The 71,580-nt window shown below is 47.6% G+C and overlaps 1 long non-coding RNA gene across 1 annotated transcript; it reads left to right on the top strand.

Annotated features, from left to right (window-relative positions):
- Nucleotides 1-16,740: 16,740 nt before the first annotated feature.
- On the top strand, nt 16,741-52,882 carry LOC140622804 (uncharacterized). Its single transcript, XR_012022467.1, has 3 exons — nt 16,741-17,007; nt 49,633-49,769; nt 50,819-52,882. It is a non-coding gene; the product is annotated as an uncharacterized lncRNA (long non-coding RNA).
- Nucleotides 52,883-71,580: the final 18,698 nt, after the last annotated feature.

Raw genomic sequence — 71,580 nt, 5'->3', positions numbered from 1 at the left:
TTGCCCATTTCATGATTGGATTGTTCGTCTCTTTGGTGTTGATTTTAAGAAGTTCTTTATAGATCTTGGAAACTAGCCCTTTATCTAAAACGTCTTTTGCATATATCTTCTCCCATTCTGTAGGTTGTCTTTTAGTTTTGTTGACTGTATCCTTTGCTGTGCAAAATCTTCTTATCTTGATGTAGTCACAATAGTTCATTTTTGCTTTTGTTTCTTTTGCCTTCATGGATGTACCTTGCAAGAAGTTGCTGTGGCCAAGTTTAAAATGGGTGTTGCCTGTGTTCTCCTCTATGATTTTGATGGACTCTTGTCTCACATTTAGATCTTTCATACATTTTGAGTTTATCTTTGTTTATGGTGAAAGAGAGTGGTCTAGTTTCATTTTTCTGAAGGTGGATGTCCAATTTTCCCAGCACCATCTATTGAAGAGACTGTCTTTCTTCCAATGGATAGTCTTTCCTCCTTTATTGAATATTTCTTGACCATAAAAATCAAGGTCCACTTCTGGGATCTCTATTCTGTTCCATTGATCTATGTGTGTTTTTGTGCCAGTACCACAGGCTTGATGACCACAGCTTTGTAGTAAACCTGAAATCTGGCATGTGATGCCCCCAGATATGGTTTTCTTTTTAAAAATTCCCCTGGCTTGGGATCCCTGGGTGGCGCAGCGTTTTGCCGCCTGCCTTTGACCCAGGGTGCCATCCTGGAGACCAGGGTTCGAGTCCCACATAGGACTCCCTGTGCATGGAGCCTGCTTCTCTCTCTGCCTGTGTCTTTGCCTCTCTCTCTCTCTCTCTCTGTGTGATTATCATAAATAAATAAAAATTAAAAATAATATAAAATAAACTTACCCTGGCTTTTCGGGGTATTTTCTGATTCCACAGAAATCTTAAAATAATTTGTTCTAACTCTCTGAAGAAAGTCCATGGTACTTTGATAGGGATTGCATTAAACATGTCCATTGCCTGGGTAACATTGACATTTTCACAATATTAATTCTGCCAATCCATGAGCATGGAATATTTTTCCATCTCTTTGTGTCTTCCTCAATTTCTTTCAGAAGTTTTCTATAGTTTTTAGGTATAGATCATTTATCTCCTTGGTTAGGTTTATTCCTAGGTATCTTATGCTTTTGGGTGCAATTGTAAATGTGATTGACTCCTTAATTTCTCTTTCTTCAGTCTCATTTTTAGTGTATAGAAAAGCCATTGATTTCTGGGCATTGATTTTGTATTCTGCCACGCTACCAAATTGCTGTATGAGTTCTAGCAATCTTCACGGGGAGGGTTTTGGGTTTTCTAGGTAGAGTATCATGTCATCGGCGAAGAGGGAGAGTTTGACTTCTTCTTTGCCAATTTGAATGCCTTTAATGTCTTTTGTTGTCTGATTGCTGAGGCTAGGGTTTCCAAAACTACGTTGAATAGCAGTGGTGAGAGTGGACATCCCTGTCTTGTTCCTGATCTTAGGGGAAAGGCTCCCAGTGCTGCCCCATTGAGAATGATATGTGCTGTGGGCTTTTCCTAGATGACTTTTAAGTTGTCGAGGATTGTTCCCTCTATCCCTACCCTCTGAAGTGTTTTGATCAGGAATGGATGCTCTATTTTGTCAAATGCTTTCTCTGCATCTAATGAGAGGATCATATGGTTCTTGGTTTTTCTCTTGCTGATATGATGAATCACATTGATTGTTTTACGAGTGTTGAACCAGCCTTGTGTCCCGGGGATAAATCCTACTTGGTCATGGTGACTAATATTCTTAATGTATTGTTGGATCCTATTGGCTTTATCTTGTTGAGAATTTTTGCATCCATGTTCATCAGGGATATTGTTCTGTATTCTCCTTTTTGGTGGGGTCTTTGTCTGGTTTTGGAATTAAGGTGATGCTGGCCTCATGGAACGTAATTGGAAGTACTCCATCTCTTTCCATCTTTCCAAACAGCTTTAGTAGGATAGGTATGTTTTCTTCTTTTTTTTTCTTTTTCTATTTTTTTAAGTTTTATTTATTTATGATAGTCACAGAGAGAGAGAGAGGCAGAGACATAGGCAGAGGGAGAAGCAGGCTCCATGCACCAGGAGCCCGATGTGGGATTCGATCCCAGGTCTCCAGGATCGTGCCCTGGGCCAAAGGCAGGCGCCAAACCGCTGCACCACCCAGGGATCCCTGTGTTCTTCTTTAAACGTTTGATAGATTTCCCCTGGGAAGCCATCTGGCCCTGGTCTTTTGTGACTTGGGAGTTTTTTGATGACTGCTTCAATTTCCTCTCTGGGTATTGGCCTGTTTAAGTGTTCTATTTCTTCTTGTTCCAGTTTTGGTAGTTTGTGGCTTTCCAGGAATGCCTCCATTTCTTCTAGATTGCCTAATTTATTTCCATATAGCTGTTCATAATATGTTTTTAAAATCATTTGTATTTCCTTGGTGTTGGTAATGATCTCTCCTTTCTCATTCATGATTTTATTTTTTTCACTCATGATTTAATTAATTTGATTTTTCTCTCTTCTTTTTAATAAGACAGGCTAATGGGTTATGTATGTTATTAATTCTTCCTAAGAACCAACTCCGGGTTTTGTTTCTCTGTTCCGCATTTCTTGTGGTCTCAATTTCCTTGAGGTCTGCTCAAATTTTAATTAAATCTCTTATTCTCTTGAGTGTAGGATCTAGCTGCTGTTTTTTTCTCTAGCTCCTTTATGAGTAAGGTTAGCTTTTGTATTTGAGTTCTTTCCAGTTTTTGAATGGATGCTTGTATTGTGATGTATTTCCCCCTTAGGACTGCTTTTGCTGCATGCAAAAGATTTTGAACGTTTGTATCTTCATTCCAATTAGTTTCCATGAATCTTTTTAATTCTTCCTCAATTTCCTGGTTGACCCTTTCATCTTTTAGCAGGATGGTCCTTAACCTCCATGTGTTTGAAGTCCTTCCAAACTTCTTGTTGTGATTTAGTTCTACTTTCAAGGCATTATGGTCTGAGAATATGCAGGGGACGATCTGAATCTTTTGGTATCGGTTCAGACCCTATTTGTGACCCAGTATGTGGACTATTCTGGAGAAAGTTCCATGTGCACTTGAGAAGAATGTTTATTCAGTTCAGTTCAGTTTAGATATAAAGTTCTGTAGATATCTGTGAAATCTATCTGCTCCAGTGTATCATTTAAAGCTCTCGTTTCTTTGGAGATGTGCTTAGAAGACCTATCGAGGGTAGAAAGACCTAGATTGATGTCACCAGTATTTCTTCACTTTCGGTATTAATTGGTTTAAATATTTGGTAGCTCCGATATTCGGGGAGTATATATTGAGGATTGTTAAGTCCTCTTGTCGGATAGATCCTTTAAGTATGATTTAGTGTCCGTCTTCATCTCTCACTATAGTCTTCGGGGTAAATTTTAGTTTATCTAAGGATGGCTACCCCTGCTTTCTTTTGAGGACCATTTTAATGGTAAATGGTTCTCCAACCCATTATTTTCAGATTGTAGGTGTCCTTCTGTCTAATATGAGTCTCTTGTAGCCAGGAAGTAGTTGGGTCCTGCTTTTTTATCCAGTCTGAAACCCTGCGCCTTTGAGAGGGTTATTAAGCCCGTTCACGTTCAGAGTTACTATCAACAGATATGAGTTTAGTTTCATCATGATACCTATTCAATCCTTGTTTTTGTGGGTTGTTCCACTGAACTTCTTTTTAAAGGGGAATTTTAAGAGTCCCCCTTAAAATTTCTTGCAGAGCTGGTTTGGAGTTCACAGATTCTTTCAGTTCCTCCCTGTCTTGGAAGCTCTTTATCTCTCCTTCCATTTTGAATGAGAGCCTTGCTGGATAAAGTATTCTTGGTTGCTTGTTCTTCTCATTTAGGACCCTGAATATGCATGTGCCCTGTAGCCCTTAGGGAGCTCGTATCACTATCTTGGGAGTGCAGGTGTCTGTTAGTTTCCCATGGACCCCGAGGGTATCCCCACCCTCCTGGGGTCCTGCTCTGAATCCCTGCGGGCGCCATTCCACTTTGGAAGATTGGTGCAGCTCCTGCATCTCTGGGACAGAGCTCTCCTGACCGGGGGTACTCACCTTGGCCTTAGCCCGGCTCCTCGGGGGCCTCTTGTTTCTTTATTCCTTTTTTGTCTTCCTACCTTGATAGAAGCGCGAACTTTTCTCTCTGTAGCATTCCAGCTGATATATGTTTAAATCTCAGGTCGAATTCCTAGAATATATTCCTGAATATATCCTGCCAGCCCTTTCTGGGCTGCCAGGTCACTGTGGAGAGGTCTGCTGTTACCCTAATGCTCCTCCCCATAAAGGTCAGGGATTTCTTGTCTCTTGCTGCTTTAAGGATCTTCTCTTTATCTTTGGAATTTGCAAGCTTCACTATTAAATGTCGAGGTGTTGGACGGTTTTTATTGATTTTAGTGGGGGTCTCTCTATTTCCTGGGTCTGAATGCCTGTTTCCCTTCCCAGATTAGGAAAGTTTTCAGCAAGGATTTGTTCAAATACATATTCTGGCCCTCTATCCCTTTTGGCGCCGTCGGGAACCGCATTTACACATAGGTTTTTCTTCCTCAGACTGTTGTTTATTTCCTTTAATCTGTCTTCATGGTCTTTTAATTGTCTGTCTCTTTTTTCCTCAGTTTCCCTCTTTGCCATCAACTTGTCTTCTATGTCACTCACTCGTTCTTCCACCTTGTTAACCCTCATCTTTAGGACTTCTAGTTTGGATTTCATCTCATTCAATTGACTTTTAAATTTCGGCCTGATTGGATCTAAATTCTGCAGTCATGAAGTCTCTTGAGTCCTTTATGCCTTTTTCTCGAGCCACCAGTAGCTGTATAATAGTGCTTCTGAATTTGTTTTCTGACATTGAATTGTAATCCTGATTTGTAACTCTGTTGGAGAGAGGACTGTTTCTTTCTTTTGGGGTGAGCTTTTCTTTGTAGTCATTTTGCTCAGTGCAGAGTGGCCAGAAACAAGTGTATTGGGAATAAGAGAAAAAGAGAGGATAGAAAAAAGGAAAGAGAAGAGAAAAAGCAAAAAGGAAAAAGGACTACAAAAAGCAAAAAGGAGAATAAAAGGAGAAAGAAAAAGAAAGAAAGGGGGAGAAAAAGAGTGGGGGAAGCAATCAGAAATAAATAAAACATGGGGGAGTATCTTCTGATTCTGTATACTTTAAGTCCCTTGACTTCCCCTGGAACTTGTCCGTCTAGCTGGTCTTCTGGGGGAGGGGCCTGTTGTGCTGATTTTCAGGTGTTAGCCCTTGGGGGAGCTCCTCTCCCCCTGCCAGGGGAAGGGCTCAATTGGGGTAGTTTACCCCATGAAGCCCAAGGAGAAACAACCCCAGTGGCAGTGAACAGGTCTGAAAACCGGTATTCAGCCCCACAGTAACTCCAGAACAGTCCATCTGCACGGCCTGGAGGCTCCGGGGTGAGGCGGTTGATCTGCTGAGCTCTTGGCAGGAGCGTCATTGTTGTCCTGGGCCCTCCAGGCCTATGCCTGTCCTGGGGGAGGGCGAATCCTGGGCTGTGTCATGGCGCCCTGTGCTCCGGGGCCTGTGCTGTTGGATTTTCGCTCCCAGCCATGCAGTCTCCTCTCCACGGAGCCGCCGCCCTAGCCCCTCTGAGCTGCTGTAGGAGCTGCGCAGGCCCCTCACATGGAGTCTCTTCCTCTGCCCTAGGTTCCGCCACCTAGCTGCTCCCAGGGACCCGCAGCCCCCTCAACACAGAGCCGCCACCTGAGCCCCTCAGAGCTGCTCCTGGGTCAATGCATGTGCCCTGTAGCCCTTAGGGAGCTCGTATCACTATCTTGGGAGTGCAGGTGTCTGTTAGTTTCCCATGGACCCCGAGGGTATCCCCACCCTCCTGGGGTCCTGCTCTGAATCCCTGCGGGCGCCATTCCACCTTGGAAGATTGGTGCAGCTCCTGCATCTCTGGGACAGAGCTCTCCTGACCGGGGGTACTCACCTTGGCCTTAGCCCGGCTCCTCGGGGGCCTCTCTCCCTTGGATGCCTTTTGTTTCTTTATTCCTTTTTTGTCTTCCTACCTTGATAGAAGCGCGAACTTTTCTCTCTGTAGCATTCCAGCTGATATATGTTTAAATCTCAGGTCGAATTCCTAGATTTTCAGGATGATTTGAAGGTTATCTAGGTAATTTGGTGGGGACAGGTGATTTGGGGACCCTTCTCTTCCGCCATCTTGCCCTTCTTCCTGTATGTTGCCTTTTAGGTTTGGTTGTTTCCTTCACTTTGCAGAAGCTTTTCAATTTGATGAAGTCCCAATAGTATTTTTGCTTTTGTTTCCCTCACCTCAGAGGCATATCTAGAAAGAAGATCCAATGGCCTATGTCATAGATGTTGCTGCCTATCTTTTCTTCTTTGTATGGTTTCAGGTCTCACATTTAGGTCTTTCATCCATTTTGAATTTATTTTTTATATATATGGTGTAAGAAAGTGGTCCAGTTTCCTTCTTCTGCATGTGGCTGCCTGGTTTTCCCAACACCATTTGTTCTTATCCTGGGGTCAGGTTTAGGGTTTCTTGAAGAGACTGTGTTTGTGCCATTGGATATTCCTTCCTGCCTTGTTGTCCATTAATGGATCATAGATACATGTTTGTATCTTGTTTTGGCTTTTCATTCTGTTCTATTGATCTAAGCATCTCCTGTTGGGAGATCACTGATTGCTGATTCAATTTCTGCTGGTTATCGGTCTTTTCAAGTTTCTTATTTATTCATTTTTCATTTTTGCTCTTATATATTTCTAGGAATTGATCTATTTCTTCCAGGTTCTAGGTTGCTGGAATATAATTTTTCATCATATTCTCTTATTATCGTTTGTATTTCTCTAGTGTTGGTTGTTATTTCTCTTTTCTCATTTGTGATTTTAATTCAGTCCTTTCTCATCTATCTTTTCTCTTTTTTAAATATTTTATTTATGTATTCATGAGAGACACAGAGAGGCAGAGGTATAGGCAGAGGGAAAATGAGGCTCCATGCGGGGAGCCTGAAGTGGAACTTGATTCCCCAGGACCCCGGGATCATGACCTGTGCCAAAGCAGATACTCAACCACTGAGGCACCCAGGTGCCTTGCTGATTCAATTTCTCTGCTAGTTATGGGTCTGTTCACATTTTCTATTTTTTCTTATTTCAGTTTTGCTCTTTTGCACATTTCTAGGGATTTGTCCATTTATTCCAGGTCTCCCAGTGTGTTAACATATATTCTGTCATTTTATTCCCTTATAATTGTCTTATTTTTCTGGTGTTGATTGTGATCACTCTTCCCTCATTTGTGATTTTATTTATTTAGATCTTTTCTCTTTTCTCATTCGTAAGGCTGGATAAGGCTTGATTCCTTTTATTAATTATTTTGAAGAACCATCTCTTTGTTTCGTTATTCCATTCTACTGTTTTTTAAATTTCTGTATTGTTTATTTCTGCTCTCATCTTTATTTTTCCCTCTTCTGTAGGCTTTAGGCTTTATTTGCTATTCCTTTTCCAGATTCTTTAGGTGTAGGATTAGGTTGTGTATTAGAGACTTCTTTTTTCTTGAGGTAGGCCTGTATTGCTATGTACTTCCCTCTTTGGACTGCCCTTTCTACATCTCAGTGGTTTGGAGAAACATGTTTTCATTTTCATTTGTTTTAAATTTCCTCTTTAATTTCCTGGTTGCTCCATTCATTCTCTACGAGGATGTTCATAATCTCCACGTATTTTTGGATTGTCCAAATTTTTTCTAACTGTCGACTTCGAGTTTCATAGAGTCGTGGTCCAAAAAGGTACATGGTGTAATATCAACCTTCTTGTACCGGTTGTAGCTGTTGAGGGCTGATTTGTGGCCGATGATATGATCTGTTCTGGTGAATGTCCCATGTGCACTTGAAAGGAATGTGTATTCTGCTTTAGGAAGAAATGTCAGACTCTATCTGTTGAGTCCCTGTGGTCCAGTGTGTCAAGGCTATTTTTCCCCTGTTGATTTTCTGCATAGACAATCAGTCCATTTCCATAAGTGGGTGTTGAAATCCCCTGTCATTGTATTATTATCAGTGTGTTCCTGTATGTTTGTTGTTAATTGGTTTCCATATTTAGGTACTGCCATGTTGGCAGCATAAAAATTTAGTTGTTTGATCCTGATAGTCTTTTTAATTATGAAATAATGTCCTTCATCATCTCTTCTTACAGTATTTGTTCTTTCTTTTTTGAGATTTATTTTATTTATTTATTTTTGAGAGATACAAAGAGAAGCAGAGTCAGAAACATAGGCAGAGGGAGAGACAGGCTCCCCAAAGGGATGCCGATATGGGACTCGATCCTGGGATCCCAGGATCACACCCTGAGCTGAAGGCAGATGCTCAACCACTGAGCCACAAGATGTCCCCCAGGGTTTGGTTTCAAATCTAGTTAGTCTGATATAAGTATGGGTTCTCCAGCTTTCTTTTCATAACCATTAGCGTGATAGATGATTTTCCATCCCCTGACTTTCAATCTCCCAGTTTCTATTGTCTAACGTGAGCATCTAGTAGGCAGCATACTGATGGATCTTGTTCTTTTAATAACGATTTTATATTTGAGAGCATGAGAGAGAGAGAGAGAGAGAGAGAGAGAGAGGCAGAAAATTAGGCAGAGAGAGAATCATGCTCCCCACTATTAGCACACTATGGGACTCAATCCCAGACTCCAGGATCACACCCGGAGTCAAAGGCAGAGGCTCAACACCTGAGCCACCCAGGCATCCCGGATCCTGTTTTTTAAGCCACTGTGATACCCTCTATCTTTTGATTGGAGCATTTAGTCTATCAGCATTCAGAGTGATTATTGAAAGATATGAACTTACTGCCTTTGTGTTACCAGTAGAGTTGGTGTTTCCAGTGACTCTCTCTGGTCCTTTCTAGTCTTTGTTGCTTTTGGTCTCTTTTTTTCCCCCACTAGAAGAGTCCCTCTTAAAATTCCTTACTGGATTAGTTAAGTGGTCATGAACTCCTTTATATTTTGCCTGTCTGGGAAATCTTTATATCTCCTTCTATCCTGAATGACACCCTTGCTGAAGAAAGAATTTATAAAAATTAGACTCTTATAAAAAGAAATTTAAAAACATAAAATAAATTTTTGGTGTTATGATTGAAGAAAATGGCATTTAGGAGGAAAACCAGAAGCTGAAAGGGAGGAGGACAGATTTCACCCTCCGTAGCCTTCACAGGGACCTGGTGTCCTTTCCTAGGAGGGACCCCCTCCATAGGATGCTTCCTGCTCCTCTGCGCTCCTTGTTGGAACCCAGCAGGCACATCTCCGTACCTCTGACACCTCTGTAGTCGTGGTTTATAACATCTTCCAAGTATCCTTTTGGGGACCACAGCGTCGTGTATGGAATCATCGGCTGCTGTTTGACAACATTGGGGGGATTCTGATTTTTGTTGGTTTTGGGGTGTGTGTCTGTCTATCACATGCAGCTATCACGTGCAGCTATCGGATCCTCTGGCTGGGTCACCCAAACGCCAAAATGGTGGGCACAACATCATTTCTGGTGCTGGAGCTGGGCAGCTACTGGGGTCTCCTGGCCGACCCTCTGCTGGCTCATGCAATGACTTTCCGCTGGAGTGTCTGCTGAGATGGAAGTTCCAGCTTGACCACATTCCTAGGTCCTGCAGTGGGTCCTGCCAAGCACCATGTGCTTCTCTTCTCCCTGATGCCTTTCCAGCAGGGAGCCAGACCTCAGGGCCGCTCTGGGGGGTGCTCCTGAGGAGGTGGGTGCACATGGAGGGGAGCCCTGGGGCTGCCTGTGTGTGGGAGTCGGGGTGGGGACGGGGATAGGGTTCCTCAGTCTCCTGTGCTGCCTGGCCTTCAGGTCGAGTCCCATGCTCACCAAGCTCCTACTCACTCGGGCAAGGAGGGTGCACTCCACACGGTGGTGTGAGAGATCCAGCACCACAAGGTGTGCACGTTGAGTCCACCTGGTGCAGGTGGCCCAGGTGCATGAGCTGCAAGTGTGGGACCTAGGAAATTTAACAAAAATCTCCTGCCCCTGAGCAAGCAGAGCAGGACTGATTCCATTTTGCGCTACACCCGCCACCTCCCCTATGACCCCCTCATCACCTGATTATGGCTTAAGGCGTTGCCCCACCCTAGTCAGATTGCTGGGCACACCCTAATGAGAAATCAGCTCATAACAGTGAACCCCACTTTGTGCCCACCAAATCTGTGCGCCGATTCTGACCAAAGTAATAGACGAGCTCAAGTGGATACTATACGGTAAGGTGCAATTCAATCGGCCACCTGCGTGTGAACTGACATGACTGTGCAAATTTCTGCATATCCCATGGGCCACTGGCCCCTATAAAGCTGCTATGCCTCTTAGTCTCAGGGTCCAAGTCCCTGCTCCGCTGTGTCAGGTGCACGAGGACACAAGCTCCAGTTTGTAAAGAAAGCCTTGGGAGTTTGCATCGGTGTGGGCTCCTCAGTGGTTTCTCGGTTTCACAATCTTGGGCACAACACAAGGGACTACTGTCCTGACATCCCTTCTAGGGCCATGCTGACTGCCCTGCAGGCCCTCTCTGCCCCAGGCTCATAGGCAAGGGGATGTGGGGAGGGGAGGAAGTGCCCCGTACCTGGCCAGCCACGACCTCCTGGACAGAGGGAGCACAGACATCCGGGTCGCTTTGCACAGACCCTGGTGACCTGAGGCTTCTTGGCTGTCACTCTGTCCCAGGCCCTCCTGGGCCGTGGGGCACAGCCTGAGTCCCAGTAAAGTCTGTCAGGTCCTGAACCCGGCATCTGGCCACCTGTGGAAGGCATGTGGGGACGTCAGCTGGGTGTTCCTGATGGCCCCCCTGCAGGGGCTGGTGGGGCCAAGGTGGTACCCCCTCCTCCTCTCTTGGTGTCTTTCCATGCCCCGTGAACAGTGTTCTGGGAGACACAGAAACGGGCTGGCTGTGCATTTTTGCACCACAACACTTTATTGACTTTCTACAGTAAACGGGCTCAGAGTCGAGGGTGCACGCCTTCCCCTGGGGAGGGAGACCTTTCTGTCCTTTAGGGGAGGGCAAGAATGACATGTGTTGGGGGGCGGGTGCTGGAGTCCCCCACCTGGGAGCAGGTGTGGACTCTGGGTGCGGGCGTGTGTCCTGAGATTTCAGTCTGAGAGACAGTTCAGAGGACAGCAGAGCTGACCTGGACCTGCACCTCATGGGCTTCTGTGCTGGGCCTCGCAGGGCAGCTGGACCCCGGCCTCGGGATCCCTGGGACCCCAGCACCTGGAAGAGCCTGCCTCCTGGTGTGGTTGCGGGTGGGACCCACCATCCTACCCCAGGGCCCAGGAGTCAACATCCAGCTGTGAGAGGGCTCCCTCAGTCAGGGGCCAGAATCCAGGGCTGGCCAGGGCCATGTGGGCTGGATCCCATTAGTCTGTGTGTTGGGCCTGGGGTGAGGGCTCAAATCACCCCAGCCCTCACAGAGCCCAGGGCCAGGCCAGCCCAGATCCCCATGGGTTAAGGACTGGTGTCCTGTGCAGGGTGCCGCCCTAAATGAGGGACAGTGGGCGGAGGCAGGGCACAGTGGGTCCTCTGCACCACTCACTTGTACCCACCCTGTTGGGGCACCCTGTCTTCTCTCCTCCCTGCAACCCATGGGTACTCTATGGGACACCCGGGCTTCTGATGGGATCAGGGTATCCAGAGAACCCCAGGGAGGCTGAGCATGTCCCACAGGGGGCACCTGCACAGGGTCCTTGCTGGGGGTCAATGGTGTGGTGGTAGATGGTGTGGGGGCAGGGGTATGATGGTGGTGGAGAGTGGGGAATGGTGTAGGGGTGATGGTGTTGGGGTATGGCGTGAGTGGGAATTGTGTGGGGCTGCGTGGTTTTGACAGGGATGGAGTCTGTGGGATGCCATTGGGGATGATGATATAGGGGGATGTTGTGGGAGTGGTGAATGATGGGTATGTCGTGGGGGGCCTGTGGAAAAAGGGCATCTCCTTCCTCTAAGATGCACAAGGAGACATCTACAGTTAAAAGCGACTAGTCTGGAGTTTGCAGTGACACCTGCCCCTGGGGCACCTTGTGGTCAGTGCAGGGCCCTGGCTGGACTGGGGGCATTATATGGGGGTCATTATACTATGTATGTTTTCAAATTGCAAATTGTCTCAAATGATATGCATAGAATTTAGAAATATGTAAAGCACCGAGAGTGGGTGTCACTCTGACCCGTCTGACCCTCATGGGATTGATGTGTGTTCTGCTCCAGCCACGGCAATGGCGCCTGGCCCCCAGTTCTGGTTCCTGCCCCCCACGTCCCCCACCCCATGCCCTGCTTCTCAGGGGGCCATCCCTCTCTCCTTTGGCGTTCAGCTCCCATGGCAACCCCTGGAGGCCCCATCCTACTGGCGTCCTCATCCCCGAGGCACCGGGAGTGTGGGCACGGGGTCATCCCCAGCATCCTACCATGGAGCAGTGTTTTGTTGGCTGCTATTGCTCCCCCCGGCCTCAGAAATCCGTTTTCCCTACCCAGAAGGCCCCGGGGCCTCCCTCAGGGCCCCAACGCCCCCTGGCCCAGCAGCCTCACCCGACCCCCTAACCATCCCAAAATACGGTGTGGCTTCCGAATGTCCTGATGACGTCCAAGTCTACCTGGGTGACGTCCCTGGAGGAGACCAGGACCTCCTCCTTCATTTCCTGTGGGAAAACTGGGGAGGAGGTGCAAGCATCAGGGACACAGACCCCCATCTGTCACGAGCTGCCATGCTGGCCAGGGAGCCCTGGGGCCACCATGGGAGTGTGTCCTGCCAAAACCCCCTTCCTTCCCCTGGGAGGCTGGGCATGGCAGGAGTGCCCACCATGCCCGTGGGACCTGTGTGAGGGCCTGTGCCCAGCTGTTGTGGGCGAGGAGGTGACTGAGGGTCAGCCTGGATGGGAGGGGATAAGGGTTCAGCCAAGGTGGGAGGGGACATGGAGATGTTGTGCCCAAGATTGCGAATCCAAGAAACCACTATGGAGCTGACACTGATGCAAACCCACAAGGGTTGATTTCCACACTCTAGCCTGCATCCAAGTACACCAGACACAGCGGAGCAGGGACTTGGACCACGAGGTGAGTTTTTGCTTAGTTTTAAGGGCTTGTATCGGGGACCTCCAGAAGGGCTGGAGTAATTCCTCAAGTTCTGTTTACATTTTGATATGGGGCCTTCAAGGGCATTGACCTCTGTTCCCATTCTAATAGGCGCCTCCATCCCGTGGCGTGGGCTCAGTTCTTATTCTATAGTGGGGGTTTCTAGGACATGAAGCTGTAAACTTTTGTTTTTTTCCTGTAACTGAAGTAATGTAAATTTCATCTCTTCTTCACAGAGGCCTGGGATGGCTGGACGTGTTCGAACGCTGAACTTAAAGCGGAAAGGCCTTCATTTTTTCAGCCTCCTTGCGTCCCATCGCATCCTATCTAGCTCCTTTCCCCTTCCCCAGACCTCCTGAGAGAGCAATTGCAAATGACCTCAGCGTGGCAGCGTGTGTTGGACAGGACCAGGCATTTGGGATCAGGAAGACCTGGGTTGCGTGCACCCCGGCTGTGCAGCGGGATTCGATGCTGCAGACTCTTATTCCCTAAGGCTATCTTGAAAACTGACTTTCACATAGAAAAGCTGTCCTTTATGTTTAAAAGATGAGGAGTGAGGCAAAGCCTTTTTTCTCTGCCCATCTGATTGCTCAGATTCCAATCTGAGATGTATTTCCTGTTAATAAGGATAATTTACTATCCATAGTACTATGGTTAAAATATTCTGACACAAGTAATTCAGAGGGATGAGGGTTTCTCATCTCTTTCTTCACAGCTCAGTCACTCCTCAGGAAATGCATCTTTATGGATTTGGAAAGAACTGAGAGATATTATTACCAATGGTCCTATTATTATGTGAAGGATTCTTCCCTGAGAATCTTCCCCTGTTTCAACTGACACTGAAACACTTTGACCTCTTTGGAAGACAAATGTGAATGAAATAAATGTTATGCATTGCTAATTTTAATTGCACTTGCAATATGGTGTCTATTATAATAGAAGTATTTTTATCTGATTTTTGCTATTTATTATCCGTTCCTGCTTTTCAGGTTGAGAAGGCATTATACGTTTTTATAAGTGTTTTTCTTTCCTTCTGATGTAAAATTCTTACTCTGTTTCCATCAAAGGAACTCTTTAAGAATAAGGCAACAGTTAATTAAACTATTCTTAAAATGTCTTCACACTTGGAGCCTGATTCATTTAAGTCAATTTTCAAAATAAATCTTATTTATTAGGAAAAAAACAAAGATTTATAGGGAAATTGAGAAGATAGTACAGAGCATTCGCATGCACTTGCACTCAATTTCTCCAATTATTGATATATTAGTACGGTAGAAATGTTAGCTAATGAATCAATATTAAAATAGTCGCATTAACCAAAGACCATAGTTTATTCAGATTTCCTTAGTTTTTGCTAAGTTACCATCCCTCACATCACATTCCATTTGTCCTCCTGTTTTCTTAGGCTCCTCTGGATTGTGACAGTCTTTCAGCCTTTCCTTGTTGTTGTTGCACTGGAAAACTTTGAGAATTAGAGTATTTTGTAAAATTTCCCTCAGTTGGGACATGTCTGTTGTTTATCTCATGATTGAATTGTTTTTGTGGATTTTATGCAGAGATATACTGCCATTTTTATTATATCATATAAAGGATAGATACTATCAACATGATTTATCAGTCTTGGTATCGACCTCATCATCTTGCTGAGGTAGTGTTTGTCATCTTTCTCCATAGTTAAGTGATTTTTTTTATTATTATTAATTATTGTTATTATCATCATCATATTATTTTGTTTTTCATAATATATTTTGTAGAAGGAAGTTACTATGTGTATTCCACTCGTAAGAGTGGGAAGCTATGCTCATCAACATGAGAGTGGAATGTCTGCACAAATTGTTTGAAATTCTTCTACAAGGGAGATTTCTCTTCCTTGTGGGTTTCTTTTTTTTTGTTTCTTTTTCAAAGATGTTATTTATTTATTTGAGAGAGAGAAGAGAGAAAAAGCATGAGTGAGAGAAGCAGAGGGAGAGGGAGAAGCAGGTTCCCTGCTGAAAACGGAGCCTTCCTTGGGACCTGGATCATTATCTGACTTAAGGTAAAGCTTAACTGACTGAGCCACCCCGGTGCCACTCTTTCTTTCTTTCTTTTTTTTTAAATAATAAATTTATTTTTTATTGGTGTTCAGTTTGCCAAATCAGAATAACACCCAGTGCTCATCCCGTCTAGTGACCCCTCAGTGCCCATCACCCATTCACCCTCAACCCTGCCCTCCTCCCCTCAGTCACCAAGAGTTCATTTCCAAGAGTTGGATTCTTTATGTTCTGCCTCCCTTTCTGATATTTCCCGCACATTTCTACTCCCTTCCCTTATATTCCCTTTAAGTATTACCTATATTCCCCAAATGAATGAGAACATACAATGTTTGTCCTTCTCCGATTGTCCTACTTCACTCAGCATAATACCTTCCAGTTCCATCCACCTTGAAGCAAATGGTGGGTATTTGTTGTTTCTAATGACTGAGTAAGGCCCACCTTTTCTCTGTCTTCATCTTCTGAGTCTCCTATGATATGAATGTTATTGTTTTAATAAGTGGCTGACTTCCCTACATCTGCCTCTGTGGTCCATAACCTTTCTTGTTTTTAAGGCTTCCAGTTGGGACTGCATCTCAGTTATAGCATTTTTAACGTTGGACTGACTTGATTTTAGCTCTTTTATTTCTACAGTAAGGGATTCTCTAGTTTGCTTCTGTGCTCTTTTTCCAGCCCAGCTGCAATCTTTATAATCATTGTTTTAAACTGTAGTTAGACATCATATATGTGTATTGATGAACTTCCTGGCTGTGAGTACTACCTCATGTTATTTTATGGAGGAGAATTTCTCCATCTCATTATTTTTTCCAGAAAAGAAAGAAGGAAGAAAAAGAAAAACCAAGAAAAACAATAACAACTGCCTTCCAAAAAAACCCACCAGATTATTTTGGCCTGATTGTTAAAAGATTCTAAATCCCAAAATATGAAACACAATTAAACTACCATAAAAGTAAAAATAAGAAATATATAAGGTACATACATAAAATTAAAATAAGGCAATTAATAAAAAAGAATCAAAGAAAATAATTAAAAATAGAGCACAAAGTACAAAGGAATCTAGACCCTACTTTCCAGGCAGAGCTGAAGCTTTGCAGCCTCTGTGGTCTGGCAACTTGGGGGCAGCGAATGGTCTGCGTGGGGTCTGGGGATGGGCCTTGGTGCTGATTGTCAGGTGCACATCTGCCTGGGAGTTGCACCTGTGGGGGTCAGAGTCGGGGTGGGCGTCAGCGCCTCTGGGCTCCTGCGGGTGGCACTGTGCTGCTCCCTGATTCCTGGCCCTGATGGGTGGGATGCCGGTGGGGACACTGGGTCCTCTGGCTCTGGAGCTGAGCATCCCGCCCCCCAGTCTGCTGGGGCCTCCACAGAAGAACCCCGAAGCCCCCGGGTCTCCGTGGCTTCGCTCAGAACCCTGCGTTCACTCTACCTGCGTCCGAGCTTCTTTTGGTTTTCTTTTTTTATCTCAGACTGTTGTGCCCAAGATTGTGAATCTGAGAAATCACCAAGAAGCCAACACCAATGCAAACACATGAGGGTTTATTTACAAGCTCGAGCTTGTGTCCAAGTATACCCAACACAGTGGAGCGGGGACTTGGACCGGGAGGTGGGTTTTAGCTTATTTTTAAGAGTTGGTCTCGGGGAACTCCCGAAGGGCTGGAGTAATTCCTCAAGTTCTGTTTACATTTTGATATGGGGCCTTCAAGGGCATTGAGATCTGTTCTAATAGGGGCTTCCTGCCCTTGGACTGGGCTCAGTTTTTATTCTATTGTGGGGTTGCTGTGTCCTGACAGTGAGCATTCAGGAAGGAAATGATGGATGTGACTCCCTTCTCAGGAGCATCACAGAGAATAAATAAGGAGACTGAACAAAAAGAGCACAAGACATTGGGAGCTTCATCCATATCAGAAGGGACTCCTCAGAACCACAGGGTAAGTGAATGGGTAGAATGAATGGTAGGGTCAGGGGAGGTGAGGCAGTTGGTGGTTTGGCTTAGGTTAGATGTTAGGTGTTTGTGATTAACCTGATGGTTACGGATTAGATGTTAGGGTGAGGGATAAGGGTAAGGGTCAGTGGTTAGGAGTTAGGGTGGGGGTTAGGGATTAGGGAATGAGGTTAGGGTTAGTGACAGTATTTAGAGTTAGGGTTAGGGTTATGCTTTAGGGTTTAGGGCAGGAGGTTTGGAGGTGGGGTTAGGGTCGCACCCTGGACCAAAGACAGGTACCAAACCATTGCACCACCCAGGGATCCAATTTTTTTAACTTCTCAAGGACCCTCCACACTGTTTTCCACAGTGGCTAAATCTGTTCGCATGCCCACCAGGAATGTAAGGAGGCTACCCTTTCTCCAAAGCCTCATCAACACCTGTTGTTTCTTGTGTTGTTAATTTTAGCCATTATGAGGGCTCTCAGGTGACATATAATTGTGGTTTTGTTTTGCATTTCCCTGATGATGAGTGACGCTTTGTGTCTTTCCGTGAGTCTGGTGGCCATCTGGCTGTCTTGTCAGAGACAAAGTCCATTCATTTATCTGGCCATCTCTAGTTGCATAATTTGTTTTTAGGATCTTGAGATTTATATTTCCTTTATGTGTTTTGCATACTAACTCTTTAGTGGATGTGTTGTTTACCAATATCTCCTTTCATTTTGTATGTTGCCTTTTAGCTTTGGTTGTTTCCTTCATTTTGCGGAAGCTTTTCATTTTGATGAAGTCCCAATAGCATTTTTGCTTTTGTTCCCTCACCTCAGTGGCATATCTAGAAAGAAAAATCAGTGGCCAATGTCAAAGACGTTGCTTCCTATCTTTGCTTCTTTGTATGGTTTCAGGTCTTACATTTAGGTCTTTCATCCATTTTGAATTTATTTTTTATATATATGGTGTAAGAATGTGGTCCAGTTTCATTCTTCTGCATGTGGCTGCCTGGTTTTCCCAACACCATTTATTCTTATCCTGGGGTCAGTGTTAGGGTTTATTGAAGAGACTGTCTTTCTGCCATTGGATATTCCTTCCTGCCTTGTTATACTTTATGGTTCATAGATACAGGTTTGTATCTTGTTTTGGCTTTCCATTCTGTTCTATTGATCTAAGCGTCTCCTGTTGGGAGAACCCTGATTGCTGATTCAATTTCTTTGCTGGTAACTGTCTGTTCAAATTTCTTATTTCTTCGTTTTTCATTTTTGCTATGTTATATATTTCTAGGAATTGATCTATTTCTTTCATGTTCTAGTTGCTGGCATATAATTTTTCATCATATTCTCTTATATTCGTTTGTATTTCTCTAGTGTTGGTTTTTATTTCTCTTTTCTCATCTGATTTTATTTGGGTCCTTTCTCAACTTTTTATCTTTTTTCTTTTTTAAATATTTTATTTATGTATTCATGAGAGACACAAAGATGCAGAGGTATAGGCAGAGGGAAAATGAGGCTCCATGCGGGGAACCTGATGTGGGACTTGAACCCCTAGGACCCCGGGATCATGACGTGAGCCAAACACATGCTCAACCACTGAGTCTCCCAGATGCCTTGCTGATTCAATTCCTTTGCTAGTAATGGGTCTGTTCATACTTTCTATTTCTTCTTATTTCAGTTTTGCTCATTTGCACATTTCTAGGGATTTGTTCATTTCTTCCAGGTCTCCCAGTTTGTTAGCGTATAATCTTTCATAGTATCCCCTTATAATTGTCTTATTTTTCTGGTGTTGATTGTGATCTCTCTTCTCTCATTTGTGATTTTATTTATTTAGGTCTTTTCTCTTTTCTTGTTGATAAGGCTGGCTAGGGCTTGATCCATTTTATTACTTATTTTAAAGAACTAGCTCTTAGTTCTGTTATTCCATTCTACTGTTTTTTTGTTTCTGTATTGTTTATTTCTGCTCTGATCTTAATTTTTTCCCTTCTTTTGTAGGCTTTAGTCTTTGTTTGCTATTCCTTTTTCAGCTCCTTCAGGTGTAGGGTTACGATGTGTATTGGAGACTTCTTGTTTCTTGAGGTAGGCCTGTATTGCTATGTACTTCCCTCTTAGGACTGCCTTTGCTACATCCCAGAGGTTTAGAGAAACATGTTTTCTTTTTTTTTTTTTTTTATGGAGAAACATGTTTTCATTTTCATTTGTTTTAAATTACCTCTTTAATTTTCTGGTTGCTCCATTCATTCTCTAGTAGGATGATCATAAACTCCACGTATTTTTGGTCTGTCCAATTTTTTTCTTACTGTCGACTTCCAGTTTCATAGCGCCTTGGTCTGAAAATGTACAGGGTGTAAAATCAACATTCTTGTACCTGTTGTACCTGTTGAGGGCTGATTTGTGGGCCTTGATATGATCTGTTCTGGAGAATGTCCCATATGCAATTGAACAGAATGTTTATTTTCCTTTTGGATCTAATATTCTAACTATATCTGTTGAGTCCCTGTGGTCCAGTGTGTCAAGGCTATTGTTCCCTTGTTGATTTTCTGCATAGACGATCGGTCCATTGCCATAAGTGGGTGTTGGAATCCTCTGTCAGTGTATTATTATCAGTGATTTCCTATACGTTTGTTGTTAATCGGTTTCTATATTTAGGTACTCATGTTGGCAGCATAAATAGTTGTTTGATCTTGATAGTCTTTATAATTATGAAATAATGTTCTTCTTCATCTCTTACAATATTTGTTGTTTCTTTTTGAGATTTAAATATATTATTTATTTATTTTTGAGAGATACACAGAGAAGCAGATGCAGAAACATAGGCAGAGGGAGAGGCAGGCTCCCCAAAGGGAGGGTGATGTGGGACTCGATCCTGGGATCCCAGGATCACACCCTGAGCCGACGGCAGATGCTCAACCACTGAGCCACCAGGTGTCCCCCAGGTTTTCGTTTCAAATATCGTTTGTCTGATATAAGTATGGGTCCTCCAGCTTTCTTTTGATATCCATTAGTGTGGTAGATGATTTTCCCTCCCCTGACTATCAATCTGCTGGTGTCTATAGGTCTAAGGTGAGCATATTGTAGGCAGCATACAGATGGATCTTGTTTTTTTTAATAACGATTTTATTTATCAGAGAGAGAGAGAGAGAGGCCGAAAATTAGGGAGAGAGAGAAGCAGACTCCCCCCCAGGAGCCCAATATGGGACACGATCCCAGACTCCAGGATCACAGCCTGAGTCAAAGGCAGATGCTCAACCCCTTGAACCACCCAGGTATCCCGGATCCTGTGTTTTAAGCCACTTTGATACCCTATATCTTTTGATTGGAACATTTAGTCTATCAGCATTCAGAGTGATTATTCACAGATATGAACTTTGTTACCAGAAGAGTTGGTGTTTCTGGTGACGTTCTCTGGTCCTCTCTAGTCTTTATTGCTTTTGGTCTCTTTTTGTCCCCCACTAGAAGAGTCCCTCTTAATCCCTTACTGGACTGGTTAAGTGGTCATGAAATCCTTGATATGTTGACTGTCCAGAAAATCTTTCTCTCTCCTTCTCTCCTGAATGACACCCTTGCTGAAGCAAGAATTCATACAAATTGGACTCCAATAAAAAGGAATTTAAAAACATAAAATAAATATTTGGTCTTATGATTGAGGAAAATGGCATTTAGGAGGAAAACCAGAAGCTAAGAGAGAGGAGGACAGATTTCACCGTCCGTAGCCCTCACAGGGACATGGTGTCCTTTCCATGAAGGGGCCTCCCTTCCGTAGGATTCTTCCTGCACCTCTGTGCTCTTTGTTGGAAACCAGCAAGCACATCTCTGTATCTCTAGCACCTCTGCAGTCATGGTTTATTGCATCTTCCATGTATCCCACTGGGGACAACAGCGTCGTGTATGTAACCATCTGGCTCCTGTTAGACAACATTGGGGGGGATTCCGACTTCTGTTGGTTTTGGGGTGTGTGTGTCTATCACATGTAGCTATCACGTGCAGCTATCTGATCCTCTGGGTGGGTCACCGAAATGCTGAAATGGTTGGCACAACATCATTTCTGGTGTGGTGCTAGGTGGGTAGCTAGGCTCTCCTGGCGGACCCAGGGCTCCCTCGAGCAGTGACTTTCCGCTGGAGGGTCAGCTGAGTTGGAAGGTCTGGCTTGGCCATATTCCCATGTGCGGCAGTGGGTCCTCCCATACGCTGGCTGCTTATCTTCTCCCTGATGCCTCTCCATCAGGGAGCCAGACGTTGGGGCCGCCCTGCACATGCGGGGGGAGCCCTGGGGCTGCCTGTGTTTGGGAGTCTGGGTGGGGACTGGGCTGGGGTTCCTCGGTCCCCTGTGCTGCTTGGCCTTCAGGATGAGCCCCATACTCACCCAGCCCCTACTCACTAGAGCAAGGCGGGTTCCCTCCACACCCTGGTGTGAGAGATCTAGCACCACAAGTTGTGCACGCCGAGTACACCTTGTGAGGGTGGCCCACGTGCGTGAGCTGCAGTGTGGGACCCAGGATATTTAACAAAAATCCCTTACCTCTGGACAAGCAGAGCAGGACTGATTCCATTTTGTGCTCCACCTGTCATCTCCCTTATGACCCCACATGACTTGCTTATAGCTTAAGGCGCTGCCCCACCCGACTCAAGCCGCTGGGCACACCCTAATTCGAAAATGGCTCATAACAATGTAACCCTGGTTTGTGCCCCATAAAACTGCATGCCAATTCTGACTAAAGTAATAGGCCAGTTCAAGTCGATACTATAGGGTAAAGTGTAATTCAATCGGCCACCTGCATGTGGACCGACATGACTACGCATCTTTCAGCATTCCCATGGGCCACTGGCTCCTATAAAGCTGCTACGCCTCTTAGTCTCGGTGTCCAAGTCCCTACTCCTCTGTGTCCAGTGCACTTGGACCCAAGCTCCAGCTTGTAAAGAAACCCTCGGGAGTTTGCATTGGTGTGGGCTCCTTGGTGGTTTCTCGGATTCGCCATCTTGGGCACAACACAAGGCCCTGTTATCCTGACATCCCTTCCAGGGCCACGCTACCGCCCCGCAGGTCCTCTGTGCCCCAGGCACACAGGCACAGGGGTTCGGGGAGGGGAGGAAGTGCCCTGGAATCCGGCCAGCCCCGGCCCCCTAGACAGAGGGAGCACAAACGTCCCAGGTCACTTTCCACAGACCCTGGTGACCTGAGGCTCCCTGGCTGTCACTCTGTCCCATCCCTCCTGGCCTGCGGGGCACAGGCTGAGTCCCAGTAAAGTCTGTGGGGCCTGACTCTGGCGTCTGGCCACCCCTGGAATGCACGTGGGGATGTCAGCTGGGTGTGGCTGGCAGTGCCACTGCAGGGGCTGTTTGGGGCGTGGATGTACCCCCTCCTCCTCTCTCGGGGTCTCTCCTCACACTCTGCACAGAGTTCTGGGAGACACAGAAAGGGGCGGACTGTGCATTTTCGCACCACAACACTCTGTTGACTTTCTACACCAAAAGGGCTCAGAGCCGAGGGTGTGCGCCTTCCCCTGGGGAGGGAGACCATTCTGTCCGTTAGGGGAGGGCAAGAATCACATGTGGGGTGGGGTCTGGTGCTGGAGTCCCCCACCTCGGAACATGTTTCGACACCGGGTGCGGACGTGTCCTGAGGTTTCAGCCTGAGAGACGGTTCTTAGTACAGCAGAGCTGACCTGGACTTGCAGGTCATGGGCTCCTGCGCTGGGCCCCTCAGGGCAGCTGGACCCCGGACTTGGGCCCCGTGGGACCCCAGAACCTGGTGGAGCCGTGCTCCTGGTGTTGGTGTGGGTGGGGCCCACCGCCTACCCCTCCTCTCCCCAACCTGGGGTGTCCCGGAATCCCCAGGCCTGCCCTAGTTCAGCGACCTAGGCACGTGTTGGGCATGCCCAGGGCCCAATAGGCCACATCCAGCTGTGGGAGGACTCTCTCAGCCTGGGGCCAGAATCCAGGGCTGGCCAGGGCCATTGGGGGGTTGTATCTCATTAGTCATTGTGTTGGGCCTGGAGGGGCTCAAATCCCCACAGCCCCCACAGAGTTCGGGGCCAGGCCAGCCAATGTCCCTCTGGTTAGGGGCTGGTGTCCGATGCAGGGTGTGCCGCCCTCCAGGAGGGACAGTGGGTGGAGGCAGGGCACAGTGGGAACTCTGCACCACTCACCTGCACCCACCCTGTCAGGGGCTCCCTGCCTTCCCTCCTTCATGCCACCCCTGGGTACTCCATGGAAAACCCGGTCTTCTGATGGGAGCGGGGTGTCCAGAGATCCCTGGTGAGGCTGAGTATGTCCCACAAGGGGCAGCTGCACTGAGTCCTTGCTGGGGGCAGATGGTGTGGGGGTGGATGTTGTGGGGGCAGGGGCGTGATGGTGGTGGCGTGTGGGGTATGGTGTAGGGGGGATGGTGGGGGTGTGGTGTGGGTGGGGATTGTGTGGGGCTGTGTGGGTGTGAGGGGGATGGTATAGGTGGGATGCCATTGGGGATGATGATGAAGGGGGAAGGTGTGGGGGTGGGGAATGAGGGGGGATGGCGTGGGGGGCCTGCCGACACAGGGCATCCACATTCTCTCAGATGCACACGGATACGTATACAGATAAAGGCGACCTCAGTCTGGGGTTTGCTGTGACACCTGCCCCTGGGGCCCCGTGTAGTCAGTGAAGGGCGCTGGCTGGACCGGGGGCATTATCTGGGGATCATCATACTATGTATGTTTACAAATTGCAAATTGTCTCAAATTAAATGCATAGAATTTAGATATATATAAAACACCAAGTGTGGGTGTCTCCCTGACCCGTCCGGCCCTCATCGGATGGATGTGTGTCCTGCTCCAGCCACTGCCATGCCGCCTGGCCCCCAGGTCCATTTACTGCCCTCCACGGGCCCTACCGCAGCCCCCTGCTTTTCAAGGGGCTGTCCCTCACCCCTTTGGGGTTCAGCTCCCATGAAAACCCCTAGAGGAGCCAACGTAGTGACCTCCTCATCCCCGAAGCCCCGGGTTTTGGGGCACGGTGGTCATCCCTGGCACCCTACCGTACAGTGGTGTGTTGCTGGCTGCTGTTGCTTCCCCCGGCCTCTTAAGCCCTGTGTTCCCTACCCAGAAGCCTCTGGGACTCCCCCGGGGCCCTGAAGCCCCCTGACTCAGCAGCCACACCCCACCCCCTAGCAATCCCAAAACATTATTTGGCTGCCGAACGTCCTGTTGATGTCCAGGTCTATCTGCATGATGTCCCTGGAGGAGAGGAGGCCTCCTCCTTCATTTCCTGCAGGAAAACCAGGGAGGAGGAGCTGGCATCAGGGACACAGACCACGGCCTGTCCCCAGCTGCCATCCTGGGCAGGGAGCCCTGGGGCCACCATGGGAATGTGTCCTACCGAAACCTCCTTTCTTCTCCTGGGAGGCCGGGGACAGCCAGAGTGCCGACCGTGGCCGTGGGACATCTGTGAGGGCTTGTGCAAGCTGCTGTCGGCGGGACGTGACTGAGGGTCACCCTGGGTTGGAGGGGACAGGGGATAAGCCCAGGTGGGGAGGGGACATGAGTGTCTTGTGCCCAAGATTCTGAATCGGAGAAACAAATAAGGAGCCAACACCAATGCAAACACAGGAGGGTTGATTTACAAACTCGAGCTTGGGTCCAAGTATACCCCACATAGTGGAGCAAGGACTTGGACCCCGAGGTGGGTTTTAGCTTAGGTTTAAGGCCTGGTCTCAGGGACCTCCAGAAGGGCTGGAGCAATTCCTAAAGTTCTGTTTACATTTTGATATGAGGCCTTCAAGGGCATTGAGCTTTGTTCTCATTCTAATATGGAGCTTTCTAATACACCTTAGGCTGTAACGTGTTTTTTTCTTTTTTTCCTGTAACTGAAGAAATGTAAATTTTAGCTCTTATTCACAGGGTCCTCGGATGGCAGTTCTTGTGCTAACAGTGAACTTAAAGTGGAACGGCCTCAATTTTCTCAGCCTTCCCACAGACAAGTGACTGAATTTTAAAACTCCAAATTTTAGGGGCTGCCCTGGTGGAGCCCTGTGCTCTTCCTGCCTGGGAGGGTGTCCTCGCACTCCTGGCCTTTGCTGGTCTGTCCCAGGAACAGGGCCCTGTGACTGCACAGGGGTTTGCAGCTTATGGCCACACAGGGCAGACAGTTGGCCCGAGTGTGCTGCTCTCAGCCGGGTTCCTGCTCCTGTGCCTGGGAACAGTTGGCGCTACTATCCTTGGGACCCTTGGGATCCTGAGCCCGCCCTGTTTCTCCAGGGATTGCCCCCTACTTCTCCACCTGAACACCTTAAGGCTGGTGTGTCCCCCACTCTAGGAGACTTCTGAAAGTTCAGATTTTGTGCACTGTTGTTTATAATATTGTGCGTAGACCCTTCAGTTGACTGTCTGCCCTTGTGGGATCCGGGGCTGTGTCTCCCCAAGATCAACTGATTGATTGTTTTTAAGATTTTATTTTTCTGTAATCTCTACAGCCAACATGGGGCTAGAACTTGCTACCCCAAGAACAAGAGTCCCATGTTAGTACGAACAACACCAAGCCGGTCAGGCTCTCTTTGCTTGATTGATACATGTTAATTGATGCAGGGGTCTTGCATGTGTCAGGGCAGAAACTGAGCCCACGCTTTGAGGTGTGGTGGTGTCATTTGGACCTGATCAATGTGAAAGAAACCATAGCTTCCCTAGGAGCCCAGGGAGCAGGGCCCACACACGTGAATAGTTCATAATTTCCTTTACTGTAGTAGTTATTTTACTGACTATTTATTTAAAGTGCTATTCAATGGTAAATGTCAATCTAGGATTGGGATACAGTGAGAATGTTCTAGGATTCGGAGGTAACTAAAGCTTCCCGTCCAGGACTTAATGTTCCAGGTGGATGCAGAGATAGTCAAGGAAGCAAAGAGTTATGAAACATGGCAGTGGGGTGCCTGGCTGGCCTGGTTGGGGGATTGATCTCAGGGTTGTGAGTTTGAACTCCATGTTGGGTATAGAGAGGACATGAAACGAAAATATTTAACAAATAATAAATGGATGAACAAATAAAGCATGACATCAAAGGTAAGTGTTTGCCTATGTCTCACCTGCGAACTATTCTTGATCGCCCCACTGGCCTACTTTTGTCCTACTTGGCCTAGATGACGTCCTCCACAAGGGATAGTACTGCCCCAGTGAAAGTGGGCGTCTTTCATTGTAAGACCTGTGGTTCCCCTCGTTCTGCAGGGAGAGAAGAGCCGTGAAGCCACAAGTTCGGGGGATCAGCATACACCTAGGCAATGACCAATTCTGAACCCGGTAGCCAGAGCTCGGCCTCCTTTTAGGACGCGATGTCATAACGAAGCCTCTTTGGTCATTGTCTTGGATGCAGGGTGGAGGCTAAACTAGAATTAGGAAGAACAAAAGAGGAGGAAAACCAGAAGCTGAAAGAGAGGAGGACAGATTTCACCATCTGTAGCCTACACAGGGACCTGGTGTCCTTTCCTAGGAGGGACACCCCCTCCGTAGGATGCTTCCTGCCTCTCTGTGCTCCTTTTTGAAACCCAGCAGGCACAGCTCCGTGCCTCCAGTACCTCTGTAGTCATGGTTTATAGCATCTACCATGTATCCTATTGGGGACCACAGCATCGTGTATGTAACTATCCGGCTGCTGTTTGACAACATTGGGGGGATTCCGACTTTTGTTGGTTTTGGGTTGTGTGTGTGTCTATCACATTCAGATATCACGTGCAGCTATCGGATCCTCTGGCTGGGTCACCCAAATGCCGAAATGGTTGGCACAACATCATTTCTGGTGCTGGAGCTGGGCAGATAGTTGGGCTCTCCTTGCCGACCGGGGCTCGCTCCTGCAGTGACTTTCCACTGGAGGGTCAGCTGAGCTGGAAGGTCCGACTCAGCCAAATTCCCATGTCCTCAGGGGGTCCCGCTGATCACCTGCTGTTTCTCTTCTCCCAGATGCCTCTCCAGCATGGAGCCAGACCTCAGCGCCGCCCTGGGGGGAGATCCTGAGGAGCTGGCTGCCCATGGCGGGGAGCCCTATTGCTGCATGTGTATGGGAGTCGAGTTGGGGTCTGGGCTGGGTTCTCGGTCCCCTGTGCTGCCTGGCCTTGTGGCGATCCCCATGCTCACCCAGCCCCTACTCACTAGGGCGAGGAGGGTGCCCTCCACATGCTGGTGTCAGAGATCCAGCACCACAAGGTGTGCAGGCTGAGTCCACCTGGGGAGGGTGGCCCAGGTTCGTGAGCTGCAAGTGTGGGACCCAGGAAAGTTAACAAAAATCCCCTACCCCTGGACAAGCAGAGCAGGACTGATTCCATTTTGTGCTACACCCACCTCCTCCCCTATGACCCCCACATAGCTGCTTATTGCTTAAGGCGCTGCCCCACCCTAGTCAGGCGGCTAGGCACACCCTAATCGGAAATTGGCTCATAACAATGTAACCCTGCTTTGTGCTCCCCAAAGCTGTGCGAGGATTCTGACCAAAGTAATAGGCCAGCTGAAGTGGATACTATTTGGTCAGGTGTAATTCAATTGGCCACCTGCGTGTGGACCAGCATGACTGTGCAATTTTCTGTATATCCCATGGGCCACTGGCCCTATAAAGCTGCTATGCCTCTTAGTCTCAGGATCCACGTCCCTGCTCCGCTGTGTTTGGTGAAATTACACCCAAGCTCCAGCTTTTAAAGAAACCCTCGGGAGTTTCCATCAGTGTGGGCTCCTTGGTGGTTTCCCTGATTTACAATCTTGGGCACAACACCAGGGCCTGGTGTCCTGACATCCCTTCCAGGGCCACACTGACCGCCCCACAGGCCCTCTGTGCCCCAGGCACACAGGCACGGGGATGCTGGGACGGGAGGAAGTGCTCCGGAACTCGGCCATCCTTGGCCCTCAGGACAGAGGGAGCACAGACCTCCCAGGTCGCTGTGCACAGACCCTAGTGACCTGAAGCTCCCTGGCTGTCTCTCTGTCCCAGCTCCACCTGGCCCGGGGGACACAGCCTGAGTCCAAGTAAAGTCTGTGGGGTCCTGACCCTGGCGTCTGGCTGCCCCTGGAAGGCACGAGGGGATGTCAGCTCTGTGTACCTGATGGCACCCCTGTAGGGGCTGTTTGGGGCCTGGATGGTGCCCCCTCCTCCTCTCTGGGTGTCTCTTCACGCCCCATGCACAGAGTTCTGGGAGACACAGAAACGGGCTGGCTGTGCATTTTTGCACAACACTTTATTGACTTTTTACAGCAAAGGGTCTCAGAGCCTAATGTGCGCCTTCCCCTGGGGAGGGAGACCTTTCTGTCCTTTAGGGGAGGGCAATAATCACTCAGTGTGGAGAGGCGGGTGCTAGAGTCCACATTGTGGGAACATGTGTAGACTCCGGGTGGGGGCATGTGTCCTGAGATTTCAGCCTGAGTGACTGTTCTGAGGACAGCAGAGATGACCTGGACCTGCAGCTCATGGGCTCCTGTACTGGGGCCCCGCAGGGCAGCTGGACAGCTGCCTTGGGCCCTCTGGGGCCCCAATACCTGGAAGAGCCTGCCTCCTGGTGTGGGGTTGGGTGGGGCCAACCGGCCTATCCATCCTGTCCCTACCCTGGGGTGTCCCGGAATCCCGTCTGCCCTAGGTTAGCGACCTGGATCTGTGGGGCATGCCCAGGGCCCCAAGGCCACATCCACCTGTGAGAGGGCTCGCTCAGCCTGGGGCCAGAATCCAGGGCTGGCCAGGACCATGGGGACCTGGATCCCATTAGTCTTTGTGTTGGGCCTGGGAGGGGCTCAATTCAACCTAGTCTCCACAGAGCACAGAGCCAGGTCAGCCCAGGTCCCTCTGGGTTAGGGGCTGGTGTCCTGTGCAGGGTGTGCCACCATCCAGGACAGACAGTGGGCGGAGGCAGGGCCCAATGTATCCTCTGCACCACTCACCTACACCCAGCCTTTCGGGGATCTCTGCCTTCCCTCCTCCCTGCCACCTCTGGGTTCTCTATGGGACAATTGGGCTTCTGATGGGAGGAGGGTATCCAGAGAACCTCCGGGAGGCTGAGCATGTCCCACAGGGGGCAGCTGCACTGGGTCCTTGCTGGGGGCCCATGGTGTGGGGGTGGATGTTGTGGGGTAGGGATATGATGTTGGTGGTATATTAGGAAGGTACAAATATTAGCCTTGAATCAATATTAAAATATTCTCATTAACCAAAGACCATACTTTATTCCGATTTCCTTAGTTTTTGCTAAGTTACCATCCCTCATATCCCATTCCATTTGTACTCATGTTTTCTTAGGCTCCTCTGGATTGTGACAGTCTTTCTGCCTTTCCTTGTTGTCGTTGAACTGGAACACTTTGAGAAGTAGAGTATTTTGTAAAATTTACCTCAGTTGGGAAATGTCTGTTATCTCATGATTAAACTCTTTTTTTGGATTATATAAAGAGATATACTGCCATTTTAATTATATCATATAAAGGATAGATATTATCAACATGATTTATCAGTCTTGGTATCAATCTGATCATCTTGCTGAGGTAGTGTTTGTCAGCTTTCTCCGTTGTAAAGTGATTATTATTATTATTATTATTATTATTATATTATCATTTTTATATACACATTTTCATATTATATTTTGTAGAAGGAAGTTACTATGTGTATTCCATACATATGAGTCGGAGTCTATGCTAATCAACTTGAGGGTGGAATGTCTGTACAACTTCTTTGAAATTCTTCTACATGGGAGATTTCTCTTCCTTCTGGGTTTGTTTGTTTGTTTCTTTTTAAAGATGTCATTTATTTATTTGAAAGAGAGAGGAGAGAAAAACCAAGAGCGAGAGGGGTAGATGGAGAGGGAGAAGCAGGTTCCCTGCAAACAGGGAGCCTGCCTTGGGAATTGGATCATGATCTGAGCCTAAGACAATAGCTTATGTGACTGAGCCACCCAGATGCCACTTTTTCTTTCTTTTTCCTTTTTTTAATAATAAATTTACTTTTTATTGGTATTCAATTTGCCCACATACAGAATAACACCCAGTGCTCAGCCCGGTAGTACACATCACCCATTCACCCCACCCCCGCCCTCCTCCCCTTCCTTCACCCCTAGTTCATTTCCCAGAGTTAAGAGTCTTTATGTTCTGTCTCCCTTTCTGATATTTCCCACATATTTCTTCTCACTTCCCTTATATTCCCTTCAATATTATCTATATTCCCCAAATGAATGAGAACATACAATGTTTGTCCTTCTCCGATTGACTTACTTCACTCAGCATAATACCTTCCAGTTCCATCCACTTTGAAGCAAATGATGGGTATTTGTTTTTTCTAATGTCTGAGCAAGGCCCACCTTTTCTCTCTCTTCATCTTCTGAGTCTCCTATGGTATGAATGTTATTGTTTTAATAAGTGGATGACTTTCCTACGTCTGTCTCTGTGATCCATACCATTCTTGTTTTGAAGGCTTCCACTTGGGACTGCATCTCAGTTATACCATTTTTAACATTGTCCTGACTAGATTTTAGTTCTTTTATTTCTACAGTAAAGGTTTCTCTAGTTTTCTTCTGTGCTCTTTTTCTAGCCCAGCTGTTGTCTTTATAATCATTGTTTTAAACTGTAGTTAGACATCATCTATGTGTATTGATTAAATTCCTGGCTGTGAGTAGACCTCATGTTATTTTATGGAGGTGATTTTCTCCATCTCATTATATTTTCCGGAAAAGAAAGAAGGAAGAAAAAGGAAAAACAAGAAAAACAATAACAACTACCCTCCCCCCAAAAAAACAAAACAAAACATAATAAAACCCAGATTATTTTGGCCTGCTTGTTAAAAGATTCTAAATCCCAAATTAGAAACAATTAAAGTGATCCCTGGGTGGCGCAGTGGTTTAGTGCCTGCCTTTGGCCCAGGGCATGATCCTGTAGACTCTGGATCAAATCCCACATCGGGGTCCCAGTGCATGGAGCCTGCTTCTCCCTCTGCCTGTGTCTCTGCCTCTCTCTCTCTCTCTCTCTCTCTTTCTCTCTGTTTGTGACTATCATAAATAAATTGAAAAATAATTAAAAAAAGAATCACAATTAAAGTACTATGAAAGTAAAAATAAGAAATATATAAGGTACATACATAGAAATTAAAATAAGGCAATTAATAAAAAAGACTCAAAGAAAATAAATGAAAAAAGAGCACAAAGTACAAAGGAATCTAGACCCTACTTTCCAGGCAGAGCTTAAGCTCTGCAGCCACTGTGGTCCAACAACTTGGTGGCAGCGAATGCTCTGTGTGGGGTCTGGGGATGGGCCATGACGCTGATTGTCAGGTGCACATCTGCCTGGGAGATGCACCTGCGGGGGTCAGAGGCGGGGTGGGCGTCAGCGCCTCTGGGCTCAGCGGGCTGCGCTGCCCTGTTCCTGAGACCTGTCCCTAATAGGCGGGATGCGGGTGGGGTCTCTGGGTCCTCTGGCTCTGGGGCAGAGCATCCCCCACCCCAGTCTGCTGGGGCCTCCACAGAAGAGCGGCCAAGCCCCCAGGTCTCCGCGGCTTCTCTCAGAACCCTGCGTTCACTCTACCTGTGTCCGAGCTTCTTTTGGTTTTGTTTTTTATCTCAGACTGTTGTGCCCAAGATTGTGAATCCGAGAAACCACCGAGAAGCTGACTCCAAGGCAAACACATGAGAGTTTATTTACAAGCTTGAGCTTGTGTCCAAGTATACCCGACAGAGCAGAGCAGGGACTTGGACCCTGAGGTGGGTTTTAGCTTAGTTTTAAGGGTTGGTCTCAGGGTACTCCCGAAGGGCTGGAGCAATTCCTCAAGTTTTTTTTTTAAACTTCTTTTTTTTTTAAAGATTTTATTTTTTTTATGATAGTCACAGAGAGAGAGAGGCAGAGACACAAGCAGAGGGAGAAGCAGGCTTCATGCACCTGGATCCCAACGTGGAATTCGATCCTGGGTCTCCAGGATCACGCCCTGGGCCAAAGGCAGGCACCAAACTGCTGCGCCACCCAGGGATCCCCCTCAAGTTCTGTTTACATTTTGATATGGGCCTTCAAAGGCATTGAGATCTATTCTCATTCTAATAGGGGCTTCCTGCACTTGGCCTGGGCTCAGTTTTTATTCTATTGTGGGGCTTTCCAGGGTATTAAGCTGTAAACTTTTGTTATTTTCTTGTAACTGAAGTAATGTAAATTTCAGCTCTTCTTCACAGGGGCCTGGGATGGCTGGACATGTCGAACGCTGAACTTAAAGTGGAAAGGCCTTCATTTTCTCGGCCTCCTTGTGTCCCTTCCCCTTCCTATCTAGCTCCTTCCCCCTTCCCCGGAGCTCCTAAGAGAGCAATTGCTAATGACCTCAGCCTGGCAGCCTGTGTTGGGGGACAGGCCCAGGAATTTGGGATCAGGAATACCTGGGGCTCGGGCGTCCCAGCTGTGCAGCGGGATTTGATGCTGCAACTCTTATTCCCTAAGGCTATCTTGACAACTGACTTTGTACATAGAAAAGCTGTCCTTTGTCTTTATAAGACGAAGAGCGAGTCAAAGTGTTTTTTCTCTGCCCATCTGATTACTCAGATTCCCAGGATAGATGTGGGCCCGCATCGACCCTGACAGGAACACCTGGGCCACTTCAGGACCTGCAGGGAGGCTTCAGGAAGCTGTGGTGCTGCGTCCACTCTGTCAGGAGCTCCCGGGCCCCTCAGGACATAATTTGAGTCTTCTGGAAGGTGGGGGCCTCATCCATGGTGTCAGGAGCCCTGGCCTCCTCAGAATCCACAGTGAGGCTATGGGAGGACTTGGGGCCACGCCCACACAACAGGACGCTGACGACCTCAGGACCCCCGTGTAGACTTCGGGAAATATGGGAATGCTTCCATGCAGACAGAAGAACCCAGCCTTGTCAGGGCCTGTGGTGAGGCGTAAGAAAAATGTGGGTGCCGAATCCAAACTGACAGGAGTCTCCAGCCTCTTTAGGATCAGCAGTTTGGCTTCAGGACATATGGGGCTGCGTCTATGCTGACAGGAGCCCACAGCCCCCTCAGGACCCGCAGTGAGTTTTCTGGGGGCCATGGGGCCATGTCCAGGCTGACAGGAGCCCTCGGCCTCCTGAGGACCTGCTGTGAGGCTTCCAGAGGATGTGAGGCATAGTCCACAGTGATAGGAGACCCGTTGTCCTCGGGATCCGCTGACTATGACTCAGGAACACGTGGGGCCACATCCACACTCACAGGATCCTGGCTTCCTCAGGACCCCCTGGAGGACTCTGGAGGTGCCGTTGGGGGCCACGTCCACCTCAGAAGGGACTACTCAGAACCACAGGGTAAGTGAATGGGTAGAATGAATGGTAGGGTCAGGGGAGGGGAGGCAGTTGGTGGTTAAGTTAGGTTAGATGTTAGGGTTTAGTGATTATGCTTATGGTTACAGATTAGAGGATAGCGTGAGGGATAAGGGTAAGGGTCAAAGGTTAGGAGTTAGGCTGGGAGTTAGGGATTAGGGAAAGGGGTTAGGGTTAGTGTTAGGGACAGGATTTAGAGTTACGGTTAGGGTTTAGGCTTAGGGATTAGGGCAGGATGTTAGGAGTTGGGGTTAGGGTTATGCTTAGTGTTAGGGTTGTGATTAGGTTTGCAGTTCGGGTTAAGGGTTAGGGTGTGAGTTAGGGTTAGGGGTTAGCGTTAAGGGTTAGAGTTAAAGTTAGGCCTAGGTTTAGGGTTTAGTGCTAGTGTTGGGGTTAGTGTTTGGTTAGGGGTTAGGGATGGGGTCAGGTCAGGGTCAGGGTAGGGTCAGGGTACGGTTTTGGAAAAGGGTAAGAGATAGGTTTAGGCAGTGGGTTAGGGATTAGTTTTAGGGTATGGGTAGTGTACAGTTTGGGGTATGAGATAGGGTTAGTATTAGAGGGTTAGGGTTAGGGTACAAATTAAGGTTAGGAATAGGATTTGAGTACATTAAGTTAAGGTTAGGGTTAGAGGTTAGGGTTACGATTAGATTTAAGGTAAGGTCAGGGTTAAGGAAACCTCAGAATAGGTTTAGGAGTTAGGGTGTGGCTTGGCAGGTAGGTTCAGTGAATGTGTTTCGGTCTTGGGGTTTGTGTTTGGTTTTTGATTAGTGATAGTTCTTGTTTAAGGGTTAGGTTAACATTAGGCTTAAGTGTAGGGTAAGGGTTATGTCTGTGTATGGTTAGAGTTTCTGTCTTGCCATGTGCCTGCACTGGGACTCCTAGCATCTTGGGCAGTTTAGTTTGATGCACTCTATTTAGGTTTTGGTTTCAAAGATAGCCTGACTCCACCAAGTCAGTGGCCTCCCCAGAGAATCAAAATCCAGTCTTCTCTGGGGTGAGAATAGGCATGGCAGGATTCTCATGAGCTGAGCTAAGGAGGGGATTTGTGGCTCTAAAGACTCTTTGAGGTAAATCCCCAACAGTGCAATTGCTGGGTCGTAGGGCAGGTCTATTTTTAACTCTTTGAGGAACCTCCACACAGTTTTCCACAGTGGCTGCACCAATTCATATTCCCACCAACAGTGTAAGAGGGTTCCCTTTTCTCTGCATCCTCTCCAACATTTGTGGTTTCCGGCCTTGTTAATTTTCCCCATTCTCACTGGTGTGAGGTGGTATCTCATTGTAGTTTTGATTTCTATTTCCCTGAGGCAGGTGATGCAGAGCATTTTCTCATGTGCATGTTGGCCATGTCAGTGTCTCCCTCTGTGAGATTTCTCTTCATGTCTTTTGCCCATTTCATGATTGTCTCTTTAGTGTTGATTTTAAGAAGTTCTTTATAGGTCTTTGAAACTAGCTCTTTATCTGATACATCATTTGCAAATATCTTCTCCCATTCTGTAGGTTGTCTTTTAGTTTTGTTGACTGTATCCTTTGCTGTGCAAAAGCTTCTTATCTTGATGAAAACACAACAGTTCATTTTTGCTTTTTTTTCTTTTGCCTTCGTGGATGTATCTTGCAAGAAGTTACTGTGGCCAAGTTCAAAAAGGGTGTTGCCTGTGTTCTCCTCTAGGATTTTGATGGACTCTTGTCTCACATTTAGATCTTTCATCCATTTTCAGATTATCTTTGTGTATGGTGACAGAGAGTGGTCTCATTTCATTCTGCATGTGGATGTCCATTTTCCCAGCCCCATTTATTGAAGAGACTGTCTTTCTTCCAATGGATAGTCTTTCCTCCTTTATTGAATATTAGTTGACCATAAAGTTCAAGGTCCACTTCTGGGTTCTCTATTCTGTTCCATTGATCTATTTGTCTGTTTTTGTGCCAGTACCACACTCTCTTGATGACCACAGCTTTGTAGTACACCCTGAAATCTGGCATTGTGATGCCCCCATATAAGGTTGTCTTTTTTAAATTCCCCTGGCTATTCGGGGTCTTTTCTGATTCCACACAAATCTTAAATAATTTGTTCTAACTCTCTGAAGAAAGTCCATGGTATTTTGATAGGGTTTGCATTAAACGTGTTCATTGCCTGGGTACCATTGACATTTTCACAATGATAATTCTGCCAATCCATGAGCATGGAATATTTTTCCATCTCTTTGTGTCTTCCTCAATTTCTTTCAGAAGTGTTCTATTGTTTTTAGGGTATATCCTTTACCTCCTTGGTTAGGTTTATTCCTAGGTATCTTAAGCTTTTTGGTGCAATTGTAAATGAAATTGACTCCTTAATTTCTCTTTCTTCAGTCTCATTGTCAGTGTATAGAAATGCCATTGATTTCTGGGCATTGATTTTTTTATCTTGCAACGCTACCAAATTGCTGTATGTGTTCTAGCAATCTTGGGGTGGGGGCTTTTGGGTTTTCTAGGTAAAGTATTATGTCATCTGAGAAGAGGGAGTGTTTGACTACTTCTTTGCCAATTTGAATGCCTTTGATGTCTTTATGCTGTCCGCTGAGGCTGGGACTTCCAGTACTATGTTGAATAGCAGTGGGAGAGTGGACATCCCTGTCTTGTTGCTGATCTTTAGGGAAAGGCCTCCAGTGCGGCCCCACTGAGAATGATATTTGCTGTGGGCTTTTCCTAGATTGCTTTTAAGATGATGAGAAATGTTCCTTCTCTCCCTATGCTCTGAAGTGTTTTGATCAGGAATGGATGCTCTATTTTGTCAAATGCCTTCTCTGCATCTAATGAGAGGATCATATGATTCTTGGTTTGTCTCTTGCTGATATGATGAATCACATTGATTGTTTGAAGAGTGTTGAACCAGCCTGTGTTCCGAGGATAAATCCTACTTGGTCATGATGAATAATTTTCTTCATGTACTTTTGGATCCTATTGGCTAGTATCTTGTTGAGAAGTTTTGCATCCATGTTCATCATTGCTATTGGTCTGTAATTCTCCTTTTTGGTGGGGTCTTTGTCTGGTTTTGCAATTAAGGTGATGCTGGCCTCATGGAACGAATTTGGAAGTACTCTATCTCTTTCTAACTTTCCAAACATCTTTAGTAGGATAGGTATGGTTTCTTCTTTAAACGTTTGATAGAATTCCCCTGGGAAGCCATCTGGCCCTGGACGTTTGTGTCCTGGGAGGTTTTGGATGACTGCTTCAATTTCCTCCCTGGTTTTTGGCATGTTCAGGTTTTGTATTTCTTCCTGTTCCAGTTCTGGCAGTTTCTGGCTTTCCAGGAATGCGTCCATTTCTTCTAGATTGCCTAATTTATTGGTGTATGGCTGTTCATAATATGTTTTTAAAATCGTTTGTATTTCCTTGGTGTTGGTAGTGACCTCTCCTTTCTCATTCATGATTTTATTAATTTGAATATTCTGTCTCTTCTTTTTAATAAGGTTGGCTAATGGTTTATCTATCTTATTAATTCGTTCAAGGAACCAACTCCTCGTTCCGTTGATCTGTTCCACAGTTCTTCTGGTCTCGATTTCCTTGAGTTCTGCTCGAATGTTAATTAACTCTATTCTTCTGTTGGGTGTAGGATCTATCTGCTTTTTTTTTGTCTCTAGCCTCTTTATGTGTAAGGTTAGCTTTTGTATTTGAGTAGTTTCCCGTTTTGGAATAGATGCTTATATTGTGATGTATTTCCCCCTTAGGACTGCTTTTGCTGCATGCCAAAGATTTTAATGGTTGTATGTTCATTCTCATTAGTTTCCATGAATCTTTTTAATACTTCCTTAATTTCCTAGTTGACCCTTTCATCTTTTAGCAGGATGATCCTTCACCTCCACGTGTTTGAGCTCCTTCCAAACTTCTTGTTATGATTGAGTTCTAATTCCAAGGCATTATGGTCTGAGAATATGCAGGGGACGATCCCAATCATTTGGTATCGGTTCAGACCCTATTTGTGACCCAGTATGTGGCCTACTCTGGAGAAAGCTCCATGTGCACTTGAGAAGAATGTTCATTCAGTTGAGTTTGGATGTAAAGTTCTGTAGATTTCTGTCAAATCCATCTGGTCCAGTGTATCATTTAAAGCTCTCGTTTCTTTGGAGATGTTGTGCTTAGAAGACCTATCGAGGGTGGAAAGAGCTAGATTGAAGTCACCAAGTATAAGATAATTATTATCTAAGTATTTCTTTACTTTGGTTATTAATTGGTTTAAGTATTTGGCAGCTCCCATATTCGGGGCATATATTGAGGATTGTTAAGTCCTCTTGTTGGATAAATCCCTTAAGTATGATTTAGTGTTCCTCTTCATCTCTCACTACATTCTTCGGGGTAAATTTTAGTTTACCTGATATAAGGATGCCTACCCCTGCTTTCTTTTGAGGAACATTTGAATGGTAAATGGTTCTCCAACCCATTATTTTCAGATTGTAGGTGTCCTTCTGTCTAAAATGAGTGTCTCATAGGCAGCAAATAGATGGGTCCTGCTTTTTTATCCAGCCTGAAACCCTGGGCCTTTTGATGTGGTCATTAAGCCCGTTCATGTTCAGAGTTACTATCGATAGATATGAGTTTAGTGTCATCATGATATCTATTCAGTTCTTGTTTTTGTGGATTGTTCCACTGAACTTCTTCTTAAAGGGGAATTTTAAGAGTCCCCCTTAAAATTTCTTGCAGAGCTCGTTTGGAGGTCACATATTCTTTCAGTTCCTGCCTGTCTTGGAAGCTCTTTATCTCTCCTTCCATTTTGAATGAGAGCCTTGCTGGATAAAGTGTTCTTGGTTGCATGTTCTTCTCATTGAGGATCCTGAATATATCCTGCCAGCCCTTTCTGGGGTGCCAGGTCGCTGTGGAGACGTCTGCTGTTACCCTAATGCTCCTCCCCATAAAGGTCAGGGATTTCTTGTCTCTTGCTGCTTTAAGGATCTTCTCTCTCTCTTTGGAATTTCCAAGCTTCACTATTAAATGTTGAGGTGTTGGATGGTTTTTATTGATTTTAGGGGGGAATCTCTCTATTTCCTGGATCTGAATGCCTGTTTCCCTTCCCAGATTAGGAAAGTTTTCAGCTAGGATTTGTTCAAATACTTATTCTGGCCCTCTGTCCATTTTGGCGCCCTCGGGAACCCCAATTACACGTAGGTTTTCTTCCTCAGGCTGTCGTTTATTTCCCTTAATCTGTCTTCCTGGTCTTTTAATTGTCTGTCTCTTTTTTCCTCAGTTTCCCTCTTTGCCATCAACTTGTCTTCTATGTCACTCCCTCATTCTTCTACCTTGTTAACTCTCGTCGTTAGGACTTCTAGTTTGGATTGCATCTCATTCAATTGATTTTTACTTTCTGCCTGATTGGATTTAAATTCTGCAGTCATGAAGTCTCTTGAGTCCTTTATGCTTTATTCTAGAGCCACCAGTAGCTGTATAATAGTGCTTCTGAATTGGCTTTCTGACATTGAATTGTAATCCAGATTTTGTAACTCTGTGTGAGAGAGGACTGTTTCTGATTCTTTCTTTTGCGGTGAGCTTCTCCTTCTAGTCATTTTGCTCAGTGCAGTAGCCAAAAATAAATTGTATTGGGAAAAGGAGAAAAAGGAGGAGAGAAAGAAGGAAAGGAAAGAAAAAAAGAAAAAAGAATAAAGGAAGATAGAAGGAAAAAAGAGAATAAAAAGAGAAAGAAAAAGAAAGAAGGGGGAAAAAGGGAGGGTGAAGCAATCAGAAACAAAAAAATAAAACATGGGGGAGTATCTTCTGATTCTGTATAGTTTAAGTCCATTGACTTCCCCTGGAACTTGTCCGTGTAGCTGGACTTCTGGGGCGGGGCCTGTTGTGCTGATTTTCAGATGTTAGCACTTGGGGGAGCTGCTCTGTCCACTGCCTGGTGCAGGGCTCAGTGGGCGTAGTTTACCCCGTGAGGCCTCTGGAGGAACAACCCCAGTGGCGGCGGCCAGCTCTGGATACCTGTATTCAGCACCCACAGTAACTCCAGAGTAGTCCATCTGCAGGGCCTGGAGGCTCTGGTGCGTGACCGCTGATCTGCTCAGCTCTGGGCAGGAGCGTCCTTGCTGTCCTGGGCCATCCGGGCCTCTGCCTGTCCCCAGGGAGGCCTAATCCTGGGCTGTGTCCTGGCGCCCTGTGCTCTGGAGCCTGCGCTGTTGGATTCACGCTCCTGTCTGTGCAGCCGCATCTCCCTGGAGCTGCTGCCCAGCCCCTCTGAGCTGCTCCTGGTCGGACAGCTCCTCAGGGAGCCACCGCCTGAGCACCTCTGAGTTGCTTCCGGAGCCGCACAGCCCCCTCTGCACGGAGCCACTTCCTCTGCTTGAGGCACTGCCACCAAGCTGCCCCCGGGGCATGCAACCTGCTCCACGCAGAGCCCTGCCCGAAACCCTCTGAGCTGTTCCCAAGTCAGTGCACGTGCCCTGCAGCACTTAAGGAGCGTGGTGCACTCTCTTGGGAGTGCAGGTGTCTCTTAGTGAGGATCATGACCTGAGCCAAAGCACATGCTCAACCACTGAGGCACCCAGGTGCCTTGCTGATTCAATTCCTTTGCTAGTTATGGAAATGTTCACATTTTCTATTTCTTCCTATTTCAATTTTGCTCATTTGCACATTTCTAGGGATTTGTCCATTTATTCCAGGTCTCCCAGTTTGTTAACGTATATTCTTTCATAGTATTCCCTTATAATTGTCTTATTTTTCTGGTGTTGATTGTGATCGCTCTTCTCTCATTTGTGATTTTATTTATTTATGTCTTTTCTCTTTTCTCGTTCATAAGGCTGGATAGGGCTTGATCCATTTTATTAATTATTTTGAAGAACCGGTTCTTAGTTTCATTATTCCATTCTACTGTTTTTTTTATTTCTGTATTGTTTATTTCTGCTCTCATCTTAATTTTTTCCCTTCTTCTGTAGGCTTTAGGCTTTGTTTGCTATGCCTTTTCCAGCTCCTTTAGGTGTAGGGTTAGGTTGTGTATTAGAGACTTCTTGTGTCCTTTTTTTTAAAAAATTTTATTTAATTTTTATTTATTTATGATAGTCACAGAGAGAGAGAGAGGCAGAGACATAGACAGAGGGAGAAGGAGGCTACATGCACCAAGAGCCCGATTTGGGATTCATTCCCGGGTCTTTAGGATCGCGCCCTGGGCCAAAGGCAGGCGCCAAACCGCTGCGCCATCCAGGGATCCCAGACTTCTTGTTTCCTGAGGTAAGCCTGTATTGCTATGTACTTCCCTCTTTGGACTGCCTTTGCTACATCCCAGAGGTTTGGAGAAACATGTTTTCATTTGTTTTAAATTTCCTCTTTAATTTCCTGGTTGCTCCATTCATTCTCTAGTAGGATGTTCATAATCTCCACGTATTTTTGGTCTGTCCAAATTTTTTCTTACTGTCGTCTTTGAGTTTCATAGCATCGTGGTAAAAAATATACAGGGTGTGATATCAACCTTCTTGAACCTGTTGTACCTGTTGAGTGCTGTTTTGTGGCCCATGATATGATCTGTTCTGGTGAATGTCCCATGTGCACTTGAAAGGAATGTGTATTCTGCTCTAGGAAGAAATGTTCAGACTATATCTGTGGGTCCCTGTGGTCCAGTGTGTCAAGTCTATTGTTCCCCTGTTGATTTCCTGCATGGACAATCGGTCCATTGCCATAAGTGGGTGGGTGTTAAAATCCCCTGTCATTGTATTATTATCAGTGTGTTCCTGTACGTTTGTTGGTAATTGTTTTCCATATTTAGGTACTCCCATGTTGGCAGCATAAATATTTAGTTGTTTGATCCTGATAGAGTCTTTTTAACTATGAAATAATGCCCTTCTTCATCACTTCTTACAGTATTTGTTGTTTCTTTTTTGAGATTGAATATTTAATTTATTTATTCATGAGAGATACACAGAGAAGCAGAGGCAGGAACATAGGCAGAGGGAGAGAAAGGCTCCCCAAAGGGATGCCGATGTGGGACTCGATCCTGGGATCCCAGGAACACACTCTGAGCCGAAGGCAGATGCTCAACCACTGAGCCACCAGGTGTCCCCCAGGGTTTGGTTTCAAATCTAGTTTTTCTAATATAAGCATTGGTCCCCCAGCTTTCTTTTCATAACCATTAGCATGACAGATGATTTTCCATCCCCTGACTTTCAATCTGCTGGTGTCTATAGGTCTAAGGTGAGCATCTAGTAGGCAGCATACCTATGGACCTTGCTTTTTTAATAACGATTTTATTTTTGAGAGCATGAGAGAGAGAGAGATAGAGAGAGAGAGAGGCAGAAAATTAGGCCAAGAGAGAAGCCGGCTTCCCACCAGGAGCCCAATATGGGACTCGATCCCAAACTCTAGGATCACATCCTGATTCAAAGGCAGAGGCTCAAACCCTGAGCCACCCAGGCATCCCAGGTCCTGTTTTTTTTTTTTTTAATTTATTCATGATAGTCACAGAGAGAGAGAGAGAGAGAGGCAGAGACACAGGCAGAGGGAGAAGCAGGCTCCATGCACCGGGAGCCCGATGCGGGATTCGATCCCGGGTCTCCAGGATCACGCCCTGGGCCAAAGGCAGGCGCCAAACCGCTGTGCCACCCAGGGATCCCCGGGGTCCTGTTTTTTAAGGCACTCTGATACCCTATATCTTTTGATTGGACATTTAGTATCAGCATTCAGAGTGCTTATTCAAAATATGAACTTTGTGCCTTTGTGTTACCAGTAGAGTTGGTGTTTCTGGTGACGTTCTCTGATCCTTTCTAGTCTTTATTGCTTTTGGTCTCTTTTTTCCCCCACTAGAATGGTCCCTCTGAAAATTCCTTACTGGACTGATTTAGTGGTCATGAACTCCTTTATACTTTGCCTGTCTGGGAAAATCTTTCTCTCTCTTTCTATCCTGAATGACACACTTGCTGAAGCAAGAATTCATACAAATTGGACTCCAATAAAAGAAATATAAAAACATAAAATAAATTTTTGCTATTATGATTGTGGAAAATGGCATTTAGTAGGAAAAGCAGAAGCTGAAATAGAAGAGGAGTTATTTCACCTTCCATGGCCTTCACAGGGACCTGGTGTCCTTTCCTAGGAGGGCCCCCCCTCTGTAGGATGCTTTCTGCCCCTCTGCGCTCCTTTTTGGAACACAGCAGGCACATCTCCGTGCCTCCAGCACCTCTGCAGTCATGGTTTATAGCATCTTCCAGGTATCCTATTGGGGACCACGGCGTCATGTATGTAACCATCCAGCTGCTGTTTGACAACATTGGGGGGATTCTGACTTTTGTTGGTTGTGGGGTGTGTGTGTGTCTATCACATGAAGCTATCACATGGAGCTATCAGATCTTCCGGCTGGGTCACCCAAATGCCGAAATGGTTGGTACAACATCATTTCTGGTGCTGATGCTGGGTGGCTAGCTGGGCTCTCCTGGCTGACCCAGGGCTCGCTCCTGAGGTGAATTTCAGCCAGAGGGTCAGCTGAGGTGGAAGATCTGGCTCGGCCACAATCCCATGTCCGGCAGTGGGTCTCCCGAGCGCCGCCTGCTTCTCTTCTCCCCAATGGCTCTCCAGAGGGAGCTGGACCTTGGAGCCACCCTGGGAGGATCTCCAGAGGTGCCAGGTGCCCATTACGGGGAGCCATGGGGCAGCCTGTGTGTGGGAGTAGGGGTGGTGATGGGGCTGGTGTTCTTCGGTCCTCTGTGCTGCCTGGCCTTTAGGACAAGCCCCATGCTCACCCAGCCCCTACTCACTAGGGTGAGGAGGGTGCCCTCTACACACTGGTGTGAGAGATCCAGCACCACAAGGTGTGCACAGTGAGTCCACCTGGTGAGGGTGGCCCAGGTGCATGATCTTCAAGTGTGGGGCCCAGGAAATTTATCAAAAATCCCCTACCCCTGGACAAGCAGAGCGGGACTGATTCAATTTTGTGCTACAACGGCCACCTCCCCTATGACCCCCACATGACCTGCTTATGTCTTAAGGCGTTGCCCCAACCCAGTCAAGCCGCTGGGCACACCGTAATCGGAAATCGGCTCATAACAATGTAACCCTGCTTTGTGCCCGCCAAAACTGCACGCCGATTCTGACCAAAGAAATAGGCCAGGTCAAGTGGATCCTATAGGGCAAGGTGTAATTCAATCGGCCACCTGCATGTGGACCGACACGACTGTGCAACTTTCTGTGTTTCCCATGGGCCAATGGCCCCTATAAAGCTGCTACGCCTCTTAGTCTCAGGGTCCAAATCCCTGCTCCGCTGTGTTGGGTGCACTAGGACAGAAGCTCCAGATTGTAAGGAAGCCTTGGGAGTTTGCATCGGTGTTGGCTCCTCAGTGGTTTCTCTGATTCACAATCTTGGGCACAAATCAAAGGCCTACTGTCCTAACATCCCTTCTAGGACAATGCTGACTGCCCAGCAGGCCCTCTCTGCCCCAGGCGCACAGGCACAGGGATGCGGGGAGGGGAGGAAGTGCCCCGTACCCGGCAAGCCACAGCCTCCTGGAAAGAGGGAGCACACACCTCTGGGTCGCATTGCATAGACCCTGGTGACCTGAGGCTTCCTGGTGTCTCTCTGTCCCAGGCCCTCCTGGCCCGTGGGGCACAGCCTGAGTCCCAGTAAAGTCTGTTGGGTCCTGACCCCGGCATCTGGCCACCCGTGGAAGGCACGTGGGGACGTCAGCTGGGTGTTCCTGGCGGTGCCCCTGCAGGGGCTGGTGGGGCCTAGGTGGTACCCCCTCCTCCTCTCTGGGGGTCTCTCCATGCCCCGTGAACAGTGTTCTGGGAGACATAGAAGCGGGCTGGCTGTGCATTTTCACACCACAAGACTTTATTGACTTTCCACAGTAAACGGGCTCAGAGCCGAGGGTGCACGCCTTCCCCTGGGGATGGAGACCTTTCTGTCCTTTAGGGAAGGGCAAGAATGACATGGGTTGGGGGGCGGGTGCTGGAGTCCCCCACCTGGAAGCATGTGTGGACACTGGGTGGGGGCATGTGTCCTGAGGTTTCAGTCTGACAGACGGTTCTGAGGACAGCAGAGCTGACCTGGACCTGCAGCTCATGGGCTTCTGTGCTGGGTCTCCACAGTGCAGCTGGACCCTGGCCTCAGGCTCCCTGGGGCCCCAGCACCTGTCGGAGCCAGCCTCCTGGTGTGGGTGTGGGTGGAGCCCACCATCCAGCTGTGAGAGGGCTGGCTCAGCCCGGGGCCAGAATCCAGGGCTAGTCAGGGCCGTTTGGGCTGGATCCCATTAGTCTTTGTGTTGGGCCTGTGGTGGGGGCTCAAATCACCCCAGCCCTCACAGAGCCCAGGGCCAAGCCAGCCCAGATCCCCATGGGTTAGGGGCTGGTGTCCTGTGCAGTGTTTGACGCCCTAAATGAGGGACAGTGGGCGGAGTCAGGGCACAGTGGGTCCTCTGCACCACTCAACTGCACCCACCCTGTCGGGGGCTTCCTGTCTTCCCTCCTCCCTGCAACCCCTGAGTACTCTATGGGACACCCGGTCTTCTGATGGGATTAGGGTATTCAGAGAACCCTGGGGAGGCTGAGCTTGTCCCACAGGATGGCACCTGCATCGGGTCATTGCTGGGGGCCAATGGTGTGGCAGGGGTATGATGGTGGTAGAGTGTGGGGGATTGTGTAGGGGTGATGGTGTTGGGGTATAGTGTGAGTGCAGATTGTGTGGGGCTGTGTGGGTGTGAGGGGGATGTGTAGGTGGGATACCATTGGGGATGATGATGTAGGAGGATGGTGTGAGAGTGGGGAATGTGGGGGATGTCGTGGGGGGCCTGCGAGCACAGGAAATCTCCTTCCTCTATGATACTAAGGAGACATCTACAGTTAAAGGCGACTAGTCTGGGGTTTGCAGTGACACCTGCCCCTGGGGCTCCGTGTGGTCAGTGCAGGGTCCTGGCTGGACCAGGGGCATTATCTGGGGGTCATTTTATAATATATGCTTTCAAATTGCAAATTGTCTCAAATTAAATGCATAAAATTTAGAATAATATAAAACACCGAGAGTGGGTGTCACTCTGACCCGTCCGACCCTCATGGGATCGATGTGGTCCTGCTCCAGCCGCGGCTATGCAGCCTGGCCCCCAGGTCCGGTTCCTGCCCCCCACATCCCCCACCCCATCCCCTGCTTCTCAGGGAGCCATCCCTCTCCTCTTTGGTCTTCAGCTCCCATGGCTACCCCTGGAGGCCCCATCCTAGTGGCCTCCTCATCCCCGAGACACCGGAAGTGTGGGCACGGGTGTCAGCCCCAGCATCCTACCATGGAGCAGTGTGTTTTTGGCTGCTATTGCTCCCCCGGCCTCAGTAGCCCCGTTTTCCCTACCCAGAAGGTCCCGGGCCTCCCTTGGTGTCCCGAAGACCCCTGACCCAGCAGCCTCACCCGACCCCCTAGCCATCCCAAAATATGGTGTGGCTGCCGAACATCCTGTTGACGTCCAAGTCTACCTCCAAGATGTCCCTGGAGGAGACCAGGGCGTCCTCCTTCATTTCCTGTGGGAAACCTGGGGAGGAGGAGCAGGAGTCAGGGACACAGACCCCAACCTGTCATGAGCTGCTGTGCTGGGCAGGGAGCCCTGGGGCCACCATGGGAGTGTGTCCTGCCGAAACCTCTTTCCTTCCTCTGGGAGGCCAGGCATGGCGAAAGTGTCCACCGTGCCCGTGACAGCTGTGTGAGGGCCTGTACCCAGCAGTTGTGGGCGGGGAGGTGACTGAGTGTCAGCCTGGATGGGAGGAGATAGTGGTTCAGCCCAGGTGGGAGGGGACATGGGGGTGTTGTGCCCAAGATTGTGAATCCGAGAAACCACTACGGAGCTGACACTGATGCAAACACACAAGGGTTGATTTCCAAACTCGAGCTTGCGTCCAAGTACACCCGACAAAGCAGAGCAGGGACTTGGACCCAAGGTGGTGTTTTGCTTTTAAGGGCTTGTCTCGGGGACCTCCAAAAGGGCTGGAGCAATTCCTCAAGTTGTTTTTACATTTTGATATGGGGACTTCAAGGGCATTGAGCTCTGTTCTCATTCTAATAGGCGCTTCCAGCCCTTGGCGTGGGCTCTGTTCTTATTCTATTGTGGGGCTTTCCAGGGCATTAAGCTGTAAACTTTTGGTTTTTTACTGTAACTGAAGTAATGTAAATTTCATCTCTTCTTCACGGGGGCCTGGGATGGCTGGACGGGTTCGAACGCTGAACTTAAAGTGGAAAAGCCTTCATTTTCTTGGCCTCCTTGTGTCCCTTCCCATCCTATCTAGCTCCTTCCCCCTTCCCCGGAGCTCCTAAGAGAGCAATTGCTAATGACCTCAGCCTGGCAGCGTGTGTGGGGGACAGGCCCAGGGATTTGGGATCAGGAAGACCTGGGGCGCGGGCGTCCCAGCTGTGCAGCGGGATTCGATGCTACAGACTCTTATTCCCTAAGGCTATCTTGACAACTGACTTCGTACATAAAAAAGCTGTCCTTTCTCTTTATAAGATGAAGAGCAATTCAAAGAGTTTTTTCTCTGCCCTTCTGATTGCTCAGATTCCAATCTGAGACGTATTTCCTGCTAATAAGGATAATTTGCTACTATCCGTAGTACTATGGTTAAAATATTCTGACACAAGTAATTCAGAGGGGTGATGGTTTCTCATCTCTTTCTTCACAGTTCAGTCACTCCTCAGGAATTGCATCTTTATGGATTTGAAAGAACTGAGATATATTATTACCAGTGGTCCTCTTATTATGTGAAGGATTCTTCCCTGAGATTCTTCCCCTGTTTCAACTGACACTGAAACACTTTGAACTCTTTGGAAGACAAATGTCAAGGAAATAAATGTTATGCGCTGCTAATTTTAAATGCCCTTGAAATATGGTGTCTATTATAATAGAAGTATTTTTTATCTGATTTTTGCTATTTATTATCCATTCCTGCTTTTCAGGTTGAGGAGACATTATACGTGTTCATAAGTGTTTTCTTTCCTTCTGATATAAAATTATTACTTTGTTCCCATCGAAGGAAGTCTTTAAGAATAAGGCAAAAGTTAATTAAACTATTCTTAAAATGTCTTCACACTTGGAGCCTGATTCATTTAAGTCAATTTTCAAAATAAATCTTATTTATTAGGAAAAAAAAGAAAGATTTATAGGGAAATTGAGAAGATAGTACAGAGCATTCGTATGCACTTGCACTCAATTTATCCAATTATTGATATCTTATATAAGTATGGTACAAATATTAGCTAATGAATCAATATTAAAATAGTCACATTAACCAAGGACCATACTTTATTCAGATTTCCTTAGTTTTTGCTAAGTTACCATCCCTCATATCACATTTCATTTGTCCTCCTGTTTTCTTAGGCTCCTCAGGATTGTGACAGTCTTTCAGCCTTTCCTTGTTGTTGCACTGGAACACTTTGAGAAGTAGAGTATTTTGAAAATTTCCCTCAGTTGAGACATGTCTGTCGTTTATCTCATGATTGAACTGTTTTTGTGGATTATATACAGAGATATACTGCCATTTTTATTATATCATATAAAGGATAGATACTATCAACATGATTTATCAGTCTTGGTATCGATCTGATCATCTTGCTGAGGTAGTGTTTGTCATCTTTCTCCGTAGTTAAGTGATTCTTCCTCTTCTTCTTCTTCTTCTTCTTATTATTATTATTATTATTAAATTATTATATTATCATTATTATTTTAAGTTTTTCATAATATATTTTGTAGAAGGAAGTTTCTATGTGTATTCCACATGTAAGAGTGGGAAGCTATGCTGATCAACTTGAGGGTGGAATGTCTGCAAAAATTGTTTGAAATTCTTCTACATGGGAGATTTCTCTTCTTGTGGCTTTGTTTTTTTTAGTTTCTTTTTCAAAGATGTTATTTATTTATTTGAGAGAGAGAGGAGAGAAAAACCATGAGTGACAGGGGCAGAGGGAGAGGGAGAAGCAGGTTCCCTGCTAAACAGGGAGCCTTCCTTGGGACGTGGATCATGATCTGACTTAAGGCAGAAGCTTAACTGACTGAGCCACCAAGGTGCCACTATTTCTTTCTTTCCTTCTTTCCTTTTTTTTAAAATAATATATTCACTTTTTATTGGTGTTCAATTTGACAACATACAGAATAACACTCAGTGCTCATCCTGTCAACTGCCCCCCTCAGTGGCCGTCACCCATTCATACAGCTCCCTAACCTCCTCACCTTCCATCACTCCTAGTTAGTTTCCTAGAGTTAGGAGTCTTTATGTTCTGTCTCCCTTTCTGATATTTCCCACACATTTCTTCTCCCTTCCCCTATATTCCCTTTCACTATTTTTTATATTCCCCAAGTGAATGAGAACATACAATGTTTGTCCTTCTCTGATTGACTTACTTCACTCAGCATAATACCTTCCAGTTACATCCACATTGAAGCAATGGTGGGTATTTGTCATTTCTATTGGATAAGTAAGGCCCACCTTTTCTCTCCCTTCATCTTCTGAGTCTCCTATGATATGAATGTTATTGTTTTAATAAGTGGCTGAGTTCCCTAAATCTGCCTCTGTGGTCCATAACTTTCTTTGTTTTTAAGGCTTCCACCTGGGACTGCATCTCAGTTATACCATTTTTAACATTCGCCTGACTAAATTTTAGTTCTTTTATTTCTACAGTAACGGATTCTCTAGTTTTCTTCTGTGCTCTTTTTCCAGCCCAGCTGCTATCTTTATAATCATTGTTTTAAACTGTATTTAGACATCATATATTTGTTTTGATGGACTTCCTGGCTGTGAATACTACCTCATGTTTTTTTATGGAGGTGAATTTCTCGATCTCATTATATTTTCCAGAAAAGAAAGTAGGAAGAAAAAGAAAAACCAAGAAAAACAATAACAACTGCCCTCCCCCCAAAAAACCACTAGATTATTTGGCCTCCTTGTAAAAAGATTCTAAATCCCAAAATAACAAACACAATTAATGTTCCATGAAAGTAAAAATAAGAAATATATAAGGTACATACATAAAAAATAAAATAAGGCAATTAATAAAATAGAATCAAAGAAAATAAATGAAAATAAAGCACAAAATACAAAGGAAGCTAGACCCTACTTTCCAGGCAGCGCTGAAGCTCTGCAGCCTCTTGGGTCTGACAACTTGGTGGCAGCGAATGGTCTGTGTGGGGTCTGGGGATGGCCCATGGTGCTGATTGTCAGGTGCACATCTGCCTGGGAGATGCACCTGCGGGGTCAGGGGTGGGGTGGTCTTCAGCGCCTCTGGCCTCCAGCAGGTGGCGCAGTGGTGCTCCCTGAGATTGGCGCTGTTTGGCGTGATTTGCGAGGGGGCACTGGGTCCTCTGGTTCTGGGGCTAAGCATCCCACCCCCCAGTCTGCAAGCCCTCCACAGAAGAGCCCCCAAGCGCATCTCTCAGAACCCTGCTTTCACTTTGCCCGCGTCCGAAATGCTTTTGGTTTTGTTTTTTATCTCAGACTGTTGTGCCCAAGATTGCGAATCCAAAAAACCATGGAGAAGCCCACACCGAAGCAAACACACGAGGGTTTATTTACAAGCTCGAGCTTGTGTCCAAGTATACCTGACAGTGCGGAGCAGGGACTTCGACCCCGAGGTGAGTTTTTGTGTAGGTTTAAGGGCTTGTCTCGGGGACCTCCAGAAGGGCTAGAGCAATTCCTCAAGTTCTGTGTACATTTTGATATGGGCATTCAAGGGCATTGAGCTCTGTTCTCATTCTAATAGGGGTTTCCTGCCCTTGGCCTGGGCTCAGTTTTGATTCTATTGTGGGGCTTTCTAGGACATTAAGCTGTAAACAGCAAAGGTTCCACACCTGGAAGGGGGACGTCAAACTGTCCTTATATGCGGAAGACGCGGTACTGGAAACAGGAAACCCGGGAGCCTCCACCAAAACCTGTTAGAACTAAGGAGTGAGTTCAGTAAAGTCACGGGACACAAACTGACCTTACAGAGCAGAGTAGCCTTGCTCTGTCCCAACAATGAGCACTCAGGAAGGAAAGGAAGGATGTGACTCCCTTCTCAGGAGCATCAAGGAGAATAAATAATGAGACTGAAACATAGGAGCACAAGACTTGTTCACTGAGCCATACAAGGCTCTGTTCTGGGAGGCCGTCCTGGGTTGAGGGGTGGGAGCCTCATCTTGTGAAAATGTCCACAGTTCCTGAAGCCACCCTCAGTTTCAACAGTTTCAAAGTCATTCCTATCAAAATCATGGTGGCATATCTTAGAAATAGCAAAAAAAAAAAAAATATCATCAATCTGCCACCACAAATGACCCCGGACAGCAAATCAGTACTGGAGGAGCAGGAGAGAGTGGGACGCAGCACTTTCCTATTTCAAACGATGTCACAGACACAAAGGATAAAGCAGTGTGGTTCTCGGGCCCCCAGCTGGCTCCGTTGGTTAAGCATCTGACTCCTGACCTCACCTCCGGTACTGATCTCAGGGGTCGTGAGTTCTAGCCCTGGGCTGGGCCATGGACGGTGCGTGGAGCCTACTTAGGCAAACCAGTCCCATTGGGGGTGGTTCCGGCATAAGCTGAAGGAGCAAAACAGAGAGTCCAGAAGGAAATGTGCTCTGATACAATGGATTTTTTTAACTTAATTTAAACCCAATTAATTAAAGGATAGTGTATTATACTTTCAGAGGAAGAATCAGGGATTCACCAGTTGGAGATAACAGCAGTGCTCGTGACATCACGTGACCTCCTTCATGCAGGTCCCCTGTTAACCTCCCCGCCTCCAACGACCATCAGTTTGTTTCCTATCATTACGAGTCTGTATTTCGGGGATCCCTGGGTGGCGCAGCGGTTTGGCGCCTGCCTTTGGCCCAGGGCACGATCCTGGAGACCCGGGATCAAATCCCACATTGGGCTCCTGGTGCATGGAGCCTGCTTCTCCCTCTCCCTATGTCTCTGCCTCTCTCTCTTTCTCTCTCTGTGAATATCATAAATAAATAAAAATTTAAAAAAAAGAATCTGTATTTCCTGCAACTGTTTTCATCTTATTTGTTTTTCCTTCCCTTCACAGTTGTTATATGCTTTGCTTTTTAATTCCACCTATGAATGACACTACACGGTCATTCTCTTTCCTGACTGACTTATTTCATTTAACATCATCCCTCTAGTTCTATCCACGTCATTGCAAATGGCAATATTTCCTTCTCTTTGATAGCTGAGTTCCATTCCTCTCTCTATGACCATCATCTATCTCCCATCCTTTTTATCCATCATCTGCCACAGGGCACCGAGGCTTCTCTCACAGTGTGGCTACTGTGGACCCGGCTGCTGTGTACATTGGGGTGCAGGTGTCCCAAGTCTCACTGCATCTGTATCTTCGGAGTGAAATCAGGCCTTTCCCCTGCTTTTCTCAGGATGTTACAAATAGAGTCGTCCTGCAGAGCCTCCACACTGTTTCCAGGGTGGCTGCACCAGCCCACACTCCCGCCCGCAGTGGAAGAGGGTTGAGTGGGTTTTGCGGAATGTGGTAGAACTCTGGCCCACATTTCATTTCGCGTCCTGTGGGCTCCAATTCCTTGTCCTTAAGTATTTCTGGGGAAGCCAGGTGTTGGGTTCCGTTTCAGTGAGACGTTTCCAAAGCTAACAGGCCACAGCAGGAGCCTGGAAGGAGGCAGGTGCGGCCCCTGGAGCGCCACTGCCTTCTGCACAGCCTTCTGCAGCGCCTGAGCGTCCTGCAGGGGGTACTCGAGCCCAGGCCCCACCCAGCGGGCATGAATGTGCAGTAGGCCTCCTCTTCCTGCACTAACAGGAGCCAGCCTGTACTGGGGAGACCTGAGGAGGACGTGGGGACACGTCCACGCTGATGAGCCGCAGCTTCAGGAAATTGTGGGCTCGCATCCATGCTGAAAGGAGACCCTGGGCCTCCTCAGGACCCACAGGGCAGCTTCAGGAAGATGTGGGCCCGCATCCACGCTGACAGGAGCCCCTGGGCCACCTCAGGACATAAGTTGAGGCTTCTGGAAGCTGCGGGCCGCATTAATGGTGGCAGGAGCCCTGGCCTCCTCAGAACCCTCGGTGATGCTTCGGGAGGACATTGTGTCACATCGACACAACAGGATGCTGAATCCTGAGGACCCCTGGTGTTGACTTGGGGAAATATGGGATGCGTCCATGCGGACAGAAGACCCCAGGCTTGTCAGGGACTGTGGTGAGGCCTAAGAAAATTGTGGGTGCCGCATCCACACTGACAGGAGTCTCCAGCTTCCTCAGGACCCACTGTGAAGGTTTGAGAAGATTTGGGGCCACATCTATGCTGACAGGAGTCCCCAGCATCCTCAGGTCTTATGGTGAGGCTTGAGGAAAATGTTAGGCCACCTCAACACTGAGAGGACCCCCGTCCTCCTCAGAACATGCACTTTGGCTTCAGGAAATATGGGGCTGCGTCTATGCTGACAGGAGCCCACAGCTCCTCAGGACGTGTGGTGAGTTTTCTGGGGGACGTGTGGCCATGTCCAGGCTGACAGGAGCCCCGGGCCACCTGAGGACCTGCTGTGAGGCTTCCAGACGATGTGAGGCATAGTCCACAGTGACAGGAGACCCAGCGTCCTCAGGACACTCTGACTATGACTCAGGAACAATTGGGGCCACGTCCGCACTCACAGGAGCCCTGCTTCCTCAGGCCCCCCTGGAGGACTCTGGAGGCGTTGTTGGGGGTCACGTCCACATCAGAAGGGACTACTCAGAACCACAGGGTAAGTGAATGGGTAGAATGAATGGTAGGGTCAGGGAAGGGGAGGCAGTTGGTAGTTAGGCTTAGGTTAGATGTTAGGTGTTTGTGATTAAGCTTATGGTTACGGAATACAGGTTAGGGTGAGGGATAAGGGTAAGGGTCAGTGGTTAGGAGTTAAGATGGGGGTTAGGGATTAGGGATCGGGGTTAGGGTTAGTGACAGGATTAAGAGTTAGGTTTAGGGTTTAGGCTTTAGGGATTAGGACAGGAGGTTTGGAGGTGGAGTTAGGGTTATGGTTACAGTTAGGGTTGGGCTTAAGTTTGCATTGAGTGTTAGGGGTTAGGGTGTGAGTTAGGGTTAGGGGTAAGTTTTAGGGGTTAGGGTAAAAGTTAGGGCTAGGTTTAGGGTTAGGGCGAGGATTAGGTTTAGGATAGGTGTTAGGGCTAGGGTTAGGGTGAGTGTTTAGTTAGGGATTAGGGTCAGGTCAGGGTCAGGTTACGGTTTTTTAAAAGGGTAAGAGATAGGTTTAGGGAGTTTTTTAGGAGTTAGTTTTAGGGTACAAGTTAGAGTACCATTTGGGGTATGAGATAGGATTAGTATTAGAGGGTTAGGGTTAGGGTACAGGTTAAGGTTAGGAATAGGATTTGAGTACATTAAGTTAAGGTTAGGGTTAGAGGTTAGGGTTAGATTTAAAACAGTGGTCAGGGATAAGGGTTTCGAATAGGTTTAGGAGTTAGGGTGAGGTTTGGCAGGAAGGTTCACTGAATGTGTTTTGGTCTTGGGGTTTGTGTTTGGTTGTCGATTAGTGATGGGTCTTGTTTAAGGGTGAGTTTACCATTAGGATTAAGTGTAAGGTTAGGGTTATGTCTGTGTATGGTTAGAGTTTGGGTCCTGGCATGTGCCTGCACTGGGACTCCTAGTATCTTGGGCCGTTGAGTTTTATGCACTCTATTTAGGTTTTGGGTTCAAAGATAGCCTGACTCCACCAAATTAGTGGCCTCCCCAGAGACTCAAAATCCAGGCTTCTGATGGGGTCAGAATAGACATGACAGGCTTCTTCCAAGCTGAGCTAAGGAGGGGATTTGTGGCTCTAAATACTCTTTATTTGGATTTTTAGTTGCCTTTCTGATTTTTTCTCTAGTGCGCACATGTTTCATCAATACTACCAATTATTATTTGAAAGTTTTACTTGAATTCCTGTTTGTAAACACAGTATGATATAGTTTCAGGTTTACCACTTAGTGATTCAACCCTTGGATACAACGCCTGGTACTGGTCACAGGTGCCCTCCACTGTCCCCCCCCCCACCTTCCTCTGGTATTTATTAGTTTATTCTCTGTGGTTAATAGTGGGTATCTTGGCTTGCTTCTCTCATCCCCCCTGAGCCCCTTTGCCAGTTTGTTTGGTTTCTTAAAATTCACCTGTGAATGCAATTGTATGGTATTTGGTATCTGTCTTTCTCTGACTGAGTTCATTTAGCATAAATCCTTTCCACTCCTTCCACATCATTGTAAATGGCTTCATTTCATCCCTTCTGATGACCGAGTGATGTCGCAGTGTGTATATTTACCACATTGTCTTTGCCCGTTCATCTGCCGATGGACGAAGGGCTGTATCCACAGTTTGGCTGATGTTGATAATGCTGCTAGAAACACTGGGCTGTGTGTCCCCCTCGAATCTACTAAAGTACTTTTGTGTCCTCAGGGAAATACCTAGCTGTGCAAATTTGGAATTGTAGGTTAGCTCTATTTTTAACTTTTTTTAAAATTTTTTTTATGATAGTCACAGAGAGAGAGGCAGAGACACAGGCAGAGGGAGAAGCAGGCTCCATGCACCGGGAGCCCAATGTGGGATTCGATCCCAGGTCTCCAGAATCATGCCCTGGGCCAAAGACAGGCACCAAACCACTGCACCACCCAGGGATCACCTATTTTTAACTACTAGAGGACCCTCCACACTGTTTTCCACAGTGGCTACTTCTGTTCGCATGCCCACCAGGAGTGTAAGGGAGCGACCCCTTCTCCATAGCTTCACTAAAACCTGTTTTTTCTTGTGTTGTTAATATTAGCCATTATGATGGCTGTCAGGTGAACTATCATTGTGGTTTTGATTTGCATTTCCTTGATGATGGGTGATGCTTAGTGTCTTTCCTTGTGTCTGGTCGCCATCTGGCGGTCTTTCAGAGAGAAAGTCCATTCATTTTTCTGCTCAGCTCCAGTTGCATAATTTGTTTTTAGGATCTTGAGATTTATATTTGCTTTATGTGTTTTGCATACTAACTCTTTAGTGGATGTGTTGTTTACCAATATCTCCTTTCATTTTGTATGTTGCCTTTTAGCTTTGGTTGTTTCCTTCACTTTGCGGAAGCTTTTCAATTTGATGAAGTCCCAATAGGATTTTTGCTTTTGTTTCCCTCACCTCAGAGGCATATCTAGAAAGAACATCCAATGGCCAATGTCAAAGACTTTGCTGTCCATCTTTTCTTCTTTATATGGTTTCAGGTCTCACAGTTAGGTCTTTCATCCATTTTGAATTTATTTTTTATATATATGGAGTAAGAAAGTGGTCCAGTTTCATTCTTCTGCATGTGGCTGCCTGGTTTTCCCAACACCATTTGTTCTTATCCTGGGGTCAGGGTTAGAGTTTGTTGAAGAGACTGTCTTTGTGCCATTGGATATTCCTTCCTGCCTTGTTGTCCATTAATGGATCATAGAGTTACAGGTTTGTATCTTGTTTCGGCTTTCCATTCTGTTCTATTGATCTAAGCATCTCCTGTTGGGAGATTCTTGATTGCAGATTCAATTTCTTTGCTGGTTATCTGTCTGTTCAAGTTTCTTATTTCTTCCTTTTTCATTTTTGCTACTATTATATATAGTATATTATATATTTCCAGGAATATATTTTATATATTTATATATTTCCAGGAATATATTTTATATATTTCCAGGAATTGATCTATTTCTTCCAGGTTGTAGGTTGCTGGCATATAATTTTTCATAATGTTCTCTTATGATCATTTGTATTTCTCTAGTGTTGGTTGTTATTTCTCTTTTCTCATTTGTGATTTTATTTAGGTCGTTTCACATCTTTGTATTTGTTCTATTTTTTAAAGATTTTATTTATGTATTCATGCGAGACACAGAGAGGCAGAGTTATAGGCAGAGGGAAAATGAGGCTCCATTCTGGGAGCCTGATGTGGGACTTGATCCCCCAGGACCCCAGGATCATGACCTGAGCCAAAGCACATGCTCAACCACTGAGGCATCCAGGTGCCTTGCTGATTCAATTCCTTTGCTAGTTATGGGTCTGTTCACACTTTCTATTTCTTCCTATTTCAGTTCTGCTCATTTGGTCATTTCTAGGGATTTGTCCATTTCTTCCTGGCCTCCCAGTTTGTTTGCGTATAATCTTTCATAGTATTCCCTTATAATTGTCTTATTTTTCTGGTGTTAATTGTGATCTCTCTTCTCTCATTTGTGATTTTATTTATTTAGGTCTTTTCTCTTTTCTCGTTGATAAATAGGGCTTGATCTTGCTAGGGCTTGATCCATTTTATTAATTATTTTAAAGAAACAGCTCAGTTTTGTTTTTCCATTCTACTGTTTTGTTGTTCCTATATTGTTTATTTCTGCTCTCATTTTTATTTTTTCCCTTCTTCTGTAGGCTTTGGGCTATGTTTGCTTTTTCTTTTTCAGCTCCTTCAGGTGTAGGGTTACGATGTGTATTGGAGACTTCTTGTTTCTTGAGGTAGGCCTGTATTGGTATGTACTTCCCTCTTAGGACTGCCTTTGATACATCCCACAGGTTTGGAGAAACATGTTTTCATTTTCGTTTGTTTTATATTTCCTCTTTAATTTCCTGGTTGCTCCATTCATTCTCTAGTAGGATGATCATAAACTCAACATATTTTGTTCTGTCCAAATTTTTTCTTACTGTCGACTTCAAGTTTCATAGCGTTGTGGTCCAAAAATGTACAGGGTGTGATATCAACCTTCTTGTAACTGTTGTACCTGTTGAGAGCTGTTTTGTGGGCCTTGATATTATCTGTTCTGGAGAATGTCCCATGTGCAGTTGAAAGGAATGTATATTCTGCTTTCGGATCGAATATTCTGACTATATCTGTTGAGGTCCTGTGGTCCAGTGTGTCAAGGCTATTGTTCACTTGTTGATTCTGCTGGACGATCGGTCCATTGCCATAAGTGGGTGTTGAAATCCCCTGTCAGTCTATTATTACCAGTGATTTCCTGTATGTTTGTTGTTAATTGGTTTCTATATTTAGGTACTCCCACGTTGGCAGCATAAATATTTAGTTGTTTGATCTTGATAGAGTGTCTTTTTAATTATGAAATAATGTTCTTCTTCATCTCTTCTTACAGTATTTTTCTTCCTTTTTGAGATTTAAATATTTTATTTATTTTTTCATGAGAGATACACAGAGAAGCAGAGGCAGAAACATAGGCATAGCGAGAGGCATGCTCCCCTAAGGGAGTCCAATGTGGGACTCGATCCTGGGATCCCAGGATAACACCCTGAGCTGAAGGCAGATGCTCAACCACTGAGCCACCAGGTGTCCCCCAGGGTTTGGTTTCAAATCTCGTTTGTCTGATATAAGTATGGGTCCTCCAGCTTTCGTTTGGTATCCATTAGCGTGGTAGATGATTTTCCCTCCCCTGACTATCAATCTCCTGGTGTGTATAGGTCTAAGGTGAGAATCTTGTAGGCAGCATACAGATGGATCTTGTTTTTTTAATAATGATTTTATTTATTAGAGAGAGAGACAGAGAGGCCGAAAATTAGGGAGGGAGAGAAACAGACTCCCCACCAGGAGCCCCATATGGGACTCGATCCCAGACTCCAGGATCACACCCTGAGTCAAAGGCAGATGCTCAACCCCTTGAGCCACCCAGGCATCCCAGATCCTGTGTTTTAAGCCACTCTGATACCCTATATCTTTTGATTGGAGCATTTAGTCTATCAGCATTCAGAGTGATTATTCAAAGATATGAACTTTGTGCTTTTGTGTTACCGGAAGAGTTGGTGTTTCTGGTGACGTACTCTGGGCCTTTCTAGAGTTGTTGCTTTTGGTCTCTTTTTTTCCCCCACTAGAAGAGTCCCTCTTAAAATTCCTTACTGGACTGGTTAAGTGGTCATGAACTCCTTTATATTTTGTCTGTCTGGGAAAATCATTATCTCTCCTCTCCTCCTGAATAACACCCTTGCTGAAGCAAGAATTCATACAAATTGGACTCCAATGAAAGATATTTAAAAACATAAAATAAATTTTTGGTCTTATGATTGAGGAAAATGGCATCTAGGAGGTAAACCAGAAGCTGAAAGAGCGGAGGACAGATTTCACCGTCCGTAGCCTTCACAGGGACATGATGTCCTTTCCAAGGAGGGGCCTCCCCTCCGTAGGATGCTTCCTGCCCCTCTGTGCTCCTTGTTGGAACCCAGCAGGCACATCTCTGTGCCTCCAGCACCTCTGCAGTCATGGTTTATTGTGTCTTTCATGTATCCTATTGGGGACCACAGCATCGTGTATGTAACCATCCGGCTGCTGTTAGACAACATTGGGTGGATTCCAACTTTTGTTGGTTGTGTGGTTGTGTGTGTGTGTCTATCACATGTAGCTATCACGTGCAGCTATTGGATCCTCTGGCTGGGTCACCCAAATGCCGAAATGGTTGGCACAACATCATTTCTGGTGCTGGCGCTGGGCGGCTAGCTAGGCTCTCATGGCAGACCAATGGCTCACGCGTGCAGTGATTTTCCGCTGGAGGGTAGGCTGAGCTGGAAGGTCCGGCTTGGCCATATTCCCATGTGGCCCGAAGTGGGTCCTGCCATGCGCTGCCAAGCGCTGGCTGCTTATCTTCTCCCTGATGCCTCTCCAGCAGGGAGCTAGACCTTGGGCCCATCCTGGCGGGAGCTCCTGAGGAGCCAGCTGCCCATGTGGGGGAGGCCTGGGACTGCCTGTGTTTGGGAGTCTGGGTGGGGACGGGGCTGGGGTTCTTCAGTCCCCTGTGCTTCCTGGCCTTCAGGCTGAGCCCCATGCTCACCCAGCCCCTATTCACTAAGGCGAGGAGGGTGCCCTCCACATGCTGGTGTGAGAGATCTAGCACCACAAGGTGTGCACGCCGAGTACACCTTGTGAGGGTGGCCCACGTGCGTGAGCTGCAGTGTGGGACCCAGTAAATTTAACAAAAATCCCTTACCCCTGGACAAGCAGAGCAGGACTGATTCCATTTTGTGCTCCACCAGCCATCTCCCCTATGACCCCACGTGACCTGCTTATGGCTTAAGGCGCTGCCCCACCCGACTCAAGCCGCTGCCACACCCTAATCTGAAATCTGGTCATCACAATGTAACCCTGCATTGTGCCACACAAAGCTGCGCGCCAATTCTGACCAAAGTAATAGGCCAGTTCAAGTCGATACTAAAAGGTAAAGTGTAATTCAATCAGCCACCTGCGTGTGGACAAACATGACTACGCATCTTTCAGCATTCCCATGTCACACTGGCTCTTATAAAGCTGCTACACCTCTTAGTCTCGGGGTCCAAATCCCTACTCCTCTGTGTCTGGTGCACTTGGACCCAAGCTCCAGCTTGTAAAGAAACCCTCTGGAGTTTGCATCGGTGTGGGCTCCTTGGTGGTTTCTCGGATTAGCAATCTTGGGCACAACACAAGGGCCTGTTGTCCTGACATCCCTTCCAGGGCCACGCTACCGCCCCGCAGGCCCTCTGTGCCCCAGGCACACAGGCACGGGGATACGGGGAGGGGAGGAAGTGCCCCGGAAACCAGCCAGCCCTGGCCCCCTGTACAGAGAGAGCACAGACCACCCAGGTCTCTTCCACAGACACTGGTGCCCTGAGGCTCCCTGGCTGTCACTCTGTCCCAGCCCCTCCTGGCCTGCTGGGCACAGGCTGAGTCCCAGTAAAGTCTATGGTGCCTGACCCTGACGTCTGGCAGCCCCTGGAAGGCATGTGAGGATGTCAGCTGGGTGTGACTGGCAGCGCCACTGTAGGGGTGTTTGGGGCATGGATGTAGCCCCTCCTCCTCTCTCGGGGTCTCTCCACACCCTCTGCTCAGAGTTCTGGGATACACATAAATGGGCTGGCTGTGCATTTTCGCACCACAACACTTTATTGACGATCTACAGCAATGGGGCTCAGAGCCGAGGGCACGTGCTTTCCCCTGGGGAGGGAGACCTTTCTGTCCTTTAGGTGAGGGCAAGAATCACATGTGGGGTGGGGACGGGTGCTGGAGTCCCCAACCTGGGAGCATGTTTGGACTCCGGGTGGGGACGTGTCCTGAGGTTTCAGCAAGAGAGACGGTTCTGAGGGCAGCAGAGCTGAGCTGGACATGAGCTCATGGGCTCCTGCACTGTTCCCTGCAGGGTAGCTGGACCCCGGTCTCGGGGCCCTGGGGCCCCAGAACCTGGTGGAGCCTGTCTCCTAGTGTGGGTGCGGGTGGGGCACACCGGCCTACCTCTTCTCTCCCCAACATTGGGTGTCCCGGGATTCCTAGGGCTGCCCTAGTTCAGCGACCTGTATCTGTGGGGCACATCCAGCTGTGGGAGGGTTATCTCAGCCTGGGGCCAGAATCCAGGACTGGCCAGGGCCATGGGGGGCTGTATCCCATTAGTCTTTGTGTCGGGCCTGGGGGGCTCAAATCACCCCAACCCCACAGAGCCTGGGGCCAGGCCAGCCCATGTCCCTCTGGGTTAGGGGCTGGTGTCCTATGCAGGGTGTGCTGCCCTCCAGGAGGTACAGTGGGTGGAGGCAGGGCACAGTGGGTCCTCTGCACTACTCACCTGCACCCACCCTGTCTGGGGCTCCCTGCCTTCCCTCCTTCCTGCAACCCCTGGGTACTCTATGGGAAACCCGGTCTTCTGATGGGAGCAGGGTATCCAGAGAACACCGGTGAGGCTGAGTATGTCCCACAGGGGGCAGCTGCCCAGGGTCCTTGCTGGGGACAGAAGCTGTGGGGGTGGATGTTGTGGGGGCAGGGGCATGATGGTGGTGGAGTGTGGGGGATGGTTTAGGGAGGATGGTGGCGGGAATAGTGTGGGTGGGGATTGTGTGGGGCTGTGTCGTTGTGAGGGAGATGATATAGGTGGGATGCTATTGGGGATGATGATGAAGGGGGATGGTGTGGGGGTGGGGAAAGAGGGGATGACATGGGGGGGCCTGCCGATACAGGGCATCCACTTTCTCTCAGACACACATGGATACGTCTACAGATAAAGGCGATCCCAGTCTGGGGTTTGCTGTGACACCTGCCCCTGGGGCCCCGTGTGGTCAGTGCAGCTGGCTGGACCGGGGGCATTATCTGGGGGTCATCATACTATATATGTTTACAAATTGCAAATTGTCTCAAATTAAATGCATAGAATTTAGATATATATAAAACACCAAGTGTGGATGTCACCTGACCCGTCTGACCCTCATGGGAACGATGTGTGTCCTGCTCCAGCCACGGCCATGCTGCCTGGCCCGCAGGTCCGGTTACTGCCCTCCACGGGCCCCACCGCAGCCCCCTGCTTCTCAAGGGGCCGTCCCTCGCCCCTGTGTGGTTCAGCTCCAATGGAAACCCCTAGAGACACCGACCTAGTGACCCCCTCAACCCCGAAGCCCCGGGGGTTGGGGCACGGGTGTCATCCCCTGCACCCAACCATACAGTGGTGTGTTGCTGGCTGCTGTTGCTTCCCCTGGCCTCTTAAGCCCCGTGTTCCTTACCCAGAAGCCCCTGGACATCCCCCAGGGCCTCGAAGCCCCCTGACTCAACAGCCTCTCCCCACCCTCTAGCAGTCCCAAAACTTGATTTGGCTGCCAAACATCTTGTTGATGTCCAGGTCTATCTGCGTGATGTCCCTGGAGGAGACGAGGCCTCCTCCTTCATTTCCTGTGGGAAAACCGGGGAGGAGGAGCCGGCGTCAGGGACACAGACACCGGCCAGTCACCAGCTGCCATCCTGGGCAGGGAGCCCTGGGGCCACCATAGGAGTGTGTCCCTGGGATCCTGAACCCGCCCTTTTACTCCAGGGACTGCCCCCCACTTCTCCACCTGAACACCTTAAGGCTGGTGTGTCCCCCACTCTAGGAGACTTCTGAAAGTTCAATTTTTGTGCACTGCTGCTTATAATATTGTGAGTAGATTCGTCAGTTGGCTCTCTGCCCTTGTGGGATCCGGGGCTATGTCTCTCCAAGATCAACTGATTGATTTTTTTAAGATTTTATTTTTCTGTAATCTCTACAGCCAACATGGGGCTTGAACTTGCTACCCCAAGAACAAGAGTCCCATGTTCTTACGAACTACACTGAGCTGGTCAGGCTCTCTTTGATTGATTGATACATGTTAATTGAAGCAGGGGTCTTGCATGTGTCAGGGCAGAAACTGAGCCCACGCTTTGAGGTGTGGTGGAGTCATTTGGACCTGATCAATGTGAAAGAAACCATAGCTTCCCTGGGAGCCCAGGGAGCAGGGCCCACACACGTGAAAAGTTGATAATTTCCTTTACTGTAGTAGTTATTTTACTATTTATTTAAAGTGCTATTCAATGGTAAATGTTAAACTAGGAATGGGATACAGTGAGAACGTTCTAGGATTCGGAGGTAACTAAAGCTTCCCGTCCAGGACTTAATGTTCCAGTTCAATGCAGAGATAGGCAAGGAAGCAAAGAGTTATGAAACATGGCAGTGGGGTACCTGGCTGGCCTGGTTGGGGGATCTTGATCTCAGGGTTGTGAGTTTGAACTCCATGTTGGGTATAGAGAGGACATGAAAGGAAAATATTTAACAAATAATAAATGGATGAACAAATAAAGCATGACATCAAAGGTAAGTGTTTGCTTATGTCTCACCTGCGAAGTATTCTTGATCGCCCCGCTTGTACTACTTAGCCCAGATGACGTCCTCCACAAGGAATAGTCCTGCCTCAGTGTAAGTGGGCGTCTTTCATTGTAAGACCTGTGGTTCCCCTCGTTCTGCAGGGAGAGAAGAGCCGTGAAGCCACGACTTCGGGGATCAGCATACACCTAGGCAATGACCATTTCTGAACCCGGTAGCCAGAGCTCGGCCTCCTTTAGGACACAATGTCATAACGAAGCCTCTTTGGTCATTGTCTTGGATGCAGGGTGGAGGCTAAGCTAGAATTAGGAAGAACAAAAGAGGAGGAAAACCAGAAGCTGAAAGAGAGGAAGACAGATTTCACCATCTGTAGCCTTCACAGTGACCTGGTGTCCTTTCCTAGGAGGGGTACCCCATCCGTAGGATGCTTCCAACCTCTCTGTGCTCCTTTTTGAAACCCATCAGGCACATATCCGTTTCTCCAGTACCTCTGCAGTCATGGTTTATAACGTCTTCCTTGTATCCTATTGGGGACCACAGCGTCGTGTATGTAACCATCCGGCTGCTGTTTGACAACATTGGGGGATTCCGACTTTTGTTGGTTTTGGGTTGTGTGTGTGTCTATCACATGCAGATATCACGTGCAGGTATCTGATCCTCTGGCTGGGTCACCCAAATGCCGAAATGGTTGGCACAACATCATTTCTGGTGCTGGCGCTGGGCAGATAGCTGGGTTCTCCTTGCTTACTCGGGGCTCGCTCCTGCAGTGACTTTCCTCTGGAGGGTCAGCTGAGCTTGAAGTTCCGACTTGGCCAAATTCCCATGTCCAGCAGGGGGTCCTGCTGAGCACAGGCTGCTTCTCTTCTCCCCGATGCCTCTCCATCAGGGAGCCAGACCTCAGCGCTGCCTGGGGGAGATCCCGAGGAGCTGCCCATGGCACAGAGCCCTGTTGCTGCCTGTGTGTGGGAGTCGAGTTGGGTTGAGGGCTGGGGTTCTCGGTCCCCTGTGCTGCCTGGCCTTGTGGCGATCCCCATGCTCACCCAGCCCCTACTCACTAGGGCAAGGAGGGTGCCCTCCACACGCTGGTGTGAGAGATCCAGTACCACAAGGTGTGCAGGCTGAGCCACCTGGTCAGGGTAGCAGAGGTGCATGAGCTGCAAGTGTGGGACCCAGGAAAGTTAACAAAAATCCCCTACTCCTGGACAAGCAGGGCAGAACTGATTCCATTTTGTGGTACACCCGCCACCTCCCCTATGACCCCCACATGACCTGCTTATTGCTTAAGGTGCTGCCCCACCCTAGTCAGGCCACTGGGCACACAGCGATTCCGATTAGGACACATTAGGGTGTCCTAATCGGAAATCGGCTTATAACAATGTAACCCTGCTTTGTGTCCCCCAAAACTGTGCGACGATTCTGACCAAAGTAATAGGCCACCTCAATTGGATACTATAGGGTAAGGTGTAATTCAATCAGCCACCAGCTTGTGGACCGGCATGATCGTGCAACTTTCTGTGAATCCCATGTGCCACTGGCCCCTATAAAGCTGCTATGCCTCTTAGTCTCGGGATCCACGTCCCTGCTCCGCTGTGTTGGGTGCAATTAGACCCAAGCTCCAGCGTGTAAAGAAACCCTCGGGAGTTTCCATCAGTGTGGGCTCCTTGGTGGTTCCCCTGATTTACAATCTTGTGCACAACACCGGGGCCTGGTGTCCTGGCATCCCTTCCAGGGCCACACTGACCGCCCCACAGGCCCTCTGTGCCCCAGGCACACAGGCACGGGATTGCGGGGAGGGGAATAAGTGCCCCGGAACTCGGCCATCCTCGTTCATCAGGACAGAGGGAGCACAGTCCTCCCAGGTCGCTGTGCACAGACCCTGGTGACCTGAAGCTCCCTGGCTGTCACTCTGTCCCAGTCCCTCCTGGCCCAGTGGGCAGAGCCTGAGTCCCAGGAAAGTCTGTGGGTCCTGACCCTGGCATCTGGCCGCCCCTGGAAGGCACGTGGGGACGTCAGCTGTGTGTACCTGGCTGCGCCCCTGCAGGGGCTGTTTGGGGCCTGGATGGTGCCCCCTCCTCCTCTCTGGGTATCTCTCCACGCCCCACGCAGAATTCTGGGAGACACAGAAATGGCCTGGCTATGCATTTTCGCACCACAAAACTTTATTGAATTTTTACAGCAAACCGGCTCAGAGCCTAATGTGCGCCTTCCCCTGGGGAGGGAGACTTTTCTGTCCTTTAGGGGAGGGCAAGAATCACACAGTGTGGGGGGGCGGGTGTTAGAGTCCACATTGTGGGAGCATGTGGGGACTCCGGGTGGGGGCGTGTGTCCTGAGATTTCAGCTTGAGTGACTGTTTTGAGGACAGCAGAGATGACCTAGACCTGCAGCTCATGGGCTCCTGACTGGGACCCACAGGGCAGCTGGACCCCGGCCTTGGGCCCTCTGGGGCCCCAATAGCCAATACCTGGAGCCTGCCTCCTGGTGTGGGGTCGGGTGGGGCCAACCGGCCTATCCATCCTCTCCCCACCCTGGGTTGTCCCGGGATCCCCCACCCTGCCCTAGGTCAGTGACCTGGATCTTTGGGGCACACACAGGGCCCAAGAGGCCACGTCAAGCTGTGAGAGGGCTCACTCAGCCTGGGGCCAGAATCCAGGGCTAGTCAGGACCATGGAGTCCTGGATCCCATTAGTCTTTGTGTTGGGGCTGGGTGGGGCTCAAATCACCTCAGCCCCCACAGAGCACGGGGCCAGGTCAGCCCAGGTCCCTTTGGGTTAGGGGCTGGTGTCCTGTGCAGGGTGTGCCGAACTCCAGGAGGGACAGTGGGCGGAGGCAGGGCCCAATGTGTCCTCTGCACCACTCACCTGCACCCACCATTTCAGGGATCCTTGCCTTCCCTCCTCCCTGCAAGCCCTGGGTTCTCTATGGGACAATCGGGCTTCTGATGGGAGCAGGGTATCCAGAGAACCCTGGGGAGGCTGAGCATGTCCCACAGGGGGGCAGCTACACTGGGTCCTTGCTGGGGGCCGGTGGTGTGGTGGTGGATGGTGTGGAGCAGGGATATGATTGTGGTGTTATATTAGTCCGGTACTAATATTAGCTAATGAATCAATATTAAAATAGTCGCATTAACCAAAAGACCATACGTTATTCAGATTTCCTTAGATTTTGCTAAGTTACTATCCTTCATATCACATTCCATTTGTACTCGTGTTTTCTTAGGCTCCTCTGGATTGTGACAGTCTTTCAGCCTTTCCTTGTTGTCGTTGAACTGGAACACTTTGAGAATTAAAGTATTTTGTAAAATTTACCTCGGTTGGGACATGTCTGTTGTTTATCTCATCATTGAACTGTTTTTGTGGATTATATACAGAGATATAATGCCATTTTTATTGTATCATATAAAGGATAGATATTATCAACATGATTTATCAGTCTTGGTATTGATCTGATCATCTTGCGGAGGTAGTGTTTGTCAGCTTTCTCCATAGTAAAGTGATTTTATTTTTATTATTATTATTATTATTTTTTTATTTTTATATTAAGATTTTCATATTATATTTTGTAGAAGGAAGTTACTATGTGTATTCCACACATAAGAGTGGGAGGCTATGCTAATCAACTTGAGGAATGTCTGGACAACTTCTTTGAAATTCTACTACATGGGAGATTTCTCTTCCTTCTGTTTGTTTCTTTTTCAGGATGTTATTTATTTATTTGAGAGAGAGAGGAGAGAAAAACCATTAGCGAGAGGGGCAGATGGAGAGGGAGAAGCAGGTTCCCTGCTTCAGGGAGCCTGCCTTGGGACCTGGATCATGATCTGAGCCTAAGGCAGAAGCTTATCTGACTGAGCCAACCAGATGCCACTTTTTCTTTCTTTCTTTCTAATAATACATTTACTTTTTTATGGTGTTCAATTTGCCCACATACAGAATAACACCCAGTGCTCATTCCGTCAAGTGCCCCCCTCAGTACACGTCACCCATTCACCCCCACCCCCATCCTCCTCCCCTTCCATCACCCCTAGTTCATTTCCCTGAGTTAGGAGTCTTTATGTTCTGTCTCCATTTCTGATATTTTCCACACATTTCTTCTCCGTTCCCTTGTATTCCCTTTCATTCTTATTTATATTCCCCAAGTGAATGAGAACATACAATGTTTGTCCTTCTCTGATTGACTTACTTCACTCAGCATGATACCTTCCTGTTCCATCCACATTGAATCAAATGGTGGGTATTTGTCCTTTCTAATGGCTGAGCAAGGCCCACCTTTTCTCTCTTTTCATCATCTGAGTCTCCTATGATATGAATGTTATTGTTTTAATAAGTGGCTGAGTCCCCTATGTCTGCCTCTGTGGTCCATAACCTTTCTTGTTTTGAAGGCTTCCACTGGGGACTGCATGTCAGTTATAGCATTTTTAACATTGGCCTGACTAGATTTTAGTTCTTTTATTTCTACAGTAGGAATTCTCTAGTTTTCTTCTGTGCTCTTTTCCAGCCCAGCTGCTACCTTTATAATCATTGTTTTAAACTGTAATTAGACATCATATATGTGTATTGATGAACTTCCTGGCTGTGAGTACTACCTCATGTTTTTTTATGGAGTTGAATTTCTCCATATCATTATTTTTTTCCGTAAAAGAAAGAAGGAAGAAAAAGGAAAACCAAGAAAAACAATAACAACTACCCTCCAAAAATAAAAAACACCAGATTATTTTGGCCTGCTTGTTAAAGATTCTAAATTCCAAAATAAGAAACACAATTAAAGTACCATGATAGTAAAAATAATAAATATATAAGGTACCTACATAAAAATTAAAATAAGGCAATTAATAAAAAAGAATCAAAGAAAATAAATGAAAATAAAGCACAAAGAACAAAGGAAGCTAGACCCTACTTTCCAGGCAGCGCTGAAGCTCTGCAGCCTCTGTGGTCCGACAACTTGGTGGCAGTGAGTGGTCTGTGCTGGGTCTCGGGATGGGCCATGCCACTGATTCTTAGGTGCACATCTACCTGGGAGATGCAACTGTGGGGTCAGAGGCTGGGTGGGCGTCAGCGCCTCTGGCCTCCAGTGGGCGGCGCTGTGCTGCTCCCTGAGACTCTCCTGATTGGGCGGGATGTGGGTGGGGACGCTGAGTATTCTGGCTCTGGGGCTGAGCATATCCCCCACCCCCAACTCCCCTCCCCCCGCCCCCCCCCAGTCTGCAAGGGCCTACACAAAAGACCCGACAACACCCCGGGTCTCCACCGCTTCTCTCAGAACCTTGCTTTTACTCTGCCTGCGTCCGAGCTTCATTGGTTTTGTTTTTTTTCTCAGACTGTTTTGCCCAAGATTGCGAATCCGAGAAACCACCAAGAAGCCGACACCAATGCAAACACACAAGGGTTTATTTACAACCTCGAGCTTGTGTCCAAGTGCACCCGACATAGTGGAGCAGGGACTTGGACCCCGAGGTGGGTTTTAGCTTAGTTTTAAGTGCTGGTCTCGGGACCTCCAGGAGGGCTGGAGCAATTCCTCAAGTTCTGTTTACATTTTGATATGGGGCCTTCTAGGGCATTGAGCTCTGTTCTCATTCTAATAGGGGCTTCCTGCCCTTTGCCTGGACTCAGTTTTTATTCTATTGTGGGGCTTTCTAGGGCATTAAGCTGTAAACAGCAAAGGTTCCACAACTGGAAGGGGAACTCACACTGTCCCTATATGCTGAAGACGTGGTACTAGAAACAGGAAAGTCGAGAGCCTCCATCAAGCCTGTTAGAACTAAGGAGTGAGTTCAGTAAAGTCAGGGGACACAAACTGACCCTACAGAGCAGAATAACCTTGCTGTATCCCAACAATGAGCACTCAGGAAGGAAATGAAGGACGTGACTCCCTTCTCAGGAACATCACAGAGAATAAATAATGAGACAGAAACAAAGGAGCACAAGACTTGTGCACTGAGCCATACCAGGCTCTGGAAGGCCTTCCTGGGCTCGGGGGTGGGAGCCTCATCTTGTGAAAATGTCCGCAGTTCCTGAAGCCACCCTCAGTTTCAATGTCATTCCAATCAAAATCATGGTTGCAGATCTTAGAAATAGGAAAAAAATAACCCATAACATCCATCCGTCCCCCAAAATGACCCCGGACAGCAAATCAGTATTGGAGGAGCAGGCCAGAGAGGGACATGGCACTTTCCTATTTCAAACGATGTCACAGAGACACAGGATATAGCAGTGTTGTTCTCGCGCCCCCGGCTGGCTGTCAGTTAAGCATTGGACACCTGACCTCACCTCCCGTCCTGATCTCGGGGTCGTGAGTTCTAGCCGTGGGCTGGGCCATGGATGAGGCGTGGAGCCTACTTAAACCAGACTCAAGGGGGGTGGTCCCGGCATAAGCTGAAGGAGCAGAACAGAGATTCTAGACGGAATTGTGCTCTGATACCACTGATTTTTTTAACTTAATTTAATTTAAACCCAATTAACTAACGGATAGTGTATTATACTTTCAGAGGAAGAATTCAGGGATTCACCAGTTGGAAATAACAGCAGTGCTCGTGACATCACGTGCCCTCCTTCATGCCGGTCCCCTGTGATCCCCTCACCCGTCCCCTACCCTCCAGCGACCCTCAGTTTGTTTCCTATAATTAAGAGTCTGTATTTCCTGCATCTGTTTTCATCTTCTTTGTTTTTCCTTCCCTTCACAGATGTTCATCTGCTTTGCTTCTTTAATTCCAGCTATGAATGACACCCCACAGTCATTCTCTTTCCCGACTGACTTATTTCACTTAACATGATTTCTCTAGTTCTATCCACGTCATTGCAAATGGCAAGATTTCCTTCTCTTTGATACCTGAGCACCATTCTTCTCTCTATGACCATCATCTATCTCCCATGCTCTTTATTCATCATCTGCCTGAGGGCACCGAAATACCTCACACAGTGTGGCTACTGTGGACCTGGCTGTTGTGGACATTGGGGTGCAGGTGCCCCGAGTCTCACTGTATCTGTATCTTCGGAGTCAGCTCCAGGCCCTCCAGCTGCTGGTCGCAGGGCGTCTGTATTTGTAACTTCCCGAGGAGCCTCCACGCTGTTTCCAGGGCGGCTGCACCAGCCCGCAGTCCCGCCCACAGTGGAAGGGATTTGAGTGAATTTTGTAGGACTTGCTAAAGTCTGGTCCACATTTCATTTTGCAGTCTGTGGGCTCCAATTCCTTGTCCTTAAGTATTTCTGGGGAAGCCGGGTGTTCGGCTCCTTTTCATTGAGACGTTTCCAATGCTAACAGGCCACAGCTGGAGCCTGGAAGGAGGCAGGTGCGGCCCCCTGCACCAGCAAGCCGCCTCCTGCAGAGCCTCCTGCAGCGCCTAGCATCACAAAGGGGGCACCCAAGCCCAGGCCTCACCCAGGGTGCATGCATGTGCAGTAGGCCTCGTCTGCCTGCACTAATAGGAGGCAGCCTGTGCTGGGGAAGCCTGATGAAGACATGGGGACGCATCCACCCTGATGAGCCACAGCCTCCTCAGGAGGCGCAGGGAGTCTAAAGGGGGATATTGGGCCGTGTTCACGCTGACAGGAGCACCGGTCCTCTCAGGACCCTCGGTGAGGCTTCAGGAAGATGTTGGCCCGCATACACCCTGATAGGAAACCCTGAGCTACCCCAGGACCCGCGAGGAGGCTTCAGGATATTGTGGGCCCGCATCCACGCTGACAGGAGCCCCTGGGCCACCTCAGGACCCGTGGGGAGGGTTCAGGAAGATGTGGCACCGCGTCCACTCTGGCAGAAACTCCCAGGCCACTCAGGATATAAGTTGAGGCTTCTGGAAGCTGGGGGCCGCATTCAGAGTGACAGGAGCCACGGCCTCCTCAGTACCCTCAGTGACATTTTGGTAGTACGTGTGGTCATGTCCACACAAAAGGACGCTGACTTCCTCAGGACCCCTGGTCTAGTCTTTGGGAAATATGGATATGCGTCCATGCGGACAGAAGACCCTAGCCTTGTCAGGGCCTCTGGTGAGGCTTAAGAAAGATGTGGGTGCCGCATGCACCCTGACAGGAACCTCCGGCCTCCTCAGGACACACTGTGAAATTTTGGGAAGATTTGGAGCCCTGTCAATGCTGACAGGAGCCCCCAGCCTCCTCAGGTCTTATGGTGAGGCTTGAGGAAAATGTGGGGCCACGTCAACACTGACAGGACCCCCGTCCTCCTCAGGACCTGCACTTTGGCTTTGGGAAATATGGGGCTGGGTCTATGCTGACAGGAGCCCACAGCTTCATCAGGACCCACAGTGAGTTTTCTGGGGGATGTGAGGCCATGTCTAGGCTGACAGGAGCCCCTGGCCTCCTGAGGACTTGCTGTGAGGCTTCCAGAGGATGTGAGGCATAGTCCACAGTGACAGGAGACCCGCCGTCCTCTGGACCCACTGACTATGACACAGGAACACGTGGGGCCATGTCCGCACTCACAGGAGCCTGGCTTCCTCAGGAACCCCTGGAGGAGTATGGAGGCACTGTTGGGGGCCACGTCCATATCAGAACGGACTCCTCTGAACCACAGGGTAAGTGAATGGGTAGAATGAATGGTAGGGTCAGGGGAGGGGAGGCAGTTGGTGGTTAGCCTTAGGTTAGATGTTAGGTGTTAGTGATTATGCTTATGGTTATGGATTAGAGATTAGGGTGAGGGATAAGGGTAAGGGTCAGTGGCTAGGAGTTAGGATGTGGGTTAGGGGTAGGGATAGGATTTAGAGTTAGGTTAGGGTTTAGGCTTTAGGGATTAGGGCACGAGTTTTGGAGTTGGGTTTACGGTTATGGTTAGAGTTAGGGTTGGGCTTAGGTTTGCAGTTAGGGTTAGGGGTTAGGGTGTGAGTTAGGGTTAGGGGTTAGAGTTAGGAGTTAGAGTTTAGAGTTAGAG

Source organism: Canis lupus, chromosome 32, assembly GCF_048164855.1.
Source record: "Canis lupus baileyi chromosome 32, mCanLup2.hap1, whole genome shotgun sequence".
Classification (NCBI taxonomy): Eukaryota; Metazoa; Chordata; class Mammalia; order Carnivora; family Canidae; genus Canis; species Canis lupus.
The sequence above is the reverse complement of the archived record's forward strand: the minus strand, read 5'-3'. Positions and strand labels throughout refer to the sequence as shown.